General features: G+C 33.6%; 4 protein-coding genes across 4 annotated transcripts in view; 1 reads left to right on the forward strand and 3 right to left on the reverse strand.

The window, feature by feature from the left end:
- Positions 1-1,961: 1,961 nt before the first annotated feature.
- LOC147071453 (uncharacterized) lies at positions 1,962-7,976 on the reverse strand. The gene is made up of 3 exons (XM_085948607.1): positions 7,704-7,976; positions 4,127-4,687; positions 1,962-2,403 (listed from the first exon to the last, which is right to left on the reverse strand). Exons 1-3 carry the CDS (start codon positions 7,953-7,955, stop codon positions 2,038-2,040), a joined length of 1,179 nt encoding a protein of 392 aa, XP_085804733.1. The 5' UTR covers positions 7,956-7,976; the 3' UTR covers positions 1,962-2,037.
- Positions 7,977-21,481: 13,505 nt separating this feature from the next.
- Positions 21,482-35,074, reverse strand: mRpL11 (mitochondrial ribosomal protein L11). The gene is made up of 4 exons (XM_085948030.1): positions 34,842-35,074; positions 33,250-33,439; positions 31,387-31,553; positions 21,482-21,697 (listed from the first exon to the last, which is right to left on the reverse strand). Exons 1-4 carry the CDS (start codon positions 34,974-34,976, stop codon positions 21,584-21,586), a joined length of 606 nt encoding a protein of 201 aa, XP_085804156.1. The 5' UTR covers positions 34,977-35,074; the 3' UTR covers positions 21,482-21,583.
- A 99-nt stretch (positions 35,075-35,173) lies between these two features.
- yata (N-terminal kinase-like protein yata) lies at positions 35,174-48,203 on the forward strand. Its single transcript, XM_085948029.1, has 11 exons — positions 35,174-35,780; positions 36,447-36,676; positions 38,645-38,821; positions 39,630-39,858; positions 40,586-40,729; positions 41,351-41,532; positions 42,397-42,713; positions 43,612-43,773; positions 44,695-44,957; positions 45,566-45,773; positions 47,935-48,203. The coding sequence occupies exons 1-11, from the start codon at positions 35,403-35,405 to the stop codon at positions 48,078-48,080; spliced, it is 2,436 nt and encodes an 811-aa protein (XP_085804155.1). The 5' UTR covers positions 35,174-35,402; the 3' UTR covers positions 48,081-48,203.
- Positions 48,204-62,601: 14,398 nt separating this feature from the next.
- The window catches only part of Gnpnat (glucosamine 6-phosphate N-acetyltransferase), a 16,657-nt gene continuing 7,169 nt past the window's right edge, over positions 62,602-72,089 (reverse strand). Inside the window, exons 3-6 of the mRNA XM_085948366.1 lie at positions 71,783-71,910; positions 68,346-68,407; positions 66,638-66,778; positions 62,602-65,177 (exon numbers count right to left, since the gene is read on the reverse strand). Of these exons, the coding sequence (XP_085804492.1) occupies positions 65,162-65,177; positions 66,638-66,778; positions 68,346-68,407; positions 71,783-71,910 (347 nt within the window). The 3' untranslated portion in view covers positions 62,602-65,161. The remainder of the gene's footprint in view (positions 65,178-66,637; positions 66,779-68,345; positions 68,408-71,782; positions 71,911-72,089) is intronic.

The following is a 72,089-nucleotide window of genomic DNA, read 5'->3' on the forward strand; positions in this document are numbered from 1 at the left end:
AGAGGAGATCGGATAATTATGTAACAACTAAAATATATCTCAAAAACAAATGCAATGTAAAGCTTAAATAACATTGGCAGATTATCAGGCCAACTGTCTGCCCTTTGAGTCGTGACCAAATTGGAACAATTCCTATTTTAGAAAAAGAAATTTAAAAAAGTCGCTTGCGGTACTATTTTACAACGTTTTTCTTAGGTTGTATTCTTATTTGTCCGGTACAAATCTTGCAATCGATTTTTAACTAACTTCCCGACTAGCTAGACATTTGAAACTTTTAGAATATATCAGAACACGATGCCAGTGCATTTTTTTAATACTTTTAGCCATCTTTAAGTAGAATTGAATCCATTTTTAGTTAATTCTGTTTTGTATGAAAAGTTATTTCGATACCATTATTGGTTACTAGGGGGTCCTAGCAACTAAATTATTAAATAATATATACGTACGTTACTATGGAAATCAATATGAAATGACATTTCATTATTCAGTATTTCTATCAAATACAATTTTTTTTGATCGTTTAAGCTAGTCAAGTCAAGTTTATATGATTCAACAGAAAATTTAAAAACGTTGTATATAAAAAGTTCTTTTATCTTGTAATTATTACTTTAAGATTGTTAACGTTAAAAAAATATGTGGTTGTGCGATGTAGTTTTTGATTATTGTGTGTCGATACCCGATAACTCCATAATTCAAGTGAATGTATTAAAAATCGCGAAAGTTTACATCGAACACCATTTGGAAAACGCAGTTAATGTAGGGCATCACACTGGATTTAACCTTGACAATAAGTAAGGGGACTTGCCAAAAACCTTAGCCTGGAGGCCCGCTTCAGGATGTGGGGACCATGATGTGTCATCACATCACTGTCATCTTCAATAACAATAATTTTTAATTACAGAATGTGATTCTAGAAAAGAGATTGATATTTTCACCAGATAGAAGTTGGAGTTTCATTAATTTTTTTATCGTTTGGGGTATCAAAACTATCAGTTTGTAAGCCTGCCAATGAGAGTATCCATGAGATAATAAATTATATTATTTTGTGAGAATATATTAAGTATATTTTTTTACATATTAGTTTTAATTATTTAGTTTTGTTCATAAACTGTGTAAGATACATGTAGCAACAGCAACCTACTATCAAAGACCAAATTGTTATCGTAAAAAAAGAGAATTAATAATAGTTTATGTAGTCATTAAGAAAATTAGCATAATAAACGGTTTAATATTATTATTATAAAATCTAAAATATGTAGGAAATATGGTTATTTTGCATTTTTATTATAATGTTAGAACCTAGTTAAAGTAATTTTCTGTGCTAAACTTACTTAACAATTTAAATTTTATTATTTTTACTTGCAGCACAACATTATATTGATTCAAGTCAAATAAACCCCTTTAGTGTCATTTTTTTTTTTGATGAGAAGTGCTGTGTAAACTTTTACAGTTATTTTATTATTTTTAAGGGATACCTACGCTGTATTTTTTGTATTTACTATTTAGAAACCCAGTAAATGAACACTTCGTAGGATGGCAAAACACGATATGTCCATTTTTCTAAATTATTCAGGAGAGCAATTTTAAACTTCGAAGGTTATTCAACATTTCTATACCATATCGACACAGGTGATTTCTCCCAACCTATAAGACTTAAATATATCATATTTTGATATCTTGTAGATCTCACTAAGACGAGTCTAAAGGTATACATAGATCAATTTGCCAAAAAAAAAACATATTATCATGTTTTGTCATCTTGCTACAGAATGGACTTATAATAAATTACTATAACTACTACTTATAATATAGACTTATAATAAAATAAAAAAAAAAAAAAAAAATATATTTTAGCTGTAGCTTTATCCAGTTCGGTATATCTATAGTATGCTTTATAATCGAAAATATTCACAGCAATGGATATAAGTAATAGGAATAAAAAGATATATTAGATATTTTTTCGTGTATGCTTTATTACAAAAACAAATAACTATAAATAACGGTTGCTTGGCATGAATGTTGAACAAAATGAAAACTTTAATAGTTAAGACCGAAGAAATCCTTAAACCATGCGATGAAGCTGTCAACGTCAACTCCAACACCCTTCAAGCGATTATAAAGGCCTAGGGCCCTCTTGTTAGCAGCCACAGCATCAGTAAACCTCTTGAACTCAGGTGTGTGTAGCTTATCAATCATCTCCTTGAATGCTTTGCTGTTTTTCATTTTATCATGATACAAAGCTTCCATCTTGCCCAAGGGGAGGGCAGCTTTGATCTCTTGGATGAGGGAGTTGACGCCCCTGGTTGAGACTTGGCGATTGGCTGATTTAATTTTGAGGAAATGATGAAGGGCTTGGATCCAGTCGTGAATTGGTAGTCCGGCAGAATCCAAATAGTTATAGATCTATAAATAAATTCAGTTTGAAATAGTTCATATTCTTTTAATCACGATTTTATCTAGGTAGATAATATACCAGGAAATCTTGGTGCATCCCTGGCCAATAAACAATTTCAAAAATGATGTATTTCTTTCTGTTACTCGAATGAAACAGATATGATATGAGGTCTTTGGCAAATTAATGAAACGTATGATACTGCTATTTTGTATCACAGACCCAAAAAAAACTGCAATGGTAATTTATATAAAACTACACATCAAATAGTACTGCTATCTCAATACTTTGGGTTGACCATGGAAAGAGCTTACAATGAATAAATCGTTTACATGAGCTCTTGAGAATTTAAATATGCACACGTAAATAATGATTTAATTGTGCATGTGTTTAAGTTATAATGAGAAGAGAGCTCTTTTATTTTTATATGAAGTGTCGGGCATATTAATTCTCAATCCGCAATAAAAAAAACATTATTTTAAGAGAATAATCAATTAAAACTACTAAAAGTAGTAGATAGAAACTTATTAAACTTCCTCGTCTACTTTCTGTATCAAATCGTAACGAACGTCTATTTATTTCATTAATTAAAAATTAAAAAAAACAATATGTGTACTTGGCAGACCCTGGATTTGAACCTGGCACCCAGGACGTTATAGGCCGACGCTTAAGCCACGCGGCCATCGTGGATTGAGCCTAGTTTATGAAATCACCGAGATTATCGCTCCGTCTAGCAGACAAATAAAATATTATCTTCCGGTTCATGCATTATTCAAAAACCCCTAATTAAGTTCACTTACTTTGTATATTCTTTAAAAAAAATATTATTCACCGGATTTCGCCTGCGGCGCTGACATTTGCATTTCATAATATTGCATGCCACAAATTTAAAGACTGTTATTCTAGTTGAATGACTGAGCTAAGTAAGTATATAACACAAAAATATAGCATTTATTTTTTATGTAATATTTATAAAATTATTTAAATCAGTCGAAATTGGTTATTACGAGGAAGATGGGACCGACTGAATTTGCTCGTTATAAGCATTCGTCGTTATATCTTTATATAACATTTTTCGCACCACGTTATATTTAAGCATAGAACATAAAACATTTGAAATCCATCGTAAAAATCCCCAAAACAAGCATGGCATTCATAAACTACAAAAGAAGTTGTTTATTGTAATGAAATGCTGAGCCACCGGTGCTGGTAGGTACCTACTGACTTCACAAAGCTTGGATTTTTTACATGCAATTTCAACCATATGCGTGGATACTTTTTCAGTGTTGTCAGCGAAAACACCAATTAGGTACTTAGACACTTAACTAGTGTCATAAACGTAATCCGATCCCGGCGGCATCGGTCTAGTTAACTGCACGGTCGGATTTTATTGCTTAGGGTCGAAAATGTTGTTTTTAAACGATCGACACATTGACAGTGTTGCTTGGTATACCCGAGAAGTAGCTCGTTATAAAAGTGAATAAATTTAAAGAGAAAATCACAAACTAAAATGTCAACGAATTTTTCCTCATTACATCCGAGATCTCGCTATTTCCGTGATCGTAATAACCAAGTTAGACTGTAGGTACGTTAATATGTTCGAAAAATTATCGTGTATCCCCAGACTAAAATTTAATATTTTGAACTTTATAGTAATGCTTTTTGCCTGTTAATAGCATCAATAATAATATATTAGTTGTATTGAAATACACTAAACAAATAGAAATATCTCACCAATGTATATTCCGGAATAGCTTCAATCTCAAGCACTAAGTTTTTAAAATCATCACCGCAGATGTACGCAAGCGCCGCTTGAACCTCTTTGTCTCCGAGAGTGAGAAAAAATATTTCCAGAATCTCTTGCTGTGGTATCAGATCAATGAAATCCTGCAGATCTTCATTGAGTCCACGCACTTGCACGTCACGGCTAAATTTCAATCCGAAGACTTCCTTCAACCAAGCAATGTACTTGTCAACGTCAACTCCGACGGCTCTCAAGCGAGCAGAAAGTGCCAGGACTCTTTTATTGGCAGCAATGGTTTTGGTGAGGGTGCTGAATACTGGAGACTGCATTTTTTCAAGGAGTTCATTAAATGACGGGCTATTCTGGGCTTTGTCGTTGAACATGGCTTCTAGTTTATCGAAAGGAATGACAGCAATAATATCTAGGATCATGGCGTTGATGCCTTTGTATGGTGCTACTGAAGAAGACGTCCTGGAAATTCCGATGAGGTCGTGAATCCATTGTCGCCAGTATTCTATCGGAAGACCAGTGGACTTCAAGTAATCGAATACCTGTAGGTAAAATAAATTTTAAATCATCATAATATTTATATGCGGTACTTGTTGTGCCTATAGGTATGGTATTAAATTGCACGACTGAATGTTGCATGTGTAAAAAAAACATTATTACAGAATCCATGGTAAGCGTTAGGCCAAATATTAAATCAATAATTACAATAATTAACCTGTTCATCTCAAACAACTTACTCTGTCTATTCACTGTATTATATTATTAGTCATAGAGACACTAACCAGTCAATACATCACACAATTGCATGCAGACAATGTGGATCCAAAAAATCTTAATGTATATCGAATATTATTTATCTCACGTTTAAAAATCCAAATCGTATGAGTGGTTAACTATTTTTTTATTCAACGAATAATTTTAACAAGATTTAAGAATGTAACATTTTTTTATTGAACATAGATGAGAGATACAGGTTCAAATCTTTCTGGGTGTCGTATTTTTTCACAAAAAAGATTTTTCTAATATTTCTAATTTCTATTTCATATAAGTGTTTTAAAATTATCCATGTTCGATATGAGTAGGTTTAGTAAAGAGATTTACTGATTTAAAAAAAAATCAATCTAATCATAAATAATTACAAGATAAAAAGAACTTTTTATATACTTAAGTTTTTAAATTTTCTGTTGAATCATATAAACTTGACTTGACTAGCTTAAACGATCAAAAAAAATTGTACTTCATAGAAATACTGAATAATGAAATATGATTTCATATTGATTTCCATTGTAACGCACGTATATATTAATAATTTAGTTGCTAAGACCCCCTAACAACCAATAATGGTATCGAAATAACTTTTCATACAAAACAGAATTAACTGAAAATGAATTAAATTCTACTTAAAGAAGGCTAAAAGTATTAAAAAAATGCATTGGCACCGTGTTCTGATATATTCTAAAATTTTCAAATGTCTAGTTAGTTGAGAAATTAGTTAAAAATCGTTTGCAAGATTTGTACTGGACAAACAACCACTGGACAAATAAGAAGACGAGCTAAGAAAAACGTTGTAAAAAAAATAGGATTTTGTGCACAATCTTGGCGTATTTACAAAATTACAAGTTTAACTTTGAATTAATATTCACTACTAAATCAGACTGTAATTGAAGACAATTGATATTACGGCCACCGTCTTGGTATTGTATTGACTTCCTATTGCTGAATGTCAAGTTTAATTTTATATTAGTATTTAACACTACAATTTACATATTATTCTTATTGAAAATCAATCAATTCTAACGGTAACTACCGTCAAAACCATAGAAAATTACTTTTTTCTAGCCATTTAGAATTTTGGGGCTCCTGGATATATTTCAAAGCGGCTCAATATCTCGAAAATTACTTTTAAAATATTCCAATCCATCATGCCAAATTTCATGTTTTTTTATATTTTTAAAAAAATAGGTAGGGACACAATTATTTAGCTATGCCACCTGATTGTAATAGATAAGTACGTTTCTGAAGATTTTGCAAGGCGTTATGTATTTTCAATAAAATTATTGAAACTCTCCTGCCAGTATCAAAAGTTGTTTTTCCCACACGTAGGTTCTAATCAATGATTATCAATCGATGCATACCATAAAAAATTACCCCTATCGTTTTTATTAATGTGTTGATTCAACCAAATTCGTGTATGTCGGTAGGAACGTACTTATCTTCGTAGATTCCAAAATATTGGTTTTAATCAGAACATATGTAATATAATCTTATTAATAACAACTAAAATAAAAAATACACAGAAAACTACATACAATTAATAAGATTTTTTCAAATAACCGTGCTTGTAAAATACACTCTTTCGTCGAGACTAGGGATCCCGAGCCATTTTCGATACCTATGAATCCCGGGATTTACTTTTTTATCATTTTTTATGGAAAATAAAATAAAAACGAAAATATAACAGAAAATATACTTTTAATAACAAATAACTACATTAGAAATAAACTGAATTTAAATGAAGTTTGATTTACACCGATGTGTAAGTTGCCGATTCATTTTATTTTTTCACATAAATTAATAAAAATGAGAAAGATTAGAAAAAAAAAATTCTTCGCACTATTAACAAAATAATTCCACCCCATGACCTCATACGTTTTACGGCAGTTTCATATTTGGCTGACTAATTAGATTTATAAAGCGGAAAGGCCATAGGCACATTATGATTTGCTTTACTATTTTAAATCTCGCTAACCCATTCATTAAGTCTTTACTATCAGAAACAGCAATCTCATATTGAATTCACATTATTATTTATATTACAATAATATTTACTCCATTAAACTTACGTATTTCCGAGATTAAACGTATACAATATTAACAATAAATGTCTTAAATAGTATAAATTATCCTAGATTTATTTTTGACCGATTTTATCAATGTTATTTGTAAATATAAAAATTTTGTATTAATAATGGAAAAAATGCCAATCCCGGGATTGTCAAATTGTAATCCCGAAATCCCGGGATCAGAATTTTGGATCGGGATTGGATTCCCTAGTCGAGACAGCAAAAAATGTGATAAATTACCTATAGAGACTGAAAATTTTACCCTCTATAATTGCTTACTCCCAATTAAATATAATATGTATTACCTTCAATATTATTTATGTTCATTATTTATTGTTAGGTTTCGTTTAAGGAATATGCAAAAAAAAAACTTTAAACGTCTGACGAAAGATATAAGATAGTTGAAGTAAATTAAATACTTTGTAAAAACAGGTCCAGTCTACTTAATGTAGATGTGAATCTGTTTAATAGTCATCTCTTAAAAGTGCTTTAAAACTAAAAGATACTATAATAGTTCTGAATAATGTAACAGTTATAGCCCAAAACAACTGTCAACATAAAATGTTTAAATAACGTTTAATTAAGATAAAAAGACTTCTGTCGCCACTTATGATATGCCACAAACAGCGCATTACATATCTAATTTTAATTATACTAGCACTATATTTATAAATGAGCTAATATTATTTTTTAAATTCCATTTGTCTTCACTTACGACTTTGTACTCAGGAATGGCTTCAATTTCAACAACAAGGCTCTTGAAGTCGTCACTGAATATATAGTCGATGGCCGCCTGTATTTCAGAATCATCCAAATTCTTGATAAGAATGTCTAGGATCTTATTGAGTGGCAGCAAACCGATGAAATCATCCAAATCCTGTTGCAGGGTTTTGGTCTCCGGAACCGGCTGAGCCAAGGCTCCGCAGGAAAGCCCCAAGACTACCAACACGACGAAAAAGAGCTTCATGTTTGAACTCTGTCCAATGTATGAACTGCAGATATATATCAAGCTATCGTATATATACAAAATAGTGCTGACAATAGATTACATTATTTTAAACATGTGTCTACCAATATATTATTAATGTCATGACAATAACAATTCTAGATTTTCGTAAACTAGATAACTTGGTCATTGACAGATGATAATTAATTTTGTACGAAACGGATTATATATTTTAAAAATAAACTGATTTGTTTATCTGTCAAATTAACTCCTCTCTGAATTTACGTAATAGTATACCTACCTAATTATTATTATCGAAATGTTTTTATTCTTCAAAATACTAGGTTCCTATTACGAATTACAGTATGTTTATATATACATACCTAGTAAAGACAAAAACTGCTCTATAGCACAAAACTGAAGGTAAACTTTAATGTTTGTTTTTGTAAATTACAGGTAATCGGTCTCGTCATCATCTAATGTTTGTAATAACTCTTTGACTATGTAGCAGTGGAGAGGGGTGGAGGTAGAATATTAAGATGGCGGGTTGTACCTATAGAGGCACCTAGCGGAAAAATACGAAGCTTGCAATTTGAGACATTTTTTTGATAATTTACAATTTCAAATGTTTTAATTAATAAATACGAGTATGTACTCGGACGTTGGTCATGCTTCTTTGTTTTCATTGAACTAAGTATGCAAATTACAGATGGTGCTGGTGAGTTTTTAAAAATCAAGTAAACCCTGCCTAAACTAAACCATAATAGTTTACGTATGCCATGGGCGATCCGACAAAAATAATGCACACTTTTTCAGTCATAACTATTAGTTTTCATTTAATTAAGAATATGTACATATTACAGGGTGTTGGTTAGTTTTGTTTTTAAATTCATTTAGTCTTGCCTAAATTAAACGATAATGTATAAAAAATGTTCGTCTATCTATAAAATATCTAAAATTATGCCTGTGCATAGATTTTTTTAAGATATTTTATAGATAGATGAATATTTTTGGACTATTATCTTTTATGACTTGGCTTACGCAGGGTGTAATAGGATTTTAAAAACTTAGTTTAGTGTGCACTATTCGTGTCTCAAATTTTGCGTAAATTCGTAATGTCAATGGTCAAAATACACTAATTCAGATTCTATTCGACACAGCATCCACTTTTCTTTTCCATGATTGAACCCCCCTCCCCTCTTTCCATGAAACTTATATTAGATATTTCCACATATTATATTATAATTTCAAGCAATAATGTCTCAAAGGAAGGAAATTGTCGCTTGTTTGTGAAGTGGTCAATGCTAAAATTGTTATATTAGCATTTTTTCAGATGTCGTTCATTAAAAATTGTATTGATCGCCAATTGTCATAATAATGTATCAAATTATCTTGAAAAATACAAAATTCCACTGTAAAAACTTGTTTTCTACTATTATCTCTTTTTTCTTGAGAAACAGGAATCAAATTTCGAAACGTTCAATTCTCGAAATGAGAAATCTCAATCACGGCCTCCCAAACCATGGGTTGTGACTCTCGGGGAAGTCGCAAAATATCTTCGTACCTCCTTGGACGAGTTTTTGTCTAGTAGATAATAGCGCTTGTACACGTGCACGGGTGTACTGGCACCAATAGTGTATAAATTAAAAAATCGCGACAATAACTGTTTACGCGTGTCGGGACTAGCATGGAAACTCACCATTACATATAAATTATCATAATATATTTAAGTATCTAATAATATTTGTTACTATGTAAACTAGTTGATAAGAAAAGCGTGTTGGCATGATTCATAATCTGACTGACTGCACACACTGGCAGGTCAGTCAACTTTCGCAGCAATTTGCAAGACATCAAATTTCATCGTAAACACATTTGCTTTCTTGATAAATTATAATTATTCACAATAATTATTGAGCAACATTGTAACAAATACGCGTTAGCAGCATTTCCGCGGCCTTATAAGGTAATCAGGAAATGTGCCAACTTATCAGATTTGCTCGTACTTAGTAAACTCACAGTAAACAAGTGACATGTGGTCACCGGTCAACGCCCTGACCTCAGATAACCTTTCTTTGTTATAATTTCTATAAAAGCTCAAAGCGGGGCGAATCTGATAACATACGTCGTCAAATCTTTGAAACACATAGTTGAATCTCTGCTCGTCGCTCGCGGTTCAACTTTTCTCATAGCAACACGCCTTTATAATTTAACCTTATCAATTTAACTGTAATTCTAAATATATTGTCTGTAAGAATTGTTCAAGTATTGTTGAGGAGAATAAACTGAGATTTACTCAAACACGCATCTACCTTCGATCCATTGAAGTCCAGCTACCTACCTCATCATCCAGTATCATTGAAAGCAATAAATCTCAATTTACGAACTGCAATAGACTACAACACATTCGAGTCTCTTCTGATCAGTTTTACTACTGGATCATCATCCTTCACACCTCTTCGCAATAGTGGTGACCCCTCAAAAGTAAATCAATCAATTCAGCTGATCAATTTTTACAGTCTTTACTTGCATATTTAATTTTTTTATAAATTTACACTGCGTTTGCTTTGAGAAAGTTGAACCGAATCGTCGATCTCGTTTTTCCCGCGAAGTTTTTCAACATCCGTTTTCCCGCGTATTTCTATTCGATTAAAATCACTTGCTTTTCACGATGCCCGCCGGACAATATTTCGCTGGGTATAACAGTATTGCTGGAGACAACACCACAACACCAGTCCAGCAGACCACACCACAGACCAGACCAGTAACCGACAGGATTCCATCACCTTGGCCTGAGAACAACTGTTCACAGACTTCAGAAGACAGTTCAGATTACGGCTCAGAATCATCACAGGACACCTCCGACAGCGGCCCCATCAGATTTGGAGCCCCAGAGAGTCCTGACTCTAGCCCCATCAGATCCAGCTCGTCAGACGACTCCAACATCACAACCTGGTCGTCATCAGGAGCCAGCAGCCACAACAGAATGATACTCGCCAGGATGGAACGACTGGTCGCCGGACTGCGACGTGTAGCCGAACAGGATGAATCACACCAACCCACCAAGGATTCGCATCCTTGCACTCATCAGCCACATTCATCCAACCACCAGCGCAGCCAAATCGCCGGAGCACCAAATCAGGCGGAGGCAGTCCGGTGCAGCCAGCAGCTGACCAGTGCATCACAGGCGTCACGACGGAGGACACCAAGCAACCCGCCTTGGCCATCGTCATCCACCAGATGCATCCAGACGACACGCTAACTCCACTCCGCTCAGGCAAGCTCAAGGTTTTCCTACACACATTCATATATAGGTACACACCACGAAATTAGCATTTCTATTTACACTTAGAAGCAGCAACCCTTGACTTCTGTCACTACGACATTCTTACTTGAAGGATCTATTCTTAACACTAGATAGATTCCTGACTATTGGTAATTGTCTAAGGCAACCTTTGATACTCCAACTTTAGACTTCTCAAAACTTAGCCAACCATTTTTCAACCCTTCGTAGTTTCGATAACGCACTTTCAAACTACTCCACTGCACCCTGTTAACGCACATACAAATGATATGTACTAACAGAGCAGCCTCTAAGCTCATCCGAGCAGGCGCGAACGCCCTCGACAGCTTATATCTCTCTTAGCCCTGTGGATCCACTCACAAGCTAAGTTACCCCTTTCCACACTTCTGCACAAACTGCAAGCAGGAAATTCCAGAAGACTTCATCTTACGAGCAGCTGAATGACAAATTCCCTCGTACTCAATGTTTTCAAATGGCCCGAAAATACCTTGGTTGAACCCACAAGCCTAAACTAAATTGGACACTCTATCAAATAATTCAAGTCACAACCCCAGCTTCTGCATAATAACTTAATGCTATTTTCATACTACCTATGTTATGTCAATCACCTCACAACTTGTAACAAAAGTGCACACACCACACATGTAACAAGGAAAAATCTAAGCGAGCCAGACGAATGACGACATCAAAAAAGAAGACTCCACTTCAATCCCCGTTCAATGGACCATATGAAGTCATAACACGCAACACGCGTACTTATGTCATTTGCAAACATGGAAAAAATATCACGGTTTCAATCGATCGTTTAAAACCGGCATATTTATTTAACGAGAATAACTTGCATACGCAAACAACGCCGACAAAGGGAACTGACCTCGGACAAACACAATATGTAACCCGAACAGGCCGTCGTGTCCGTTTCCCGGAGAGACTAGGTCAACAAAATGCAAAGGAACAATAAACCATAAATATCGCACACGGCACGCGCCGCCAGAATGTTCAAGCGTCAAATTGCAAAACAACGACACGAGTTTCATTGTTATTACAAAACCAGTGCAAGCAAAAAAAACCATACGAGTGACCGAAATACAGGTCAGTATGTTTTTGCACAACGACAAAACGCTTCGCAAGCAAGAAAATAACAATATATATTGGACCACACAGCTGGAATAACCAGTGTGAAATACGAGAGCAGTAACAAATCAAGTTACTAACGCCAACATCCGATAACATGGGTTCCCAGCAGACAAAAGAGGAAATCGTGCTGTCACAAGCCGCCGCGGGTGGCACCATCATAAATGACACATCAGCAGCCAACCAGCTTTCTTGGACAACTTTTGCAATCGTCATCATCATCATTGCAGCAGCAACCAGTTTCCTGTTGTGGAAGCTTTGCAAGAAACACCTCACAAAAAGAATCCTCAAGGACATCAGGACAGACGTCCCAGGATCCCGAGCACCACCAAGACAACTTTAACGCAAGAGTCACCATGCTACACACCGTCTATCTTCCTGCATCACGACCTGCCACACCAGATCGCTAGGGAGGGGGTCTGTCGGGACTAGCATGGAAACTCACCATTACATATAAATTATCATAATATATTTAAGTATCTAATAATATTTGTTACTATGTAAACTAGTTGATAAGAAAAGCGTGTTGGCATGATTCATAATCTGACTGACTGCACACACTGGCAGGTCAGTCAACTTTCGCAGCAATTTGCAAGACATCAAATTTCATCGTAAACACATTTGCTTTCTTGATAAATTATAATTATTCACAATAATTATTGAGCAACATTGTAACAAATACGCGTTAGCAGCATTTCCGCGGCCTTATAAGGTAATCAGGAAATGTGCCAACTTATCAGATTTGCTCGTACTTAGTAAACTCACAGTAAACAAGTGACATGTGGTCACCGGTCAACGCCCTGACCTCAGATAACCTTTCTTTGTTATAATTTCTATAAAAGCTCAAAGCGGGGCGAATCTGATAACATACGTCGTCAAATCTTTGAAACACATAGTTGAATCTCTGCTCGTCGCTCGCGGTTCAACTTTTCTCATAGCAACACGCCTTTATAATTTAACCTTATCAATTTAACTGTAATTCTAAATATATTGTCTGTAAGAATTGTTCAAGTATTGTTGAGGAGAATAAACTGAGATTTACTCAAACACGCATCTACCTTCGATCCATTGAAGTCCAGCTACCTACCTCATCATCCAGTATCATTGAAAGCAATAAATCTCAATTTACGAACTGCAATAGACTACAACACATTCGAGTCTCTTCTGATCAGTTTTACTACTGGATCATCATCCTTCACAACACCTCCTCGCAATACGCGTAATAGTGCTGCCTCGCCAATCTCATTCTTCAAGCGTAAGCGAGACGCGTTGTTGTCATTGTGTCGTGCTATTTGACTAGTTGAGAAAATTGGTAAACGTCTCTGCGTGGTGTAGTTGGTTTCTTTCCGGCAGGTTCACCATTATCGTTCTGCTGGGCATCCGCATACATCATGCAAGTTCCAACTATCGCGTGAAAATTCAGAAGTTTCTGATTTTTTTTTTTTGATTCATGCATAATACGTGTTTACACGTGAATTTTCTTGTTATGGCCGCGATATCACGTACTGTCAGCAGTAAATCCATGCCCCTCCTGTAAACGGAGTGTGATGGCGCCTGTACACAATATGCATTGATTTACTTGCAGCAAAAGTGTGTATTTTAAATAATCGCTAATCTCATTCTTCAAGCGTAAGCGAGACGCGTTGTTGCTATTGTGTGGTGGCTATTTGACTGGTTGTGAAAATTGGTAAATGTCAAAAACGCTCTGCGTGGTGTAGTTGGTTTTTTCGAGCAGGTTCACCATTACAGCTATCGCGTGAAAATTCAGATGTTTTTGATTTTTTTGATCCATGCAGAATACGTGTTTATACGTGAATAGTCTTGTTATGGCAGTAAGCACAGCAGTAAATCCATGCACGTGTAAACGGAGTATTAGTGTATAATTTTAAATTTCGATCCCACTAGATTTATAGATTATTCCATTGTTTATGATTTTAAAATTGGGTGACATTATTTATGGCGGTTTCAATAAATATGTACCTACTGATTATTATATTATTGTAGTTATAAATAAATAATAAACTGTTTTAACTTCAAAGGTCAACAGGATTATTATTTTAATAGTATAAATAATATTGGATTTACGTAATCTACATCAAAAGGATTATAGTAGCAAACTATTATCAAAAATTATTAAAAACATTCATTTTGATAAGATAATAATATTGTTTATTATATTGGACATAATTTCAAGGTGGAATTATTACTTAATATATAATAATACATAATATACCTATCATTTCATCATCTTTCACGAATTTTATCAATCCACTTCTGGATGACGGCCAGCCATCCCAGTATTTTTCGGCCTTGCACGAACCACGTATAATGATAATATCTAACTTGATGGTAAGGTCTGTGTCAAGGCCCTTTTTAATCAGGCCAGGGTAAGATTTTTTCACGATTGCTGAGTTGTTAGAGCAGCCGTCTATGAAGATGTGGGACACGGGATCTATGCGACGGAAGGGAAAATAAAAATATCGTCTTTTCCAATGTATATTATATCATTCCATTCCTCGTAATAAAGTCTACTGGTAAATTATAGCGCCTGTACACGTGCATGAATTTACTGGCACCAAACGTGTGTATTTTATTTATTTAAAAAAACAAAACATTGTGGACATAACACCACACCGTTCACAACACGAGATTTACATTATAACAAAATATTACCCACACAAGAGAGAAAAAGAAAAAAAGAAAAAACATACAATTCTATACACTGAAATTAAATTAAAAAATCAAAATACACAGCACATCACTGAAAATGTCTATATTGTCTTTGGGGTCTTGCAACCCTCGCTTTATCGCGACAATAGCTGTTTACACCCTAAAAGTACTGATTGTATGACAATCTCATTCTCATTCTTCAAGTGTAAGCGAGACGCGATGTTGTCATTGCATGGTATTATGTATGGTACCCATAACCTGAAGCGGGCCCCCAGGCGAGAATGTATGGCGGGCTCCCCTACCTATCGCTGAGGTTAAGGGCAGTGTGATTTTCGACAGTAATGTTCTTCAAATATTTTCCGCGCAACCCCAGAGTTGATATGATTTTGTGTATTTTCAGCGATTTATAAATAAATCCAGTTGATTGATTCAGATGGAAAAAAAAAGTGCCCACCACCACCCGTCATATATGCACGGCCGCTTTCTATGACGCTTTAAACGTGTCTGAAAGAAGTGATTTTAAGTGCTCATGAAACAGGAAACATACTTAAAATAATTATAAAATTAAATTCTACACTTGAATTATTATTTATTTAATCACTATATCACATAAAATTGCATCGCAAAGCCATGTATTTTAAAATGTGAATACTCAGGAAAATGCGACTTTTTATTATTCGAGTAAATTTGTGGTGTGTTTTTCATTTAACTGGCCCCTACCTAAGCTCGGGCCCCCAGGCTAGAGCCCTGTCAGCCCCACCTTATGGGGACCATGGTCCTATGTGACCAGTGCTGCCAACTGTTATTCACAATAATATGCCAGATTGAGTAAAATAATAAGCCAGATGGCAAAATAGAATGCTTGATTGTCTAAAAATTGAAAAAGTTTTTGCAAACTACCATTTCAAAAAAAATTGTCAACAATTTTAATTAGAAACATCGTTTTTACAATAAAAAAGTTTTTAGAAAAAGAATTTAGTATTTTACAACTTATAGAATACCTAGGTCATGAAATTTAAAATGAATGTAGGCAAGAAATTTAGTCGTTATTTTGTATCTAATATTTAATGTATTAATTACAAGATGTATATAAATATATGTTTGTCTTGTTGTATCTGTCTGCAGCACAGCACAAGACACACACAGACACACACCTACTCTACATCTGCTGCGCACTGAACGCATTGAGCGCATCAACAAGAATGTTGACAGGTGGCACTGCCACCTGGTATTTTTCCTAGTATGATATAAAGTACGTAAGACCAGCATGTTGATTTTCAAGCAAATCTGGTCTAATATTCTAACTTTATTATGAGAAGTTTGTAGTGTCGAAAAACGCTACATATGTAACACCATACTCCAGATGGAAATTTTGCGAGCTAGATACCTATTCAAAAATGCTAGATCTGGGGAAAAAAACGCTAAGTTGGCAACGCTGTATTTGACAGGTTGTGAAAATTGGTAAACGTCAAAAAAGTTTTGCACTGTCTTGTTCGTTTTTTTTCGGCAGGTCCGCCACTATGGTTCTACTGCGCAGACGCAAATATCTCTCAAGTTCCGATTGTCACATGAAAATTCAGAAGCTTCTGAACTTTTTCGATCCAAACTTAATGCAATCCTACAACACAATACATGTTTACACGTGCATTTTCTTGTTATGGCCGCGATAATATGTACTGCCAGCAGTAAATTCACGCACGTGTAAAAGGGGTATTATTCTCAATCTATATTGTGTTTTAACATAATTAATTTCATAAATAAACGTATGTATATGTATAATTTCTAGCATCTACTCTGACATCGTTTAACCTTTTCTACAATCCATCTGGATTCAAACATTTTGGATGGCTGCTAAATACCATCTCCATCGTGTATACGTCAGAGCTATGGTATGTTGGCATGACCTGGAAAAATGTAAGAGGGATTCTTGGGTGACCCGTGTGGTGTCCATAAACGCTCTGAAGCAGACAATATAGACTAAGAAGACGAAAGAAATACTTCGATTCAATATGACAAACAATCAGTTTAAAATAATTATTTATGTAATCACCATCTATCACAGTGTTATTTTTAATTCACTGATTAGTTTTATTGATAAATGTTACATTAAATAAATAATACCTAAGTACTGACAAAAAGATAAAGTTAGATTATGCTAATCAATATGACACTCTGTTTCATAAGAATTAATAATCAAATTTAATCATGATTTAAAATATACTACGTCTTATATTAAAAAAATATAAAACATAAATTAATAATGACACATCATAATGTTGCCAAAACTTTCCTTAGACGGCCTTTCACCTATTTATAAATATAAGTAACATCAGCCTGCTGTTCTTTTCTATTTTGTGTAAGTATCCTGCAATTTTGACATCCTTCAAATTGTGTGTTTGGTTTGTCAAACTTTTAAATTGTATAGCTTCTCCCTGCACAGCGTTTTTATACACCATTTACACGTGCATGGATTCACTGCTGACAGTACGTATAATCGCGGCCATAACTAGACATATTTATATCGCCCATCCAATGCATAAGGATCACAAGTGCTAAAATCTTGATTTTCTGTTTTAAATGCAAAAATAACTGTAGGATTCATATTCAATTCTACTGTAAAAATAGATTCTTCAATCTGTTGATTTTTGATGTGTTAATTCGTGTTGTGCAATTCTGATCAACACAATGCTCATAATCAATAATTAAGAGTTTCCGTAATATTTTTACTGTCAATCATAGGCTCAAACTTGTCTTAGCCTATAACATTTCGATTAAATGGCTGAATCCTCCCTTTTTAAATCTGTTTTTGATTATTTGGTAGTCAAGTTTTTTCTAGGTTACTGCGATTATTCTTGAAAATTCATTTTTGGGCAGTTTTGAGCCTACATGTAGTCAGTGACGTCCCTAGACAAAATGCCGCCCCTAGGCAACGTCAAAATGCCGCCCCATTTTTTATCATCCTTTCATTACTCCAATATCTAAGAAGTGTGTTGTACGAAGCATGGCCCCCTTATCCTGAAGCGGGCCTCATGTTAGGATCTTTGGCGCCCCCCCCCTACCTATCGCTAAGGATAAAAGCAGTGTGACGCTCTACAGTAATGTTTTCCAAATGGTGTACGCGTTAAAATTGATGTGTATATTTAGTGTTTTTTTGTATATTTTAATACATACACTTGAATTATGGAGTTTTTGAGTATCGCTACACAATTATAAATTGTATTGTGTGACCACATAATTTAAAATAATATCATTATTGAAGGAAAATAGCGCCGCAGGCGAATTTTTTGCTATTAGAGCAAATTTGTGATGTGTTTATCTCACTTATCGAGCCCGGGCTCCAGGCTAGAGCCCTGTCAGACCCCCCTTGTGGGGGCCATGGTATGGATACATTACTAATAAAATATACACCTACCACTAAGCTGAAACATACAAAATTAAATTTAGATATCATTAAATAAATAAGCGAATAAATATAATATTAGTTAAGACACTTACCCAAATCACCAGAGTCTGAGATGCCATTTGGTTGATATGTCTGACACATTTGGTTTGTATCATTTAGTAATACCTACGCAGATGTATTATTTTCACACCATTTTTTCTATGCTATTATTGTACCCTACGACATGTAAACAAAATAATTTTCCTCAATATTTTTTTAATATAAACCTAAATTTAATCATAAATACACTATTAATTAATAGTCTCAACATTCAACCGTTGATGATTGAAATAAACTACAAATCCACACTATTATCAGCAAAAAATACGTTTACAAAAAAAAACCACTTAAAAGAAGGTATTGCACAGCATTGTATTCACAGCACGGTAAATATGATATAATCTAGGTAGGTACCTACTAGTGTACATTTTTATTACAATTAGCTGGTACTTAACGTAAATACCTATTATATGCACGAATACTAATTGATTATGTCAAATGTCAATAAGGATTAATAATCATTATGAATATGTATCTATTAGCAATAGGTACCTACATCCAGCAACTTTTAAATCTCGCGAGTGAATATTTGGATAAATTAAAAAATACGGTATGTACCTACCTATAAATCTCTACCATAAATTCTCCTTGTTTCGTTACCAATGTTGATATTTATATATTATTATTTTCTTTTAATAACTATGGCGCGACATAATTATTGGCTTTTGCGCAGTATACCTACCACTGTTATGAAAGGAACTCTTTAATCTGAGTAAATGACATTATATTATTATGACTGATTTATTATTCGTTTGTGGTGTTTTACATTTATAAAAATATTCATAATGGGTCTAGGCGCCAAGTTTATTAGCATTTGTATACGAAACCGAGCAGTCAAAAATAAAATAAAAAAATCACTAGTGAGCGTGGTGACATCATACTAAAATCGCTGTGAGTACCTACTGGGTAATAATAAAAAAAAGCATCCGAAACAAAACATCTCCAACGCTCTGGTTATAATATAACTAAGTTTAGGTAGCTATTTCTATATAATACCAAATGATTCTCCTCGATTTGCCGCCCTTCGAGTATCTGCTGCCCCCAAGCGACGCTCAATCTGCCCACCGCCACGGGACGTCACTGCATGTAGTCTTTGCCATTTCACCAATGATTCATCCCAAGCATCTTTCAGGAGGCAATTTTAAAATTGTAACATTATTTTTTCTTGCTTCTACTATTAAGTTGTCAGTCAAGTGTGACGTATGACCTCATAAATTAATAAGACAGGCCGAGATGCTCCTATTTCTGTATGTAAGAAAAGAAAAGTTTTTTCGCTCTACTGAAAAGTTAACATTTTAGATTTGGTATGTTATTCGATGAAGTATTCGGTCATGTCGATATGTAATATTATGCACTGCACGGTAGGTATTTAATCTGTGGTCTTATATTTTAAGTAATGTACTGTATGAATCTAGAGGTTATATTAAAAAATGTTTAGGTACCATAAATTACAAATTCACTACATTTTTTATTGCAAGGAACGTCACTAGCCAAAAACTTGTAATACACTTATACTTGTAAAACATAATCATTTGCATTAATCTTAATCTTACAGTCGGAACACAAATCACAATTTAAAACAAAGGTACTCACCAAATATCACCTTCTTAGCACGAAAGATTGTTGAGATACAGATCGATTGAAAAAACATGTCCAACTTGATTTTTGACTTCAAACGAACGTCAAACTCTTAGTTGTCATACTGGACACATCAAACATTATTATGATGCCATCTTTGGGTGTTGGCATACATTTATGTATTTGTAATAGATTCCTATCGACGGCAGTACTTGCATTCATTGCCGTAAAAAGTTATTTAACCTAGATGCTCTTCCCCCATAGACCCACCTACCCTAACTCACCTTACCACAAGATTATCAGGAGCAATCACCTTTGACGCCATCGATTCGTCAGAAGATTTTAAAAGGGGCCTCGAAACAGTTTATACCAGTCATTCAATTATTAAATAATATCATTTTTTTTCAATATCCATATTTCTAACACATTTTAGTATAAAATATTACCCATAGCATAGCAAAATCGTTGCAACGACATGAAAGAGGCCTATAACATAACAAATCAAACACACTTACTGTACACAAAAAAACACTAATATTATTATGTATCATCACTGTCATCTTCAATAATAGATACACAAAATCCAGAGTGAAAAAATTATTAAATATGTGTCGCTAGATTTCAAAATCAGCCAAGTCCACCTTTAGGTATATTTTACTTTTTTGTGAATTGCTGAAGAATTACTGCTTTCTAACATTTCTGCATTATCGAAATGTGGAGCTTATTAATTTTAAATATTCTATACTCGAAATAATATAAACTTTCACCCTTGTGACTATGTACTTGAGAAAACAAAAAGCTGTTTTTCTTCTATTCATCCATTATGGATTTGGCTGATTTTGAAATCTAGCGACACATACATACAAAAATATATCACTGTAAACATGTCAGGCCGTTATACCTATAGCCTCAGATTTTCACATTGTGTACATGTGTTTTTTACAATACATGTTTACACGTTTGTATGTGTTGTATGTGTGAAATGTATCAAATCTGTTGAAGCCTATATGTAAGACTGTGTTTGTGTTATAGCTCGTTACGTATTAGTGAAATCATTGCTATGTGCCATCTGTTGACCAAATTGATAATCAATTTATAATACATACCTACAGACAGATGTCATTGGCAAATTATATTTTTTTGTAGAATATAAAATAATGAAGTTATTATTTAAATACATAAATAATCGATTAGAAATTATTTTTATTAAGGTCAGATTTAAATCATCGCCTAGTATGGAATCTTCGCCACTAGTATATGGATCCAAGGCACGGTATATGATGATTTCTCTTTCTTTTTCCCCTTTCTCGTCTACAACATGAGGATGTAAAAAAGTTTTGTGGAAATAATTACAACACCTATTAATAACGCTATGTCATCATTTATTTATCAAATAACTAAGTAATTACACGGATAATATGATATTTAAAACTATTACTACAATAACTCAACAATTCCATCTTATACTTCAGTGGCGGTAGCAGTACGTAACATCTTAGCTTCCCGGATTTCTTGCAAGGCTGCCTTTTGTTCGTCCACAATTATTTGTCTCTCCTCCAGAAACTTTTTATACTCCTGCAAAATAAATATGGACAATATTTAGTAATAAACACAAAATACATTAAATTTATATGCTGGTCATTACGTAACAAAGTAAGTACATAAACAACATAACGTCGTTGAAACTAGAAAATTGTGTAACTCCAAAAACACTACTTTACAGGAGAGACAAAAAACATTATGGTTTTCTATACAAATATATGGTTTTGGAGTGAAATCATCCATGATTTAGCAATGATACAATTTTTCTGGAATTACAAAATTTGCAAGCTGGATAGATATTATCAACGGCCACTAGATGGCATTCAAAGTCAATTTTCGATTAAAACGGAGTTACACAATTTTCTAGTTTCAACGACGATAAGATGAATAAAGAATTTTCTTGAAAAATGGATGCATACTAATATCATCCATCGCTGAATGTCTCACCTCATTAATAATTTATTTCACAATCTCATAAAAATACACGTATAGCTATTCTCTACTTTTGTTAACCTACGGATAGTAAATTTACGCATAAATATGACATAATGAGGTAGCAAAAATGCTGTACAAATTATATTATCTCTATGAAATGAAATGTTTGCACAGATAAAAAAAATTGGCATAATACAGTCGAACTCGGTTATTACGATCTCGGACATAGCGAGATCTCGGATATTGTGACGTTGCAGACGTCACCAATGGCCTAATTAATAATTTTAATTAGTGGAGAGGTTTTTCTTTTGCGAGCAACACAAAAATGCTGCGGTTGGTACTTCCAGAAAGCATCCGGGTTTGATAAGTGGTGGGGGGAATCGATTGTTGGCCGGTCGATATCCGCTCGCGTCCTTTTTTTATGGTTGAACTCCGACCTGAGAGGTCATGGAACAGCAACTCGCGGTTGCCACGCGGTGTGTAAATACATTTTATTTTTATTATTAATTAGTTTAAGTTGTTTGTTTTAATTATAGCCTCACTCACATGTGGATATTCTGTTTAAACTAGGTTAAATTGCTGAGAATATATTGTATAAATATCATAGTTTGCAGACGGTAGCGCGTCTTTTGTCTAACGTGATTATTCGTTTATGTATTATGTTATGTGCCATTCAAATTCTGTAACTGTTAGTGAATCAGCCAGTCGAATTCGACCGGCTGAAATAATGAGTTCATTGTTTCTTTTACATGTTAAATCTTGTTCATTTCTTAAGTTTGTTGCATCATCTTTATTGTCCCTTTCTAGTAGTATTCCAATATATAAAACACTCTTCAGTCGGACTTCCAACAGAAAACACATATTGTACCTAGTAATATTCAACCTTATATTAGTATACCAGCAGTGACGTCCCTAGACAAAATGCCGCCCCTAGGCAGCGTCAAAATGCCGCTTCATTTTTTTTATATCTAAGAAATGTGTTGTATCGATGCATTAATAACAAAATATATACCACTAAAACATACAAAATTAAATTTAGATATTAAAAGCGAATAAACATAATATTAGTTAGACACTTACCTAAATCACCAGAGTCTGAGATTCTATTTGTTGATATGTCTGAAAAAATTGGTTTGCAGATACCATTTAGTAATAATACGCAGATGTATTATTTTCACACTATTTTTCTATGTACAACATGTAAACAAAATCATTTTCCTTATCATTCATTTAATATGAACATACTTTTAATCACAAATACACTATTAATTAATTGTCTCAACACTCAACCGTTACAATAAACAAACTTTCCTGGCCTTTTTTGTAGCAAAGTTCTTAACTATGTCATCCAAATCTAATTTATATGCCATCTCTGCTTCAATAGACAATATTGCAAGTCCATTTAGCCTTTCTTCGGGCATCCTTGATCGGAGATAATTTTTAATAATTTTCAGTTTTGAAAAACTCCTCTCTGCGCTAGCCACTGTTATTGGCATTGTCAATATTATCCTAATTGAAGTGACCGTATTTGGATAGATTTCTTTCAAATTATTATCATAAATAAATTTTAATACGTCATGTGGCGAAGACTTTTCAGTCACAAGTCTACACAGTAATTTTAACTCCTCACAAAGCTCCACTGCATCGACATCAGATGTGCCGTTTGCAGTGAGTTTAATTTCTAAATTTTGACAATCTTCCAATAATTTTTCAGGAGTCATGTTTCTTAAGAGGCTAATATTATACATAAATTTGAAAAATCTTACGCCTTTTGCTAATCCTGCTCCAGTTTTATCGTCAATTTCTATAAAACCTACAAAATGCTCACGTACTTCCTCTGAGTGTTTTCGAACAAATCGTACTATATGTCCTATATCAGGTGTACATTCTAATATAAGAGAAAAATATTTTGCCTCATTTAACATATTAATAATTTGATTTGATTTTTTGTGACATTATGGCAATTAATTCATTTTGAATTCTTGGTCCAAGATAATGAGTAGTGCGGGGCTTACAGCTTATGGTTTTCAAATGTTCCTTAATAACATTATCAAACAGTCCAAAACATTCAATTAATTTTAAGAAATTTCCATTGTGCAGTGTGTTGATTGTGGACTTAGGTCCGCGTAAAGCCATATTCTGCACCGCTATGACTCGCAAAACCGCACATAATCGAGTTAAAATTGACCGCCACCGTATAATTTCTTCATTGAAAAGTTTTTGTTGACAACAATCGTTTTATTTAGCTTTAATCTGATTAGAATATCTTTCCAGATTGAAAAGTTTTCGTGGTGATTTTTTGACTTTTCGTGGGTTTGTATAGTTTGCGACAAGTTTTTCCAATTATCATAGCCAACTGATGATCCCATTCCAGTCTCACATTTTTTTTTATTAAATATTATACAGCAAAAGCAATGCGCAGAATCATTTTTTACAGAATACACTAACCAAGTTCTTTCACATGTTTCGCCATTTTTCAACGTACTTACGTTCATACTATGCATTGGAAAACTTTCTATTGCACGTATTGATAGGATAATCAGCAAGTTTTTTTCTGTATAGGTCCTTTTTTTAATATCATTATCCTTGTACTTTCATCAAGAAAACTTGGCCAAAAATGTGGATCATCAAAATTATTGTCTTCTTCTTTGTCTAAATAATCTAAATAATCGTCGTCTGAATTATTATCGTTGGCATCGTAATTTACATTCTCGCCTAGCGTTGTAGCATCTGATTCTTAAATTACTGGTTCTTTAGTTTTAGACGATGGGTACTCAGCGCTGACTTTCTGATTTTGCTTTTCACTCTTGATAAAATAATTGTTAAGTGTAAGTACCTGTATTATTTGTAGCATTTGCCTCCTTTCGTTCTCTTATCTTTTTATACGCTGCTCCTGAAAGTCATTGTCTTGCACTCATGTTGATGATTGAAATAAACCACAAATCCACACTATTATCAGCAAAAGATATGTTTACAAAAAAACGACTTAAAAGAAGGTATTGTTATTCACAGCACAATTACTAACAAATAGTAGTAAACAGTCAAATTCAATATGATATTATAATCTAGGTAGGTATCTACTAGTGTACATTTTTATTACAATTAGCTGGTACTTAGCGTAAATACCTATTATATGCACGAATACTAGATTATGTCAAATATCAATTTTATTTTGCAATAGGTACATCCAGCAACATTTAAATCTCGCGGGTGACTGGCAAAAATGTTTGGATAAATTAAAAAATACGGATGTATATACCCATAAATCTCCACCATAATTTTTATTGTTTCGTTACTTACGTTGATATATAGATTATAATATTATTTTGTTTCAATAACTTCTTGGCTCATTGGCGCCACATAATTGGCTTTTGCGCAGGCACTGTTATGAAAGGAACTCTTTAATCTGAGTAAATGACATTATATTATTCATAATGTCATGTGTCTAGGTGGCAAAAGACTCGTAATTTTTTTTATTGGCATTTGTATTACGAACCCGAGCAGTTAAAAATAATAAAAAAAATCTCTGGCTGAGAGTGGTGACATCATACTAAAATCGCCGCGAATACCTACTCACTACTGGGTAATAAATAATATAATTAAAAAACATCCGGAGCCGTGAAGTACTACAAATATTCGGTGCTCCGGCGCCGTCCTGCTCCGGGTAAAACCCATTTGCTCTGCTTCTGCTCCGAGCTCCGCTCCAACGCTCTGGTTATAATATAACTAAGTTTAGGTACCTAGCTATTTCTATATAATACCAAATGATCCTCCTCGATTTGCCGCCCTTCGAGTATCTGCCGCCCCCAAGCGACGCTCAATCTGCCTACCCCCACGGGACGTCACTGTATACCAGTAATAATATGTTATGTGATTTTGTGTTATAAAGCGGAAATAAAAGGATTACATCAAATACAATAATAATATCTTTTAATAATTCCAACCCATAACAATTATAATATCATCGTGTATGCACGGTGGTGAATTCCCTTCGGCGTTGCATCGCCATTTTGTACTTTCGTAATTATTTGTTATTACGATATAGTACCATTGACTTTTAATTACAATTTTATATTAAATACAGTAAGGTTAAATTATCACGTCATTTCATTTAATTTAATTGTACCCTATATTATGTTCGTTTCTTTCAGAGAAAATTCGTTGGCGTCCAGTTCGAGTTTAGTTATCAATACTCGCAATTAACCGCTGCAACGGTATGACAAACATGTCCATCGGATACCAATTGATTCCGTTGGTCCTTTCCGTAAAGGATTGGAATTCACCAGAGAGATAGTGCGAAAACCCAGTACCCTGAGCTAGCTGTGCCTGTTATCCACATTGGTTGGATAACAGTTTTAATGGATCGTAGGTTGTAAGTAGCCTAGTATAAATTCTTTTAACAATGAAATGAGGAAACATTCGTTGATATTTTGCTTTATGATTTTCTCCAGACATTTATTCACTGTTATAATGAGCAAATACTGTTAATGTGTCAATCGTTCAAAAACATTTCGACCCTAAGCAATAAAATCCGATCAGACAGGATGCCGCCGGGGTCGGATTACGTTTATGACACTAATTAAGTGTATAACTACCTACCTAATTGGTGTTTTCGCTGACAATAATGAAAAAGTATCAACGCATATGGTTGAAAAATCCAAGGTTTGTGAAGTCCGCAGGTACCTACCAGCATTCATTACAATAAACAACTTCTTTTGTAGTTTATGAATACCATGCTTGCTTCGCGGATTTTTACGATGGTTTTCAGATATTTTATTTTTGACTTTTTGTGTTATGTGACAACTCATTTAAAAATACCTATTCTCTGACATAATGAGTAACGCTTATAATGAGCAAATTCAGTCGGTCCCATCTTCCTCGTAATAACCAAGTTCGACTGTATTACCAATATATTATGAAGATAACGTAGGTATAATTAATAGTCTAATGACGCGAACACATTACAATCATGTCACAAGAGAGCATGCCCGTTCACAGTAAGCTCGCACCAATATGTATGCAATGTTATTTTCCTTAGTATTTAAAATGCCATTATTACTGTGCCAATGGTCACCTCCGAAGGGAGAAGATGAAGCGTTAGATATTCCCTCTCGCTTGGTGGGCTGGCTGATGACATTGTCTGCTGTTAGATAACTTCGGAAAGATTAAGAGAACATCTGATGGTTGTAGAGAACGACGAGATTTATTCAAGAGAGATTACAGTTGTTACATTGTGATTATAGTGATGTACAAATAATTGCAGTATGTGCAACTGCCGTGAAGTATTTTCTGAGGGGCTCTCCCCAGTCTCACAAATATTTTCTATCGCCCATCATAAATGACAAATAATTGAAACAATATTTTTGTAAGTTGATAGTTTTTATTATTGAATTTTCTGATTGTTATACCACATGAGCTGAGAAGCACAAAAATCATGTTTTCTTGTAACAGTTGCCCGCAGTTACCATTATAATTTTACTATTGTCATAATAGATCCATCAATCATAGAGAAATAATATAATTCTAAGATAATATTATATACGTATGATTCACTGTGTACAATAATTTAAACTTTGCCCTAATTTTCCGGATGTCTGATATTTCAATCAGCTGTAGCTAATTTTATTTTAATTATACAATTTCTTTGATGACCTCATAATTACAACATATTAATAATTAATAATTATTAGCTGTCATATAACTATTTTTATAATATAAAATACTAATATGGAGATAAAGCCATCTATGTACCTGTTTGAGCAAACTTTATATTAGTTGTAATTATCAGAGATACTCAGTTTTACTTTATCTAGAGACATCTAATGATAAAATACAAAATATGGATGACAATTCTGTGTGCGAAAGGAAGAGGGCAATAAGTCTGAAATTTGGTAAAATGAGTTGAGTATGCAAAAATAAACTTAATGCATATATGCGTAAAGCAGAAAAGGGACCAGTCGAATTAATGCCGCTATGTAAGTAAATTTTGTATATTAAAAATATGCGACAATTTATTTTTCGTAATATTTCGAAAGCATAAATGCATTGAATGTAATCATCTCGCAGGGAAATTTTAGTTTTTGTCAAACGCCGAAAGGAACACAGCGTTGAGTCGCGCCATCGCCGTATGGCTTTCGACCATTGGCTCTGTTCACACCAGTTCGAGTAAACGTCATCGAGTCATCGCTATTTGCTGTTCCCGCTTTTAGGCTGTCAAACGTTAAAGTTGGTTATTGTGTTATCTACAGTTCATTTTTGATAGTAATGATATAATTATTACTATGTCTCGTGAAAGAATCGAATTAATCATGAGGCGTGCGAAGGAAATGTCTCAAAATAATACAAGTAAGTAAATGTCATAACAAAACCACAAAATTATTGCAATAATTAAAGTGATGACAATTCTTTAAACCAACAATTTCAACGAATATTTCAATTTACTAAACAGTGATGCACATATTATCATTAGCATTATTTTATAGTTTCAAATTACATTATCATCTTCCATTAGTACAGTCATAATGAATTGATTTTTGAAGTGATGGTATTACAAGGAAGATTATTTTAGGTATATTTATCTTTGTTTACTATTGATTATGTTTGTGTTATTGCAGTTACTGAATTGGCTACTAATTATCATATACTGAATGCTTCTCGGACCAGTAGTCTTACTGAAGAACAGTCGAAAGTAGCCCAAGAAATAGAAGCTACGATGCCATTTTCTGATCAGGAGATAATAATTTAGCATTATTATATTGTTTTAAATTACATTCTTATATTCCATTAGTAGGAAACGACATGCAATGGGTGAAAGTAATTGATTTTTTAAGTACTTATGTAACAGTATTTCGGGGAAGATTGCTTTATATATCTTTATTTACTATTGATTGTGTATGTGTTATTGCAGGTACTGAATTGGCTACTAATTATGATATTATAATGAATGCTTTTCGGAGAGAAGAACAGTGGAAAGTAGCCCAAGAAATAGAAGCCATGATGCCATTTTCTGATTCAGAAGATAATATTGAAGGTAAAGTTAATGGTATTTAACAATTATGCTATTTTAGAGAAATATCAAGACTACTCGAGGATTATTCAATTGTTTAAGTTGTGAAGATTTGTATTCACTATCAATAGATAAACTGCAAACATATTGACCTCGACACGAGCCCTTGTACATGATTACAGTTCAGAAGATGATAATGAAGGTAAATTTATTTTTATAAAAAATTGTAGGTAGTGTACAACGTTTATTCAGTTCTTTAAGATGCGAGGCGTTGTATTAGCAATTGATAGACAAAAGATTTCGTAGTATATTTTTAATAACTAAACCATTTTTTGATTGCAGACATGCTGCGAGTACATCGACCAATACACAAGCACTTCTACTTAATGAAAGTTCGAGAGACTGCTCCAATCTAGTTAGAAATTGTACGAAAAAAGATAATAATATTGTAGTCAAAGTAATGTACAACGACATGTTTTTAGATTTTGCCAGTCTCTTGAAGGGTCCATTCAGCAGGTGAAGTGGTTTCAATTTAAAAAAGAAAAAAATTTAAAAATAGCCTGGATGATTTGCAACAATTCCAGTCAATATCTTTTAGTCGCCAAGGTAAGGCAAATAATGTTATCCTTGAACCTCCTAAATTTTACAGTGGTCCAGTACAAATTAACAAGGAGAAGAGAAAAGATCTCGGTATTCTACATATTTAATCGATAAAGACTGTCATGAGTTTTGCTTGTCAATCCCAGATAAATGTACCGTATATGAATCCAAGAGTTGGCGATGGATCGAGGGAAGTGGCGCGAACTTGTACTTGCCCTATGCCCCAACGCTGGGTCGTGACAGGGTGAAAGAAGAAGAAGAAGATTTACTGTGTAAATGTATTAAAATAAAATAATATATCCTTTGGTTTTATTTTTAACTATCTATCAAATTTGTACATATTGTTTCAAATATAAATGTATTAAAATAAAACTATATTTTTATTAAATAATAACCTTCATCCAGCTACCTATATTCTATGAAAATACTAAACTATTACATCTTACACCTGCCAGATTACATGATTGACATTATAATAATCCATATGCTCTGTCTGGAGGGGAAAAATAATTTAAATTGTCACTAAATGATAAATCAATAATAAAATCACACATTTTGTACCTACATGCCAAAAGAGATAAGTTTTCAATTTATATTCTTTGTTAAAAAATACGAAAGGAAGAAAGGGATATGTCAAAAAAATATAGTCAAATCCATAACTATTGAAAATTTCATATATATATATATACCATAGTATATCAATTTTAATAGACAAGTGCAAAAAAAAATTCGAAAAAAATGATTATTTTCGGTTTAATTACAATTTTAAGAATATTCTCAAAAACGCAAATCTTGTTTTGCCTCTCCTGAAAAGTACCGATTTTCGACTTATCGCCCTCTTCCTTTAGGACACAGAATTTAACATGCATAATCTTAAAAAGAAAAATTAATATCTATTTTTAAAATTGATTAAAATACATTCTTTGTATTGCCACCAGATACTGCTAGAGTATCGGTATGATCCCTCTTAGGACGGAAATTTCTCTTAGATGGAGATTTGTAGTATAAAATCATAATACAATAAAATTATAATAAAAATTTTAATATAAAAAATAAAGCAATAAAAATAGTATTTCATCACAGATGTTGCCCATATGTGGTTTCCCTATCAAAATCGCTGAAGCAAGTTTCAGTTTGTCATAAGTGCCATTACTCCCATATAAAGCATACAGCTCATAATTATATCTCCGTCTCCACCCAAACTGATGTGTCTGAAGATGGGCCCAACATTTTTTCCTGGTTTTTAGTCAGATTTCTGAGCTTTACGTGACAACTGGTCTTATTAATTTGTAAAAAATGCATTTTAAGTGTCGGTTCGATGCCTTTAAATGTAGCACCCTCAGTAGACCGAAGCGACATTTGTGCCTAGTAAAATAATTCTTTTTTTTAATTTAAATTTTTAAACAACTCTTACTGTTAATAGAGGACCCCAGGTACACAAAATTGTTGACCCTCTCAAAAACGCTGTTGTGCACCCTGAGAGTATCACAAGGTCCGTCCGGCCCTACGATAAAACCATATTATATTTGGTCCAACAGTGTCATTAGTGGCCACGGGGTATCATTTACGCAGACCTGTTATATTATCTTTAATATTTTCAACATTAATATAATCGTGAATCAATGTACAACAATGATTTTATTAGAATGATAATGACTAAAATTGGAAATCAATACTTTACCTCTGGATCTATTTCATCAACAATCTCAATTCCACAGGTTCTGATGGTGCCGACCAGGCGTTTGCAAATTTCTTCAAGATCTTTATGCTGCAGGGGAGCATCTTGCTGTTTTATCTTCGCTATTTCATATAAATGCTTACGGGTGATTCTCCCAACTATTTCTTTTCCTGGAAATAGAAATCATTTCTTTATAAGTTATAATAAAAACGAAAAACAAAATAATTCGATAGAACCTCCATAACATGAATTTTCGAATTTATATTGGTCAAATATTTTTTTTAATTATTATCCTCTTTTATATGATTTATTTATTCTCTTAATTTAAGTATCTAAAAGGGGATATTATCACCATTGTGGAGTAACTGTAGATCACCGTCTTTCAAAATAATCGGTTTATTCTAATTATTTTTAATCCTCCGAATTGCCTCGCACCTGACGTAACTATTTACTGTAGGTATATTACAACACATTGATGACTAAATGTTATACTGTTATTCTTTACAATTATTGTTATAATCATTCTCTTTTGTCTAAAGCCTGTGCTCCATTGGCACGCAAGTCAGACGATTTACAGTCTTTGGTCTTTTTTTTCGCGTGGAGCACTCCAGATCTGCAGACTTTTAAATATGCAAGCCAGGCTCGTTAGATTTCAAAAATGTTTGATATTTTACTCTCCGAGTTGCCAGACTTAGTCCGTCGATCACTTCGTGAATCCGATTTGACATTAATACGCAATCATTCGGATCGAAAAAAAAACTGTAATTGTTTTAAACATTTTTATTGATTAATTTGTTATTTTACACATTAGAAAATGAGAGATTTATCAATTATTTTTTTATTTTTATTTATGAAATTCGTAAAATAAAATGCAAAACTTGTGTTGTTTTCACTGCTTTATTATTTTATGCAAGTCTACATATAAATAACACAAAATTGTAGGATTATCGGAAGACTTTACGATAATCGCAACTTTTGACTTTTGACAGCTCGACTTTTTTATTTGTTCGTTGATCAGTAGCAGAGCATAGACAAATCGGATGATTTATTGTCCTCGGACTTTTGGCTAGCCAATGGAGCGCCGGCATAACAGCCAATCTTCACCAATGATTGACAACAATTATATAACATTTCTGGAACCTATGGTTGAATTAGTTGCGTTGGCAGCATTCAATGCATTGTTGAAAATAAAAAAGAAATTAGTAATCAGATGATGCATTCTCTCGCTATAATGCTCTCAAGCATTGTAAATCGATCAAAATTAGAGGTTCGTGGTGCAGCATCCTCCACCGCCTGATGAGGGTCAGTGCGATAATATCATATGTGACGCATAAAGCTTAAAGACCGACCTATGCAATTATATTTACATTAAACATAATGCTTATTCTTGAAGAGTATTTGCCTGCTATTTTTTATACAATGCGATCTGTCATTTATTATTATTATAGGTATTTTTTCTCTTCAAACGCGTGCCATGCAAAATCATCTCACGTACCACTGGTGGCACGCGTGCCGTAGGTTCGCCACCACTGGTTTGGAGTAACATTGTCAGCAGTGCGTCACCAAGAGTTATTCCATGACGAATTTACAACTATTTTTTGCTAGGGTAGTTATAAAAGCTAAAATATGGGCTTCAATTGAAGATCAAAATAGAGTAATTAATTATTTAAAATGATTGAATTTTTTTCATTGTAAACGATTTATTGCTGTGGTCGTCTATGGTCAAAAAGTGGAGATTGCTAGTTTTCATCCGGGTAGGCTCTCGTAACATGGAGCCGAAGAAACAATTATTATGTTTTTGACCCAGCGGCAGGGTCCCAATTCAATTGAGCATAGGGGCAATATTGAGATGATGAACTTACTAACCGGAATCCATTGCACCTCGTTGGATGCCAGCCGCTTGCTTGATGAAATATGTTGAGGGAGGTTGGTGGATTGTGATTTCGCATGAACGATCCGGGTTCAACTTCACACGAGTCGGTAGAGGAATGCCAGGTTTTATGTTACTCGTCCGCTCATTAAATTCCTTACAGAAAGCTGCGATGTTGATTGACCTCTGAACAAAACATAATGAAATACAAAGGATTAACAAAGTCTTTTCATGTTATCATTGTCATCACACAGAATCTACAAATTTTGATTAAAACCTCCCCATAGCTCAATTCCTTTCAGTCAGTATAACAGGCTACGAGGCCCAGTAAACAGTTATTTAGTAGTATAAGTGAAACAATCAAATACCCAGGCCTTGAGAAAATCATACTAATATATTGTGACATCATCGGGAATCAAACCCGGAACCCTTTGCTGAAAGGCCAGTGTCTCATGCACAGAAGGGCAATTCACGAACGAAGCAGTAAAAAACACCGCTTAACTGAAGCATGTAAAATTTTTAGTTTTATAGGAGATATTGAGTGTGTAGAGCTTCGAAGGACATCAATACGTGCGAGTGAGAAAGCATTCAGCATGCTTATACCTCATGTCCATGCGTTAGAGTAAGATAGAAAGTAAACATGCCAAAACGGATCGTTTGTGAATGTCATAGAAATTAAATAACATTTTTATCCATTTTGGTAATGACTTCATATTTAATCAGTACTTACTGTTAACGTTGCATGATTAAATCATTCATTGTTGAAGTACGTAGCCAATTAATCTTTAAACAGGCTAGTTACGTCTACAATATAACAATATTACAACACGGAATTTCCGTTGTATTTTGCAAACAAACATGTGTGTTTCTGTATTACAAAATCACAATAAATATTTAAGTGAGAATTTAAACTCAAAATAATACTTTCAGCGGTAATAGAAAAAATAGAATAACAGCCTGCTCACTACGTACAAATTTTTGACGTTTAATAATATGTCAAAGTCAAACGGATAGTTACTAGCGCCTCTACCGGCAAAGCGTGTATACTAAATTGCATACTGTACCCGACACCACCGGTTGACATTTAATATACTTGTAGTAGGTTTGCGCTTAGGTTGTGCAACCGGCAATACTGCTTCATTCAAGAATTGGCCTTCTGGACTAAAGGAATTTCATTTGAGACTTGATGATCTACCATATTAAGTATGTAGCAAATGAATATTCCTGATTGCTTTTTAATTCGATAAATATTTTGGTACATGTCGGTTATGGGGAAGCCAGCGGCAAACACATTTTGAAAATAGCCGATATACTGGATTATTTGTTAGGTAGGGTTAGTTTAGATTAGGTTAGGTTAGGTTTTCATTCTTGAATTCATGAATTTTGCCAAAATCGGCTATGGCAATTAGCGCGGTTCCGGCCTGGCTTCCCCATAACCGAATGTAGGTACTGATATTTGTATATCATTGGGTTTTGCTACATCAATTTTCTGAGTTAGCCATTCGCACTGTCTAACAGAACACTTGACAACATTATCTATTGAGAATGGAGTCTGTCATCATAATAACTAAGATAAATAAGTGAGCACCTGTCCTAACATTGGCCCCAGCGGTGGTCCAGCAGAGGCCATCCCAGCCGGCACATTTGTTTTTAGTCTCGATGTGTGATTAACTTTATCGGTAATCTTTTTCATAGACTTCAACCTTGCCACAGATTTCGACATTTTTATAACAATTCAACTTATTGCATAAAAATTATAAAACAGTATTTTTTAGGTTATGCAAAAGCTCCGATCTCGAATTTGACGTTTAGTTTATATCTAGTTGCCATAGAGAAATATATATTACCTATTATTTTAAAAAATATATCGCAGTTTTCTCGTGTTTTATGGCAACAAATTTCTGATCTGTCAAAAGTGCCAACGATTGCATTATGTTCATTATAAACCTAACGTGATAATTTATATTGCGAAGAGTTGAATCATAATAATTAAGCGTGCTTTTAATGCAAATGTGGATAGCGTCATTTGTTTTTCAATTATCTTAACGGTAGTACATGTTAAATAAACACTTCGCGAACACAAGTCTTCGAAATATGTTATGAGTGTTGATTTGATTGTCATCGCACCAATTGACTGAATATTTCCAAAATGTGGTCGTTCTTCTCCCGCGACCCCGCCAAGGATTTTCCGTACGAAGTCGGCGAACAAGTCGCGGGATTGGGCGACAAGAGTGTGTGGAGTCTGCACAAAGGCAAAAAACGGGGCACGCAAGACGAAGTGTCGGTGTTCCTTTTCGACGTGCAGAAGAGTTCCGAAACGCAATTAGATGTAGCTAAATGTGCACTTAAGAAGCTCAAAACGCTTCGGCACCCAAGTCTTATGCATTACCTAGATAGCTGTGAAACAGATAAAGTTTTATATATTGCAACAGAAGCTGTTGAACCACTGTCGATTTACTTAAAACAAATTACGTTGGAAGGACAACAGAAGGAGCTTTATATAGCATGGGGACTTTTCCAAATAACGGTATGCTGCAAATAACAATTTTCTTTCTTGTTTTTTTACCAGCGACATTGTAAAAATCCTTCCCTATATAAACAGCCTAAATATGTGACAGTAAAGCAAAAAGAAGTGTTATTATTATATCAGAGAGTACCACATCATTAATATAATATATTAATATGTCTTATTGCGAAAATATTCCCATACGGAATGTATATGTAAATAATCTTGCAACGGGCGAAAAGACAATCATTTAAAACGCTGCACGAGTTAAAAATATGTGTTTTGAAAAACATTACTGAAATACAAATTATTTTAAATAGCTGTGTAATAAAACATGGTGTCAAAGAATAGGAAAGGTTAGATGATCATTTGGTAAATGTGCCGCAGATGCCCGCATGAGTTTTTATAACTATCTTTTTAGACCAAAACTAACCTAACCTAACCTAACCTACCCCAACCTAATATAACCTTAGTGTGTGATAATGATGCATCGAAATGTATAAAAATTTCAAATTTTAAATTAACTATGTTTGGATCGAAAAGCATCTGCGCCGACAGAAAAAGGTATTTAATATAATTAATTGTCTACATGGTATAAACTGTTTTCGTAAAAAAAAAATATAAAAGCTCATGCGGGCATCTGCGGCATAATTTCGATCATATTTTTAATATGTAATGCTGTTTCAGAGGGCTCTTTCCTTTTTAACCAACGATGGCAATATCCGTCACAACAATGTCTGCATTTACTCTGTGTTTGTTACGACCTCCGGTGAATGGAAGCTCGGAGGGTTTGAATTCTTAACGCCTTGCAATCAGGAGGGGCTTCCCCCTCTCACTGTCAAAATCCTGCCGTCTTTAGACATCTACGACCCTCCAGAAAAAAATGATCCTTCTAAACTTAAAGCTGTCACCAAATGGTAAGTTTCAGATAATTGTATTAAAATTATCAGATTTGTAATATTTTAATCGCATTTAAAAGTAATTTAGCAGAATTCTTTATGGAAGAACGCTTTGTATAGTAATGAATTACATTTTATCAAGAAACTATATATATGTTACGCCGATTGTGCGAAATTGAATATTACATGAAATGGGCAAAATTTTGCCTAAATCATGAAAAATGCAAGCCCGTTACCTTATTCATGAATTAGACAAAATATCTGGAGAGTGCGTGAATTCGGCAGTAATTTTTCTGTCTAGTTCATGTCTTGGACAAATTAGATAGTAGCGCTACGGTGGTATTTTTTGCAACTAAACTAAATGTATCAAAATGCTCGTGCATTGGTCAAAATGTACATATACTATCTATGGTCAAAATAGATGATCGCGCTCCGGTGGTATTTTTTGCAACTAATCAAACTAAACAAATGTCATTGATTATAATATAAAAATATACCAATCAATATGTAACTGCAATGACTTTCATATCTATTTACTATGCGCAAAGAAATCTAGAACTATAATATGATAACGGAAGAATTTTATTGAAAAGTATTTTCGTGATTTGATTCGTGCTTGGTCGATTGAATGTTTGTGATAGTTTGTTGACACTTGATAGCTAACCTCAAAATGGACATTCAGTTGAATACTTTAATTCAGAATTACAAAACCAAACCTAACCTAACCTAACCTAATAATAATAATATTATATTAAGTATGTCCAATTATAACTAATAAAACCATCCGCATTAAATTTACTTTTTCTTCTGTCATGTTGACAGTTCAAGAATTCCATACCCTGGCGAATTCATGTACCCAGCAGAAAATTTACCTAATTCATGAATAAGGCAACAGGCTTGACTGTTACATGAATTAGCCAAAATTTTGGCCATTTCATGTAATAGTCAATTTCGCACATTCGGTGTAACATATACAGCAAATATCTGAATCAGGGAACTCAGAAGTAATTGGTACTAAAATACCTAACGGGTAAGGAGTAACATGTAACCGATCTCGGAGTAAGGAAAAATCCGAGATAAACTTACACACGTGTCAAGAATACGTCATACGTCGAATACTGGCAACTGCTCTTGGTTTATACATTGACGCTCATTTAATATTGGTGTATTACACACACTATTGCACATGCATAATGCGTGTTTCATTTTTTCGTAGGACACTCACACATTCGAAACACTGCATCAAAGCGTATTGAATATAGCTTATTGGAATTCTATTTATTATCTGTTCTGAATCTGAATGGATGATAAACCGTAACAATGTGATAAAAATACCTAAATATTTACCATAAAGTAATGTTATTCTACTGTCAAATGGATTTTCTGTCCTTCTGTACTTCTTCTGTGGACCGATTTGAATCCTGTGGCTGTGTCTTATTGACATATAATTCTGTGTATGAAAGGAAGAAGGCATCTCAAAAGTCTAACATTGTAAATATGTTCGTATTGTTTTAGCTTTGTTTTTACATAAGTATATTATGTAAATTAACTAGAATCAATTATTTTTATTAATTCTCCGTACCCCTCTCTCCCATGGGCACTTTTATTAGAAAGTCTCTGTAAACTCAGTCAAAGCACACTTGAGTGCGAGGCTACCTCAGTCTTGGGCATCTATTCCTGAGACATCCCCGGGCGTATACCACTGTTAATGCTTCTCATCCAAACATAGGGCCTTGTGATACGCTCGATTAAGACCGATTAAGGCGGGTTGGTAAGAAATATAAAGAAAAAATTGTTGACAACTGGTATCATTAACTCGAAATCTTAAATTTATTAATTATTACTCTATAGAATTGTAATTTCAAGAAATGTCTATTAACCATTCACAATGTTTACGCAATCACTTTCGATGATTTTATATTTATATACCTAAATACATCAGTGTTTCAGTATGTATATATTACTTAATGTAATTATTATTTGTAGTTCTACGGATATGTGGGGACTCGGCTGCCTTATGTGGGAGACATTTAACGGACCACTCTGTCAACAATCCAGTTTAAAAATATTAGAATCAATACCAAAACAATTAAGCTCGTTGTATTGTGAACTTGTCAGTGCCAATCCTTCTTCTAGACCTAATCCAGCAGACATTATTACCAGGTGAATTAATTATTACTATTTCCCTCTCTGTGTAGATAAATTAATTACAGGTTCTATTCCTTCAGCCAGTATTCTCGCTCTATGAGGCCATGATTATCATGAGTTATCTCGTCCGACTTTGAACTTAAATTACTAGCCACTGTCTATTGGTTTGGATAATCGAAGAAATTAAATGCACAGTGACATCTGTTTGAATAATTATGAAATACTAAGCCACAAATTATCGGTATTACAGTGATTTTAGTAAGAACTTCGCTCTACGTTCAACGTGTGTCATTAAAAATCAGTCACCTGTCTGATACTACCATTGTAATATTGTGAGGCATAGAAATGGTTAATACACAAAACTGTTTATTGATTGACTTCTGTGGCACAACTAAGAGACCATCCATGCACTGAAACCGTATGCAGTTTAGATCCGTATGCCATACTAAACTTGTGATTTTTGTTCATGAAAATATATTTTCACTAAATTTGTAAGTGTAAATGTATGGTATAAACGGATACGATCAGATGCTTATAATATAGTTTGTGAAAATATATTTACATGAACAGAAAAGATAAACTTAGTTTGGCACACGGTTCTAAACCGCATACGCTTTCAGTCCATGGATGGCCTATAAAATTACAATGTGATCTAAATAAGTCAATTCTTAGGAGTGCTGCATTATCGACTGCGAACTTTAATTACAGTTTTTGTCGATAGATGTTACTATAGTCCACTGAAGAATTTGTATGTTATATTTATTAAGTGCAATATTTGATTTTTAAAAAGAATATAATAATTATGTCTCGATTTATTTTATAGATGTCGAAAACCTGGCGGTTACTTCAAAAATGACTTGGTTGACACGTTACTATTCCTGGAAGAAATTCAAATCAAAGACAAGGCTGAGAAAGGTAGATTTTTTTCCAATCTCAGCAGCCAATTAGACAATTTTCCGGAGGGAGTATGTGTACATAAAATACTACCGCAGCTATTGACTGCGTTTCAATATGGTGACGCTGGAAGTGCTGTTTTATCACCCATGTTTAAGGTAAATTACCATTTATTGATACTATTCACTAGTTTGGTAATTTTCAGTTTTATCTTATATAACCCAAAACCTGCAGATAGATACTCTTCTTGGAAGTTGTCACCTTGGACGATTGTCGTCAGCTACAACTTGATAGGTATAGATAATATGATTGTGGAAGACATAACAAACTGGACTTCAATGTCGATAAATGTAATCTTATGTCGTTTACTAAAGCCTCACGGGTATTGTTTTTTCAATATTCGATGCACGGAAGAGTTCTCGCGAATAAAGGATCTTGGCATTACGTTTGACAGTAAACTGACATTTAGTGGCTATATAATTACCATTTGTAAAAAAGCCTACAAATGTTGGGCTTCGTCTTGTGTACTTCCCAAGTCTTTTCCGATGTTACAGTATTCAAAGTTCTTTATAACACCTTAATTCGAAAATAACAATATACCCACTCACAATATAATATTGTGAGTGGGTATATTGTTTGGACGCCACATCAGTTAAAGTATGGCCTTATGGTGGAGATGGGAAAACATATCATAGAAATGGACTGTGCTGGATGTTTTCTCGAATTCAGCAAAAATGAAAGAACGATTTACGAAAGACATAAATTTCTAAAAGCCGCCTTGCTCAAATAAAGGAGGGATGGTCACCACATAGATCTAATTTATCCTTATTATAAACTGCAGAATAATATTATATAACGTAATCAAAATCTTTTATTTCAATGTAGCTCGGTCGACTTTTAAGTGATGCTGAATACCAGAAGTTGATTGTTCCGTGTGTTGTGAAATTATTTGCGTCTAACGACAGGACGACACGATCTCGGCTACTGCAACAGTTGGATCTTTTCATTACACACATTCAGAATGCAACGGTATGTTCAATAACACGCTTTATGTATACAAAAAAATCTAAACCAAAGTCTTGTTCATTATTGGGATACTTTATGATGTCATCTATAATTTAGGAACGTGCTTCTAGTAAAATAACAGAAAAAATTTCCTGAAGTCCTATAAAGTTGGTACTTAATTCCAACATCGTTTCTTTTTACCGCTGTGAAGGGAAAATTTCTTGCATATGTTTCTACAATATTAATAATTAATGAAGCCAAATGAACAGAATATGTATCTTCTAAAATAGTCCGTACTGTGAATGACAACACCACTATTTTAATTTGTTTCGTTTCTGTTATCGACTTCAAAATAATGTTATTAAAATTGGAAGTACGCAGTAGATCCTTGCTCATTTCAGGCTTCATTTTTTTTGGAAAATGTAGAATTATATATCTATGAGATACTGTCATAGTAAGTTGTCAGTCCTCGTAGTCCAGTGCATAAGGCACTGGCCTTTCACATGGGGGCTCCGGTTTCGATCCCGGTGAGGTCACAATATATTTATGTGATTTTCTCCTGATAATATTTATTTATAAGACCACACCAATGGAAGCTGGCATTGCTGTATTTAATATACCTAAGACTATTATTTTTTTTATCAGGTCAATGAGCAAATTTTCCCACAAGTTGTTCATGGATTTATGGACACAAACCCCATTATTAGAGAGCAAACTGTCAAATCAATAGTTCACCTCGCGCCCAAATTAAATTATAATAATTTGAACGTGGAAGTATTGAGACACTTTGCCAGACTACAATCAAAAGATGATCAGGGCGGGATCAGGTAATTTATTTAAATCATATTATTAATTTAATTACCTGTGTAAATAATAATTTTTCTGATCTAATATTATATTTGCTTTTTTCTATTAATTCAGGGTTTCATACGTGGTAATCTGTAATCATTCTGCAGTAACACCGTGGGTACGGCAAAAACGATTCGGATTTGTATTGGTATTATGACCCTTGTAGTCCAGTGCATAAAGCACTGGCTTCACATTCGGGGGCTCCCGGTTTGATTTCATAGTGATGTCACGATACATTTATGTGATTTTCTCTCCATGATGTTTATTTGATTGTTTCACTTTTATTACTGCAATACTACACTAATTTCATTGGGCTGCTTCGCCTATTACAGTGTTAAGAAAAATAATAATAACAATAATAAGTATACAATTGTTTACGAATAATGCCTGTTTCAATGCTAGCAAAAAATACCAATACAACTGCCAATTCCTTTTGCTGTACCCATCCCATGGTGCCCATGTCCAGTCTACCTAATCCATTACCCAAATAATCTTGAAATGAGTAATAATAAATTTTGATTGAATTGGTGTCCTCAGGGGAGTATGTAGCACTCCTAAATCTGTGGATTGCTTTGCACATCCAGAGCATGGACCCAATAGTGTGTGAGAATTACAAATACCCATTCCTCATATAGTAAACATCTGTGTCTAACACAGTGACCAATGAAAATCCACGCCAAATGCAAAGCCTATAAATAGCCATATAGCTATATATAAGCCAAAAAATAAATAGAAACATGTAGTGTGTAATAAAATATTGCATTCCGGATGTAATAAAATATAGATGACTTGTTATAGTTTGTGACTTGACCTTCTGATTTTTTATTATTTTTTGTTTCAAGAACCAACACAACCGTATGCCTCGGTAAAGTAGCACAACACCTACATCCGCAGATAAGACAAAAGGTTTTAATATCGGCGTTCGTGAGGGCCACAAGGGATCCGTTTCCTCCGGCTAGGCAAGCGGGAGTGTTAGCCCTTGCTGCTACTCAGCAGTACTTCTTGCTGTCGGAAGTCGCTCTTCGAATTCTGCCTGCGCTCTGTCCACTGGCCGTTGACCCAGAGAAGCAAGTGAGGGATTCCGTGTTTAGGACTATCAGAGGATTTCTCGGGAAGCTTGAAAAGGTCTCTGAAGATCCGAGCCTCAAAGAAGACATGGGTATGGATGTTTCTAATAGACCCTTTATTATATATTATTTACTGATATATTTGTGGCTGAATGCCTTGTTTATGTTAGATCTTATAATTAGTTTATTCAGTACAATCGACAATCAGGTCAGATGATTTGCGTTAGAATCTGTCAGTATATTTCTGCCTTTAGGATCGGGTTAAATTAATTGATTAGTTAGTATGGAAATGCTGCGTTTTTTGCACTGAAGAGTGTACTCAAGTCCAAACTATTGTCCAAAAAGACAAAATTCCGGCTATACAACGTGACTGTAAAACCAATCGCTCTGTATGAGTATTAAACCTGGAGCCTAACAGAGAAACAAGAGAAGGCTATCCAAATGTTCGAAATCAAAATTCCCCAAAGAAAACTTGAACCGGTTAAAGAAATCCATATGTGGGGCATCCATACGAATGCTGAGCTCTGCGAGCCTGAGGGCGCGAAGACTCAGATGGACCGGTCACATTGTTATATAAATATGTTATACCAAAAAGTTCATTTATTAAGAAACCCCCTGTAGGCACTCGGCCTCTGGAGGAGATGGGCAGATAACGTCAAAAGGGACACAGAGTGTGACTGACTAAAGAAATAGCTCGGGATATTTAATGCGAAGTGTATGTGTATACTATCGTACACCTTTTAGACAAAAGCTAAGTTATTTAATTTGAATCTAAACACATTCAAAACAAGGCTAGATGGAGTGAGTCAATATATGACTGTGACAGTAAAGGCAGCTGTCAAAAAGTAGTTAAGGATGATGCTATAAATATTCTCATCTCTATATAACTATAGTATCTATATTTTATTTTATGAATAGAGAGCAAAATGCCATACATTTTATGATGAATGATTATATTTACTCTAATTTTATTTCTTGTGAATGTTGCAGAGGCTGATGTTCATACGGCAACGCCTTCGTTGAGCAATGCGGCCGCCACTTGGGCGGGATGGGCCGTCACTGCCGTTGCAGCTAAGTTTTACCGAAGTCACTCGGATACGGCAGGAAGACCTCATGCCACTCCTAAACTTATGTCGAAACCTGCCTCATTAGGTAAATATTATAATAATTTCAAATATTTTCTGCTCAAGTATAACTCATTTTAATACACTATTGTTGTCCACAATTCAATATTTTCGGTAAACAATGTTTTCGTGTGTCCTGTTTGGATTTAAACTTAATTTCAATTTTTCTCATATTGTAATTTCAAATTGGGATAATAAGGGACATATAAGCAAAATAAAATTGCACACATCGACATTTCTTTTGGATTATTTTAAATAAATCCTGTAAGTCGTCAAGTTTTTAAAGATTATTTTCCAGTGATTTTAGAGGTTATAGACTATTAAATATTGTACGAAATTACCCATAGAATGTGTATGTACTATTTTTTTTATTAATCTGACATTTATTACTTGAAATAAAAAATAAATAAACAAATGAGGACTACGTCACTGTTGTGATCGAGTCGGAAAACAGATATTAACATAATGTGGTTAGAATTTTTTCAATCCCAGAATTACGGAGTTGGTACTTTTTTCAATTCCAGATTCTGGGATTAGACAAAACCCAGTGAAATTTTACTAATATCAATTTTACAATACTTTAATAAATTTTATTCTGGAAATCGAACAGGATTCAGAATTCCAGGATTGCAAACAATCTGAAGAATAGTCACCAATGCATATGAATCCATCACTGTGACTATGCGCCAATGCAACTTAAAATCGTCTAGAATTATTCAATTTTTTTAACATCATATGGTGCTGTCTACGAAGGTGCAACACCACACACTTCCGAAACCTTTTCATCACAGCTATTAAGCTTCCCAGTGTAATTTTGATGACGGTGTAAAAACAAGACACTTTTAAACAAACTCGTCGTAATTCGGTGAAAGCATAATATCAATTATTTTGTTATGGGATTCTACCAAATAATTGCTGACTCAAATATATCATGCCCATTCCATTGCAGAACAACCGTCTTCGAGTAGTATATCGACGACAACATCATCAGTGACGTCTATGACATCACTGGAGCACAGCGAGTCGGCCTCGGACTACGACCCTGAGCACTGGGACATTGGCGGAGGACAGTGGGGAGAGATGGGCACGGGGGGCATCTCCCCTCCTTTGCAATTGCAAAATACTCACCCGTCGTCTGGAGGGCCCCTAGAAGCTCTCTGCGAGACTGACGGCTGGGACAATGAAGAGTGGGGCACTCTGGAAGAAGAGCCTGTGAGTACCACTGAATTATATTATTAACACCAAAAGCGTAGAAATAAATCTGGTTTTATAAACACCGAACCTAGATTTGATTTGATGAAAGTATACCTGAAGAAAGGGTTACTAAGACTAATGGTTAAATCAGCTGCAAGTCATATCTCATTGCGATATATAGCTTAGTCAGTTAAGAATGTTGATGTAAGTAGGAGTAGAGTCCCCACTTTCCAAATGTGGTCAGATTCAGACTAGGGACCACATTGTGGAATCCTGCAATTCATATGCTTTCCCTTTTCCGAGTTTTAGTCATACACCAAGCTGAACCGAATATTGTAGCGTGGATAAATCTTCTGGTTTCATTGAAACTTTTTATGTGACCAGTTTTATGATTTTGTTATTTTATTTTTCTAGAATATTTACATGAAGAATCACATAAAATCGCAAACAACAGTACTTATGTCATATGCACATTAAATGCAGAATATTAATTTTTCTATGCCTACCAAATCAACCATACTAAATACGTGAAATCACCATCAAGTGTGATAAATCCTTCCAGTTATGATGAAAACTATTTGAATTGAAATGATAACAATAATACCACTTCTTTTTCACACCACCAGAGTGCGGCGGCTTCTCTGACGAGTCCAAGCGAGACGTGGGCGCCGAATTCAAACTGGACTGAACACTCGAACATTCCCAACATCATCAACAACGGCGCAGTAAACAGCGGAGTGCCACAAAATAAAATCAACACACATGTAAATAACACAGATGCCTTGGCCGGTTGGGAGGATGGAGAGTTCGAACCTTTGGATGATACAAATTCAAGTAAGATACTAATCGATCAACTGACATGTGCCTTCTTCTGCCGTTAACAGCCCACATTCCTACTCCCAACAATCTGTAAACTTTGTAGGAAATACATGTCATTATAATGCCCTGTATTTTCTGTAGAATCAACAATTCGTGATCACTTAAAATAAACTATGCCATTCTAAAATTGAGAATGAAGCCATATTTAGTTGCGTAGAGCTCAAATTACTCCGGCAGATTCGCAGATCCAATCAGATTCTACAACTCATGCCAAATGTCTGCCCAGATATGTATACAGTAAAACCTCGTTAGTAAGAACACTGATAATTCGAAATTCGCCGTAATTCGAAATTTTCCCGAAAAAAAAGTCCCTTGAAAATTATTTTCATATAAAACCATACCTTTAATTCGAATTTCGTAATTCGAAATGATTTCAGAGTCCCCGGCATATAAAAATATTCAATAAATCGTAATAAAGTACACTATTTCATCAGCCAGTCATTGAAAATTGTGACAGACTTTTCTTAAAACATCAAAAATTACTTATTTTATGATGGCAATAAAAATAATCCTGACATTTATGACCCAATTCAGTAGACACATCTATAATCAGAAACGAAATTGATGAAAATCAAAAAAAAATCAAAATTTTTATATTTTTCCCCCATACATTTCGTAATTCGTAATTCAAATTTTTTATCGATTTTCACTCATGGAATTCGTATTAACGAGGTTTTACTGTATTCGTATGAAAAATATGTTACATTCTTTCTCAACCTATTAGTGTAAAATGTTGTAAATTAACCCATTGTGACCAAACACGAGAAATTCTTGTGTTAGAAGAGGTATTTGGTAATGTTTTTTTTTACACTGTATTAGGGCATCTATTGAAAAATTCTGGTATTAAATGTTTTTAGAAAGAAATGTTCTACAGATTTAATAAAAATAATAGCAGGGATTCTTGTCGACCAGTATAAGATATCGGATTTCAAAAATATCATAAATAATAAAAATAGTATGCACTGTATTTTATATATTTTTTTAATTTTCAATCTGTGACATCTGTTAATTAAATCTTTAGTCCAATATGTATTATAACAGTTCACTGCACACAAAAAAAATAAACTATCCATGTTTCCATAATAGTATGCATTTAAAAATATGTATCACAAAAGTTATTGACCTTTTTTTATTGGCGTTACGAACGAAACATCTGTAGAAACATTTACAAACTTTTGAAGCGATTTTACATACAGGAAACAGTTTTATTAAAAATTAACATTTATATTTTGAAGTATTCCGATAATAAATCGTAACTTTTGAAACTTCGGAATAAGTTTGCAAAATTACACTACTTGCTAGAAATGCAAAAAGTATGGCATTTGTCAATTATTTTCAGATATTTTATGAGTAAATTACACTTTATAATACACTAATTTTTTAAATCTTTAGGACGTAATTAGTTTTTTATTTAGCACTAAACATAAAATTCTGAAGAAAAATTGACGAAAGTTTTTATTCATTGAACTTTGAATCTCTCTATCTCGCTTTAAATATTTCTGTTTTCTTTTCTGTCTTTTAAATCGTATTAAAGCATCAATTTTTTATTTATATTAAAAAAATCAAATTATTTAGATGCATACTTTTTGAGTTATTAATATTTGATTGTTGGAAGTCAATTTAGTATTATATCGTCTCTGTTCTGGTAGAACACACTAACTGGAGAATACTAGTTTTGAGTAATTTGACTTTGAAGTTGTTAAAATGTTTGAAATGGTCTATCATGTGAGTTTATTAAGTAATCGTAAAAAGGATGACTTTAAAATGAAGACTGTTTATTTATTAAGGTTTCCAGACGGTAAAGTTTGAAATAAGGAACATGTTGGTATAACTAATCAATATGTCATTATTTCGAATTAGTGTCTTCTGCCAGAACAGTGACGATATATACAAAAATAAAGTCGGTCACAATAGGTTAAATCTGTAAAATTATTAAAAAAGTTTCATTTTTACCAGAATAATTAAAAAAAAAAAAAAAAAAAACCTACTTGATCATGTACCTACATAATTTGAATTTTACATCATGAAGCAGAATAATAAAACCCGCATGAAAAATTATGATTTATTTTTATTGTAAATCTTTGCAAATATAATATATATTGTATTTTATTTACAGACAATGTAAACAAATTAGAAGAGATGCGGCGGAAGCGAGAGGAACGAAAACTCCAAAGGCAAAGAGAATTGGAAGCTCGGCGCACCGCAAGAAATCAACAGGGCCCAATGAAATTAGCAAGCAAAAAACCGCAGCCACAGTTCTAGCTTAATTCAATTTTTAAATACTCCATTATAATAATATGTATCATGATATTGCGGCTGCCGATAACTTTAGGACTAATCAAAAAATTAATATAGGGAATATCCTCTCTCATATGTGAACCTATTAGAAGCAAACTCAACAAAGTCTCACTTTATAGCGCCTGTACATATGAATGGATTTACTTGCATCAATAATGTGTATTTTAAAATATCGCGATAATAACTGTTTACACGTAAAAGTGTTGACTGTCTCTCCAATCTCATTCTTCAAGCGTAAGCGAGACGCGTTGTCGTCATTGTATGGTGCTATTTGACAAGTTCGTAGATAATCGGTAAATGTCAAAATACTCTGTGCGCCGTATTTCTTATGGCAGGTTCGCCACCATCACACTACGTATCCACCAATTATTGCTTGAAAATTCAGAAGCTTTTGAAAATTTGCAACTTGCAGGATAATACGTGTTTACATGATAATTCATGTTATGGCCGCGATAATACGTATTGTCAGCAGTAAATTCATGCACGTGTGAACGGGGTATTACTGTTTTTCATAAAACTTAAGATGTTTGCTAACTACAGTAAAATGTTAATTTTTTAAACTTCTACATTTAATTTTTTACCCATTTTATAATATTATTAATTATAAAAAAAATAATATATCAGATTGTTGGCTTTGCGTCAAACTTGTGAACTTTGAAACCAATATGCCAGAATTTTGTAACGTTTTTATCAATCTTATTCATCTGGTTATTTTTCCTTCATAAACATGAATATGAATGAACTATTTACAACAGCCGAAAATCTACTTTCAATCATTTGTACTTTGTTGGATTTGCTTCTAATAGTGTCATATGACTTACTTATGAAATAGAGGATTGACAGAAGATACAACTAGTATGTTGTTTATATCAACGTCATTGAATATTTTTGATGGCTATATGTCATACCAAAATTATCTTAAGCCAGACTATCAATTATTGTGAGTTCCAATCTCATTTTTGGGCATTTATATTTTTAATATATACATTTTTTTTTTTTTAATATTGGCAAGACCGGTGAATATAACATTATGACATTACATTTTTCATATTTTTACTAGTGAATTGTCATTAATTTTATTATTAATATTGATATTCCTACATAACAATAAAAACAAAATGACTCTTGATTTTCTACGATTTGGTTTTAATTGGATATACAGTATAACCCCTATTTTACGATTTTTAAGGGACTGAAAAAAAAAAACCAAATAAGAGGGAAAATGTAAAAGGGGGGTATTGAAAAAAAGAACATTTAAATTTTATGTTTCTAAAATAATAACGTTTTATTAAAAAACAACATTCAATTTAAATTTTTATTGAAAAATGTTTTATTTTTTATTAAAAAAATCATGTAGGTATATTAGTTTGTTGCATTTTTGTTTTTTTGTTATGTAATTCTCTTTCAAGACTATATAAACATTTAAAAGTGTCATCTTGAATATCAGCAAAGCTTGTAAAGTAGGCTTTTAAACCCTCGATGAACCTCCAAAACCGGCCAATCACAGCGTCGCTCGCCCAATCAAAGACACGGAGTTTTCCCTCCAAACACCTTAGACCGTTCGAATGTCACGACCCAATCATTGTCAAGCGCGCGTAACTCGCATATTTTGAATATTTCCGACGTAAACCGCGGGAAAGAAAAACGTAAATGCGGGTATTAAATGTACTGAAATACATCGGGACTGAAAAAATTACACGCAATTGCCGAGAAAACATGAATTCCGGGCACGTAAAAACGAGGTTATACTGTATTAACATGGACAAATTATAATTCAAAATAATTTTTAAATAACACAAGGATACTTTAAAGAAAATATTGTATACTATCCAATGACATTAATATGGACGAAGCATCTAGAAAATAAAATGACACTCACTTTGTGTCGGGTCTGCCGGATGGCGAAATTCATATTTTAATATCGGTATCCTACGCTCAAATGAACATTCTGCTTGCAAGCGGTCTGGCGACACCGCTGGGTCTGCCCATACAAAATTTCTGACTGTCAGGTTTCGACTCCACCGTTATTATCGTGTTACAAAATGCCAATGTGCCTAGTTAAAAATTGTAAAAAAATCTACTAAACACTCAAAGAAAGATGGGATATCACTTTGCATGTATTAGTATTATTTATTATTTATAAAATGCCATTTTAAGATATTGATGAATGTTTATTCAATGCAATTGAATGACAGGAACCATTGGACAGTCAGTCGCCTGTGATTCGCTGAGCTCACTTGCGTCTAATCTCCGAGAAGTCGTAAGTAACCGAGAATCTGTTTCTAACGCAATGAGTCATGACACTTATACGCCATTACAATAAAGGTTATATTACTATAAATTCTCGAAGCTTGTATCGCATAATGGAAACGGATACATCAATGGTCACGTGACATCTACCTATACATCTGTGAATGACTTTCATGCACAATTTCTCGTGCTCGCCGGTTATGAAGTGAGTCGTCCATTTAATATGTCATTGATACTATCGTAAAAACAATGGATAGTAAATAATACGTTCTTGACCAATCACCGAAAAATAGTTGAGTATGATAATAATATTTTTATTAATACGTAAATATCAGCTTTGTGAAGAAATAATTCTATTGTCCTTTGATTGTCAATCAAAATCTTCACTTCTCTCTGGTTAATCAGAAAATTCCTTTTGTCTTTTAAAATATCTGACCCGTTCTCCGCTAACAAAATATCTAGACAGTGACTAAATAATAAATATTGGATATTAATTGTAATGTTAGATTTATTTTAGTTACGTACACTATTTTTACATCATGGGTTATCTTTAATTTGTCATGAGATGTTAACACCAGCCCATTAGAAACACTTCACTAATTAATACTATAGGTATCGTTAAAATTCCTCAATCTTTATATGTAACTCATATCCAAACTAACACTATTAATAGATTTCTATCAAGTGAATGACAATTTAGTGAGTTACAATTAAAACCCGTTAATACGAACACGGTTAATTTGAAATTCGCTGTAAATCTAAATATTTGCTAAAATTCATAAAATCTATTTATGTGACTTCCACTAATTACGATGAATGAACTATAATAATCACCACTGATATTAATCTGAAACAGACACAGTGTTTGCCAGCTCGCACATCTAAACTCATCTCGAATACGTTGATGTGATGTAATCGTTATTCACAAAACACATGTTATCTTATGAACCTTCGCACACTGCCGGAATGAAACATTTTAGTTTGAAAAACACCTGGTGTTGCTTGCAATAAATCTCATGCAACTCCGTCTGCAAATTGTTCGCCGTCCGAGTTGCGGTTACGCATGCGGGCACACTACTAGTCGGCCATTCGGATCATTCGTATTCAGACAGACGTATCTCATATATATCCACATCCAAAATGACAGATCAGTGCAACAACATTTACTAACTCAAGAAAATAAGAATTATCCGTGTATATACTAGGAGATATGCCAAATTGACAGATGAATCAAATATTTTTGTCTACCACTTCAATTTCTGCGGTATTGTAGTAACACCATGAATCTCGATAATCTTGTTAAACTATTTAAGTAAAACATACATTGTAAAACCTTAGCTTATTTAAGTATCTCAATCATATGTAAAGCCATACGTAATAATCGCTGTTTTGGCGTCTGATACTCTGATGGCATTTTTGGCATTTGACTACTTTGACGTTCCTATCTGTGCGGTCAAATATGCAACATGCTTGCGACAGTCCTACAAGGTTTGATTTATGACTGTGCCTCAGACAAGACAATGTTAGATGTGCAAACCAGCTTACAAAATTACAACAAAAAACCTTTTTTTTATATAGTTTTACTGTTTTTTACTTTACATTTTGTATTTCGGTCCCATCGATTTCGAATTAACGGGTTTCACTGTAATTAACACAGATTTTAAAACATAATTTTAACGTAATAGTGAGTTAGAGTACCTACCTATTGAAAATATTTTAAGTGTTTTTTTTATCAGCTAGTTTATGTACAATATTTTTATTACATACCTGCGTTTCTATGGGTATTTTTAATGAAGTAGATTAAATACTTTTATATGAATGTACAGTACTAATACTATGAAAGAACAGTGGATGGCAAAATAGGGACTGGATGTACTGATTTTTATTAATAAAAAAGGTATAGAAATTGTATGAACTGTAATTAAAATTAATTTGTACTTTATTCATCCAATCAATTACTAATGTCCGTGAAGAATTGTGAGTCAGTAAAATTAATAAATTGTACATTTTCACTGTTTATTATATTAGTATTAATCAAACCAATACCAAAGGCTTAGCTAAATTTATATCTCATCTAGAAATTTCAGTTTTTATTTTTATTACGTGTGATGTAATTTTTTTTAAATGTCAATTAAATATTGTAGAACATAAGTTTTGATGCCATTATTTAGTGTTTCAATATAATATAATTGTCCTCAGTTAAAATTTTGTGTATTCCGTAGTATAAGGTATATAAAATTAAACACTAAAAATCCCTAAATTAAATTACATAATATTATTTTTGTAAGTAATTGATTTTTTTATAAAATTCTGAGTGCCAATAAAAACTATTCAGTGTATTTTTTTTTTTACTTTTTCAATGTATCACTATCACTGTCTATTGTAGGTGGTTAAAATTTCACTTCACATTCAACAAATCAATATGACTTTTCTGAGGCAAAAGTTCTTACATTGTGAAACTTTTTGGGGCAATTTACCCTTTAAATAGTATACAATATCAAGAATTTAACCATACATGGGTATTTAAGGGCGGACGTGCTCAGCGTGGGTCAAAATGGAGCTTTTTTCTATTTTCAAAGCATGATCCTGGACATTCCTTAAACGTTGTAGATAATCTATTTATATAATTTTGAAGCCTTATTATCCTTTATATTTATTTTAAACATTTGATGACTGCATAAAGTATTTTTATTACATAAAATAGTATTCTTTTAAACCTCTCGCTCTAATGTTTTAGAATATTGTCATTTTTCGGTACATAAATGTGCAGTGGTGTTAAGATTTTTTACATTTATTAATTTTTAAACGCATTTATAAAACCATCAGTATAATTTATGTCGACATTATTATAGTGAAATATTTACGATAAAAAATTATATTGATAATCTCTGTGATCCCAAATTTTACAAGAATTAGGCATTTTATTATTCAAAAAATGGGCAAGATTAACACATTTGAAGATAATTCTAAAGATACTAATTATAAGCTATGTCTTTGACCATTCAAGTGTGATAAACATCCTACGAATAATGATTGCTTTATAATAATTATTGACCTAAGAATAAGGTAGTGTTTTTTTTGAAATACGCCATTTCTTTTGGCATTCCCCAGTAGTTATGCTACAACATACGGCCGTAGCCATAAATTGACAAACTATAATTGAAGTAGGGAGTAAAATGATGTTAACGTGCGTGTTTGAACGAGAGGTTTAAAAGAATACTATTTTATGTAATAAAAATACTTTATGCAGTCATCAAATGTTTAAAATAAATATAAAGGATAATAAGGCTTCAAAATTATATAAATAGATTATCTACAACGTTTAAGGAATGTCCAGGATCGTGCTTTGAAAATAGAACAAAAGCTCCATTTTAACCTACGCTGAGCATGTCCCCCCTTAACTAATATAGATATATTATTAAATATATGTGAACATCTGAACATCTGAACTGCGGCATTTCCAAAAGTGCAACAAAACTGTTATGAGAACTTTTGCCTCACAACCACAGAATTGTAGACTCAAGGTTTGCGAGACTTCATTAAGATTGTAAAATGTTGTATTTAACATTCCCATTACTGTAATGTCACTTTGGTTTACCTAGCCTATTAAACTGCAAATATTTTTTCATCATCATTATGCATTTTGTCATTTTCATATTTCGGTTATTCCTAGAATGTTATTATTTTCAAAATTCAGTAAATACATATAATTGATAGATATCCGTCAGATTTCATTTACCTGTCATAAATTTTAAATGCACATTGCAAACAGAGCATCGCGTTCCATTGCGAATAAAAGAGGTAGATCTAATAATATGTGCAACAAAGAGAGACATACTCAATTGTGAAAAATAGATATGAAAGTAAGGAAGAGATCAATATAGTGTTATGACTTGTAGGTTGTAAGAATGTATAGAAATACTCGTATGATTATAATTAAGTTTTGATGCCTTTTTGACCATTTTATAGGTGAACAAATTGCAAATAATGACGATGAAACTTTTTTAGACTCATTTATGTTGATAAAATAGGCATTTCCCTTTTAATTTTAATTAATATTGTCAATCTTGTACGGTAACCCAAGGTGACATCACCGGAACGGATAGAATTTATTAGCATCGTAAAGGGAAGGTTAAAGACAAATTTAGGAATGAGCTGAATGGCATAACATTGTGAAAGATTTGGCAAATGTAGAATTCCTTGTTTGATTCTCATTAAGACATTTTGCTGTAGACTCCATTAATATACAAGAAATTATAGTTATTCTACTCAAAGCCCAAACATAAAACATCCAGCAATCGCTAAAATAAACAGACTGCATGTCGTCACTGTTCTGGCAGAAGACACTAATTCGAAAAAATGACATATTGAGTTAGTTATACCAAAATGTTCCTTATTTCAAACTTTACTGTCTGGAAACCTTCTTAATAAATAAACAGTCTTTATTTTAAAGTCATCCTTTTTACGATTACTTAATAAACTCACATGGTAGACCATTTCAAACATTTTAACAACTCCAAAGTCAAATTACTCAAAACTGGTATTCTCCAGTTAGTGTGTTCTGCTAGAACAGAGACGATATATTACTCATGATTTCATGTTTGTGATGTCACTACCAAGTGTTATTTCAATACACGATGGTAATTTATAATTTGTTTCGGCTTAGCGTGTACAAGCTCGATGCAACCACAACTGATAAAACACAAGTAATTTAATACACACAGAATTGACATAACGTTATTGAATTATAAAAAAAACGTTTGCCTCTGCAATTAAATTGGAAGCACTCTGGCGTGCTTGTTGTAAATCACATGTCGCAGTCGCATGCTGTAAATGGCACAACATGATAAGTGCGGACAGTCGTGTAATGATGTCTTATTCATCTTATTCATCTGTGTATCATAATCGCTAATATTTCTGCTTTCTTATATCCCAAATCACTGCTTCTTTGTATAATGAAACTTTAATTCTATGGAATAAAATCATGTCTGTGTGTAAAATCAGGATAGCAATTTGATTGGCTTTTTTGACTTCAGATTAAGTTTGGGTCAAGTTTATTATCTATGCAGGATAACGTTATTTCTTATGGACAATACAGTACGCGAAAGCTTGACTTTATGACAGATTCAAGACCTTTCACATAATTGTTTGATTGTAGCGAATTAAAATTGGTATTTTATCATCTTTTTGTTAAATTTACACATTGGGTTATGTTAAAAACACTTTGACAGACGACATTACATTAATTTATGACACAAATGAAGGCGTTATCGCAAAACAATGATATGCCACATAATTATGATAAAACCAATTCCCAGGGCACACACTCACGTTTTACTAAAGACTCTTTTTAAAGAATAAACAGATGTCTCAATATAATCTATGTCTAAAATCTTGCAAATTTTGATCTAAAAATGGTTATAACATGATATGCCACACCAGTCAAAAAGGACACCGGTCAGTCATCCACACCTTCTTGCTCCAAACAAAATAATTATTTGTGTGATATATTTTAAATTAGGATAATGATTTTTCCTGTTACAATAGTGATGTTGATCACGAATATGTAAACAACGAACAATAGCATTAAATTGCTCGTATCTCCAAACTATGTTTCTGTGGCATATCCATTGTCGTGCAATATCCCCTTTCAAATGTTAATTTTCTAAACAATAATGAATTATTAAAAGAGGAAATTGAATATTAAAAGTTTTCGAAATACACAATGTTGTTTATTATAATAAATACTTTTTTAGACAGTGTGTTTTAATAAATTTAATATTAAAAATCAATTTTACTTTGATGTTTGTGTGCAATTGCTATTTAACTGAAGTCTTCTGGAGTTGCAAGCATAATAATATATAGTTTCGGTTGTTTGAATCTTCTTTACCGATTTAATTTAAAAGTCTTACAGCAACAGTGGCCAAGACTCAATCCTAAACGATTATTTAACATTTACTGTGACTTGTAAAAAATAATTTCTATACGAGAATTTGCTAAACTACAACACAACTGCCGCAAATAGTGTGAATTGTTTATGTGATTATTACGTCACAAGTAATGAGATCACGTGCCGCACTTTGTAGAAGATTCAAAAAAATTTATATAAAAATAATAATATAAGCATAATATTATATTTCAGGCGAGTCACTTTTAGCGGAAATAGCAATTACGAGATGAGATACCAATGAATTTAAAAAAGTCATGGTCAAAAACAAATCATTACACATTACAACTTGTTATAGATATATTATAACATTTGTTGATTACTGTCCGTGTGTTATGCAATTCTTTTCGTTTGTCTAATCGTTTACTTCCGTCCAACAAACAGTCTTCGCCACTGTCTGGCAGTTTCATTAGGTACCTATTTTGAGTAATATTTCACTTGATCGTTAACAATATAGCAGTTCAACTATTAAAGCACGCACCTTTGCATATTTTTTTGTATTCATGTATATATTATGTATTATCTACTGAAGACAATGTTAACGAAAAGGTGTAATAATTATAAGGTTTAGGACAATTCGGCGGCGCCAACTGGACGACAGACATCTGGGCGCCGGACAAATGAATGAAATCTGTAAAGAAATACACGTACTTTAGATTTTGAACCATTGGTGGACAAGCAAATCTAATATGAAGTAAATACATTGTACAATTTGCAGAATATTGATCCTTTTCCAACTATTGAAGGAAGACCCCAAGGCAAGAAGATGTTAACTAGCAAAAATTATTTTCAGAGATATTTAGACATTTGCGACTTGACTTGGCTTGTATTTTAATTAACACAATATACCAAATTCGGGAATTGTGCTTAAGAAACGTAAAAGTTATTTTATATTTTTTTGCTTCAATTATACATTTTTTTTCAATGTTCATAGAAAAAACATGTTAAGATTCAAACAATATTTCAACCTGATCTGTGCCCGGAGGTTTTGTATGGCGGCAAGTGAGAGGCCGAGAATTTTTTAGCAAAAATAAACCTTATTATTTTTTTTTTTTTAAGTATATTGAAAGTTTATCATAAACACTTACCTAACATATGCTAAATGTCTCATTATTGGACCAGTATTCTTCTGAATTTCAAATTATTCAAAACAAACGCCTGAGACTGGGCATTCTGTCTTCAAAGACAGGTGAATAAGTTTGCGTTTTTTGTATGGCTGGCGGTGTACGCCCGGCCATATCCGCGAACACATTTGGCACAGAACCGGAGGATCTCATGAAATATTTTTTAATAAATTTGGAAAAAAACTCTTTTCAAATCCACAGTTCCACACGTGTCGAAACGTCAAATTAACAATAATTATACGGTAACCATAGATTTCTGATCTAACTAACGTGAAGACCTTGTTAACTGAAATATGCCATAACTGATTGATTTTGCCTTCACAAATGATTGCAGTTAATAATTATGTTGTTACACTTAATAGTTTCATAGTCCACTTTTGTGCAAGAAGAGTTAGTTCTCTGGAAAGAACATTCGAAATTAAGGCTAGGAAGTAATTATTATAGCTCATTTTTGACGTAAATAATAGTTAACATGTTCTTGCTTTAAGGTTTTCAATTATTGCACAATATGGGTGTGATTCACTGCAATATTTTTGCAACAACCATAAGCCTTGCTTTATTGTAGAAAAATACTTTATATTAGTCTTCCTGGTTCAAGTTGTAACTTATGTGAATTTTTTCATCCATCTCATTGATTTGTAGCAGTGTCCAGAAATCTGTCGTCCAGTTATCCGGAGTGCAGTCAGCGGCGTGTAATTGTCCCATTCCACTTATTAAACTACTGTACGAAGTTTTATTCCTGACAATCTCAATTCATTTTTAAACAATGATTTATAGATATGGTTAATAAAATAAAATTTAAAAAAATAACATTAATACAAATAGGTACTGCATATTTAACGCTAAGTCAATTACATATCAAAAAAAAAATGTTAAAAGTTAATAGGTAAATATTCTAATCGACTGAATATGTGTGCCCTTCAACACAAACCTAATTATGTAACAATATAGGATTTTATAAGATAACATTTCTGTCATTTATCGTAGAATAAACGTGTGGTTTAGGTTTTTCTCTTAAAACTTTGATGCACGCAATAATATTTGCGTGATATGCTTAAACCAAATATGTAGCTGTGTTGATCACAATATGACAATTATTAGTAATCTGCGTAAAAATAAATGAATTAATGTTTCAAACTACAAGACTTGTTTGCAGTAATAACATTAATCCGTTTTATGCATAACTGTGGAGTCGTTTTGATTTTAAATATTTTTGTGCATTTTTTTTTAAATGTATTTTTAATTTATCGTCTTATAATTTTCCCCGTCAGACATTTATATGTATCATGTTCACGGACAGTTCAGAATCTGAGGTGCCAGCGGTTTTGATACTTATCGTAACTAAGTTATTTAACCAATGTAGACTCATCGGTTTTTGAAAATTGACACCTCATATATTGTCATCACCAACATATCTGTGACAGTGTAAATGAAAATGTCTGACATTTTTTATGAGCAAGTTTTACGATTCTACAGCTATGGTTTAAAATAATTTTCAAAACACAGATTCTTGCTTATGGTATTAAAAAAAACTAGTAATGAAGACTGGAAACAGTGTTGCCATCTTATTCTTTGTTGATTATAGTACAAAGGTGTAAAAATTACAGTAAAAAAAAACTGTACACATAACTTTTTCATATTAAGTACTATTCTACATATTTTGTGGAATCAAAATAATTATAGTATTGTACTATAATTCATTATAGTATGGTTGGCAACACTGACTGGAAAACACCATTGAAATGTTGACTGAGACGTTTTTCGACCAAAATATAATAATTATGCGTACTGAGGAGGAAATTATCTTGCATGGATCCGTTTAAATTTTCAGCACAGTTGCAGGACCTACTTTATAGCTTATGACATTTTGCATTGTCAACTATTGAAAATAATGCATATGATGTAATAAATATTTATAATTTTTTATGTTTGTTATGACATGTATGAATATATCTCCTTTAATACCCCCCTTTACATAAATATGTTTACATAACCCAGTCGTAAGTGTAAGGACATCTATCTTAAATGATTTTAAATAAGATATTGAATTAAAAAGACCTGTAAAATTAGTTATTTTTATAATAGACATATTCTACTTACCACTTTAAATTTTTTATCCCCTTCGTAGTTCTGTGACTTGGGACTAGAAAGGCATTTGAGATAATCTTTCGAATGCTCTAATGACAAATTCAAAAATATCAATGTAAATGTTGGTAACGATAGCCGCCTTGTATATAGAATACACCCAATGAGGTTTTTTTTGCATTAATACATCGATATGAGAATAATATGTGTTAATTTATCATTACACTACATCGCATTTGAAAACTATAAAAATTAAACCACAGAAGAACCTCGATGTTATTAACATATAACTGCCGTATACAGAATTATATTAAATCAAACCACAAAAGCTGCGTAACTAAAAATTCGTCATTTTTCCTATAAGATCTTCCCGTCGAAGTCACGGAATTATTATGCATAATAAAATAGAATATTATAATTTATAACTAACATCAAGAAATGAAAACTTTAAAAAACACAAGATACTTGATATTGTAAAAAATATGTTAATTATTACAATGTTATAATAAATGTATTGCTTTCTACAATAACAGGTTGGAATTTAAAAAATTGGTACCATTTTATTACTGGCAATAATAATTCCTAATGATACTATTAACTTCTGTAATTGAGCCTTTCCGAAAAAATATTTTTTTTTAATATAAATAAACTTTAAAATAGATTTAATTTTTATCCCATATCCACTAATATACAATGCATTTGTAATATAATAAAAACAGAAATTAATTATTAACTTTCTATACAGTTCTTCGTACATACTACATTTTATTAAGTTGAACAATGTACTTATAAAAATATTATAAAAGTATTCAATTTTCTAAGATGTATTTCTATAATTGCTTATCATATTATATAACTTGCATATAAATACTTTGTAAATAAATAACTCATAAAATTTTACTCGTAGTTTTACTGTACCAACCTTAGAAAAACTGTAGTATGATATTCAAACACTTGACAATACACCGCAAGAAATGATATCAACGTATGATAGCGTAAACAGACCAGCAGGTATATTCGTGAAGGTTATAACTTTAGCATGTTTCCATTATTTTCATTCTTACAAATTAGCACGGAAGGTAATCTTTACACTAAGCGGTTAGTGGCAGCTATCTCTTATTCATAATACGGCGAAAATTTAGATTGGTAGACATGTCGGTCAAATCCGGATATCTTCGTAATGCCGAACCCAAGTGGATAAAACCGAACGAGCGCCATCTAGTTGGTAATGAGCCGAACACAAGAATTTTGTATTGACACGTCAGACACATCATACAATTTTCTTAGTCATGTCATTACGATTGCAGCAAAACAGTCAGATCTTGCATCTCAATATCTAAAATTGACATACTCTGTCTCGTTCTCAAAATTAGCACGGCTAAACGAGGTGCTGAAGATATTAACTTTTTTACATAATTAACCGCCAGAATAAGTAAAGTGATAAAAGTGATATATTTATCACAATTAGCTCTTTTTTGATGTTAAGTGATATGTTAGAATAGGCCTGCTGCACTGTGGAATGCTATAGAACAATAATTTGGATTCCCTTCAAAACTCATGAGATTAACTAGACTCACCCTACCCAAAATGCATTGTCAGTTTAGAATTCAAAATGTGACAAGGAGATCCACTGGCAACATTGCTTTTCAATATCATCATCATCATTAATGGCACTACAAACCTTGGTGAGTCTTGGCCTCCTTCAAAAACTAACTCAATCCTGGACGATTCAACGAGGACACTCTTCAGTTGCTTTGACTGAGCATTCTTATACCTCCTGTTGCGCAGTCCAGCCATCTCGATTTCTGCCGTCTAGGTCTTCTTGGGTTGTGTACGTAACCCAGTGGCGAAGGGTGGAGGTAGGCTGTTAAGATCCGCCATACATAGTGCACATTAAACTTTTTCAGACATACATATTTGTTTTCATTGAAATAAGACTACAATTTACAGATAGTGTAGGTTAGATTTTAAAATTCAATTAAACCCTGAGAAACCAAGCCATAATAGATATTAGTCAAAAAATACATGTCTATCTATAAAATATCTAAAATTATGCAATTAAATCATACATAACTTTGAGTATTTTATAGATAGAATAATATTTTTTATTTATTATAGTTTGGTTTACGCAGGGCTTAATGAATCAAAAAAATGAACCAAAAATATGTGTAATATGTAGTTTTAATCCAACGAAAACAAATAACTATGAATGGAAAATTGTACACAATTTTGTCGTATTGCCCAAATTAGACCAAATCTGTTATGGTTTCGTTTAGGCAGGGTTTAATTGATTTTTAAAAACTAACTAATACCATCTGTAAATTGTAGTCTTAGTTCAATAAAAACAAATACATATGACTAACAAAGTTTAGTGTGCACTATTTATAGCGAATCTTAACAGCCTACCTCCACCCTTCGCCACTGACGTAACCCGCCTTGCTGGTATATCCTCCGGCATTCTATGCACGTCGCTGATCCAGCACAGTCTCTGCATTTTCATATGTCACGTGATCCTTTCTCCCCTATAAATTGTGTACAGCTCCTCATTATACCTTGACCTCCAAATGTCACTTTCTTGAACAACCCTAAATATTCTTCTCAAAGATATCCATATTTCTCTCATCCTGTTTGCTGAGTGCCCAGCATTCTGATCCATACATTAATACTGGGCGCAGGAGAGTTTTATATAAGGTTGTTTTGGTTTTCCTTGAGAGTACCTTATTCTTTAGACCCCTTTGTATACCAAAATAGTACCTGTTGGCGAGGGGAGGGTAATCCGGTGATTTATTTCATCGCTTGTGTTATTAGTGTTTGTGGACAAGGGACCGTGGATAAACATTGTCGAATTCAAAATTCGATATCAACGATATTTGAAATACTAACAGGCATCAGACAAGGAGATCCACTGGCCACATTGCTTTTCAATACATCATTGGAAAAGGCAATAAGAATGACTGACATCAATGTCAATACTAAATCACTAAAGAAATATGTACTAATTTCCCATTAGATGATTCATTTAATACATTGATTATACTTTAAGGAAAGGACAATTTTGGTATCAATTAAAAAAAACCTGTTTAAATGTTAAGAGTTTATTTCAAAAATAATACAGATGAAAATAAAATATTACACAAAAAGTCATAACTCTGTAGACTCAATAATATAAACTAAGATTTTATCAATCATTAAGTACATCATATAATAATATGCATTAATATTAATCTTAGTTTTATAATACCCCTAACACCAAATTAATAAAACGATATATAATACTTTATGTACCAGGACGACCATGATCGTAACGCAGCTCTATAAAATATGAATATCATTTTTTCTTTACACATTCAATACAAACACAAAGCATCAATATGCACATAACTTTTTTTTAATTCGCTTCACATTGTCCCTCAAAATAAAAAACATATTTTATAGATAAACGTTACGATCCTTCAAGCTAAAAACCATTCAACAAGTTGGTATTCAACCCCATAAACAATAACCTGAAATAAATATTAATAGGCATAGCGCACAAAGTGTACTACATAATATTATTCTTCTCAAATTCTCATATTGTTGCAAGTGCGTTATTTTCGAGAAGTTTCTTTTAAGGCTATACTTCAGTTGAGGCATGGTCTAAAAAATCATGGCTAGGCGATGGCGCGGATTGTGCAAATGACGCGTGACGAACGACATATAATTTGTCATAAAAATCCAACATGCATCCATTTACTGTTATGTTTATTGTTGTATTACTAATAATAATAGACATGTTTTCTTTTTTAAGTACATGCGTAAAGTTTTTTAGTCATCTTTACACGATTTAAGAATATTTTCATCCGACGCCATGACAAAACAAATCGACATGCGCACACCTCGCTGTCGGTCTCCGATTGCCGACGAGTGCGAAATTTCGTCGCACCTACTGTTGAAAATTATTTGCCATTTCACTGAAGTACGCTCTTAATGAATCGTAATGAAAGTCAACTATATATATAAGCTGTGTAAGTTTCATCAATATTGATCTAATTATGTTTTAGTTATAACCAAATAAGACTGACAGACAAACTTTCCAAATTTATTAATGTTTAATTGAAGATTAACATTGTAATCATTTGATTTAATACCCAAAATCATCGATATAATATTATTGAATAGCAATATCATTTTTTATCACAGACAAGTTTATTTTAAAGTACTTTATTCTGGCAAAAGAAGCTGACCAATCAGGGATGCTGTATCAGTGGATACAAGGATGTTTGGACTGGAATGAGTCCAAAAAGTAAAAGTGTGTCAAAGCATGAGGATAGTTCCATCACAGGGCATCTAAGACATGATGAAATGGAGTGATTCCATTCTACCTTTTCGATGCTCTATGCCCTGTTTCATTGCGTCACCTCTCAGCAGAAAATGAGCTCAAGCTGATTAGAAACTAAGCTCAGGACACACAGTGGGTAAAAGATATTCTATAACATTGTGGGAAGAAGCAATTCTGAGCTCTGCGATGAATGTGACGTTAAGGAGAACATTGTGCTTGCAGATATCTTTGAGAATGTCAAATAACTGAAATATACTGAGGCATGGGAGAAGAGAGAAGACTTGAATAACGGATCCTCACTCAGAGGAGAAGACGTGATATGACAACGGGTTGCAGTCAAAATCTCGGTGAAATTATATAAAAAAAGTTCTCAATATACAGGCGACCCTCGACTTTCGAAAGTTCTACTTTCGCTCAATGCGCTATTTCATTCATTTATTAAAATTTAGATTTTTGTTGATAATGCAAAAACCGTGCGCTTCCATGCAGTCGCTCCTCTATCCTCTGCTCCACGTCACCTTTTCAAATACGTAAAAGGGTGGTATCTGTCTATATCTCTTGGAAAGTTTATAAAGAGAACACCTGATTACTAAAACGCCTCGTTAACTTCATTATACCCATTGATAAATAAATATTTATCTACTTTCGAACATTCAACATTCAAACACATTTTCAGGAACCAATTATATGTGAAAGTCGAGGGCCACCTGTAATCAGTTAATTCAACCTCCTATGTAATTGGAAGTTATCAAATGTACACTTTAAACCGTCCATATACCAAAATACTTTTAATACACACAGAGTTATCAATTTTCACATTAGATAACAAGTATTTAAATCTTTAACAGTCTGCTTTGAGATAATTGTTATTTTGCTAATATTATATCATTTTAATATGCATATTACAAATTAATTGAATATGGTTATATTTAACACCTTTGTGCGCAAGGCTATCAATATATGAATCACCCATACTTACAAAAACGCATTGATAAACGAGCAACAATTTATATAAACGGGATTCACTCCGTTTTAAGCCATTGAGAGATATAACAAAACAAAACCACACAGAACATTAAGAGATACAAAAAATTACAAACACAAATTGTTGAAAACAAAAAATAATGAATTGCTTCTAGTGATTTCACAAATGTAAAATTTTTAATTGCATGAAGTATATTAAGTATATTATTAAAATAGGATAGGCATGAGTATGATAATAATTGAAAATTGGTGTATTGGGGATGGTGTCGATAACCTTCTGGAAAATGAGTATTTTTTATAGCTTGGCTTGCGCGGTGTCGTTCCTGGTGGCTAATTGTCAAGATGACTCGAATCTGAAACAATTAAAATACGGGACATGTATTCCGGATGCCGCCAAAGAGTGCGGCACTTCGTACCCTTGTGGCACAGCCTCAAGGGTTCCGTCGCCGTGGCCGGCCCTCCCTCACCCTGCAGCGATGCTACAAAAGCGACCTACGTGCTGCAGGTCTGACATGGCGGGAGGCACAGGAGTTGGCGATGGACCGAGGGAAGTGGCGCCAACTTGTGCTTGCCCTATGCCCCAATGTTGGGACGTGACAGGGTGAAAGAAGAAAGAAGAAGAATCTACAATTATACAGTGATATTTTTGTTAACAGTAATGATCTATAACTTCCAAAACCAGCTAAAGACATGTGAAAAACTCAATGACGTACAGAAAAATATTAATCAAAACGAAACAAATAAATGCCAATACGTCCAATTTTATTTTACATGACGTATTCATTTCAATAATAAAGAGATTATTATCACATTTTAAAATACAATATAATGGGAAAATAAAAGTGACTTCAAAACCAATCACGCTTGAAATACAAAAACAATGTTTTTTTTTTACCATATTCGATCCTATGAAAATCCACAGAATAGAGGTTGTATTAATAGATTTTTGTTTTTACAAGAAATGGGTGTTAGCCACATGCTTTAACCTATTAGGTCCATATTAATGTCGTAAGCTATTATTTTAAGAAAAATGCATTCAAACATTTAATACCCCGTTTAAATGTGCATGGATTTACTGCTGACAGTACGTATTATCACGGTCATAACAAAAAAATGCACATGTAAACACGTATTATCGTGAAAATTTCAAGATTACATGCATAGATCAAAAAAGATCAGAAGCTTTTGAATTTTCACGTGACAATTGGACTGTGCGATATCTGCGCCTGCGCAGTATAACGATAGTGGCGAACCTGCCAGTAAAAAAACAAACTACACCGTGCCGAGACTCATTTTGAAGTTAACGGATTTTCACGTCCTGTCAAATAGTACTCTACAATGACAACACACGTCTTGCTTACTCTTGAAGAATGAGATTGGCAAGACAGTCAACACTTTACCGTGTAAACAGTTATTATCGCGATAGTTTAAAATACACACTAATGGTGCAATTAAATCCATGCACGTGTACTCAGGCGCTATAATGCTGTTTTTTATCATGTATATCATTTATATAATAATTATGGTGTACCAGCATGGTTATGATAATATTTTGACCTTTAGTGGCACACAGTCAGATTGAAATGATTTTTGGTGGCATTTTAAAAAAGGAATCAAAAATCCTAAAACACTGTCACAACAGAACGTCTCTCTTCTATCCAGTTCCTCAATTAAGCATAATTTTTCAGTTAGCATTCATTCTTTTCATACCACCCCCCTTAACAAAACTTTTCCTCTTTTCTCCGCGATTTACCCACGGGGGATTATTGATTCACACACAGCTGTTTTTTTAGGTTTCAAAGAAGTCACTCACCTCATATTCATTGAGTTTGCATTTCCCGCTTCCAAAGTGTATCCCAATGAAGTATAATATCCAACGAGCTTATCTTTGCAATCCAGTGACATCTTGTAGCAGCCGATAGTCTCTGCCAATAGCGACACGGTCACTACGATTCTGAAAAAAGACAAAAATTATCATTATCCAGAAGGATTAAACTACAAGTAGTGGCGAAGGGTGGAGGTAGGCTGTTAAGATCCAATATAAATATAATTGTCAGTCAAACATATTTGTTTTCATCGCACTAAGACTACATTGTGTAGATAGTGTTTGTTAGTTTTTAAAATTCAATTAACCAACAAGCCAAAAAATATTTTATAGCTAAAAAAATATTTCTTATCGATTATGGATTGGCTTAGGCAGTGCTTAATAAATTTTAAAAAAACTAACCAACACCACCTGTAATATTATGTATTCTTAGTTCAACGAAAACAAATAAGTATGAATGAAAAAGTGTGCACTATTTTTGTCGGATCGCACATAGCATACCTAAACAATTATTGTTTGGTTTAGGCCGGGTTGAACCTAACCTAACCTAACCTAACCAGCACCATCTGCAAATTGTATTCTTAATTCAATGAAAGCAAATAAGTATGACTGACAAAGTTTAGTGTGCATAATTTACGTTGAATCTTAACAGCCTACCTCCACCCCTTGTCACTGCTAAATAGGGTGAGTAAAGCACAACCCACATCGAGGTGCATTTCACGGTGCTTGTCGCCAACTGTCACGCTATTGCGGCGAAAATTTAGGATATGGTTTCGTCATTTTGCAGAATATTTTGAACGTGCACCATCTCGTTAATTCAGTGAAGAATGACACTGATGAAGAGTGCCTACTATAATGTATTAGTAATTTGAATTATTATTAATTATTCATGCTAATCTCAATTAATTTTACAGTTTATACGTGTGCGTACGTTAAAATACATGCGGCATGACATTCATAATAGAGCTCAACCCGCAGACCATAGATAATAGACAACATTCTCATAGAAAATACATAGTGTCAACTGCTAAAAACAAAAAAACCTGATTTTGACATGACATTCGAAAAGTGCAGCCATGTGAAATATGATAAAAACGTTCAAAACGTCATACAGGTGCCGATGCAGTGCAGTTTAACGTGAAGTGCCCTCATTGTTGTTTTAGTGATTACGGCAGATTTTGCCAACTGACAATGTTCGTTTAATGGTTCAAAATGTGCTACGGGATGGAAGCATCAGTCTGATAACATTTTAAACACCAAAAACAACAACATTACACACTTTTTTTCCCGTTGCGGCAGCCCATGACAATAGGCGACAAGCACCGTGACATGCACCTCAATGTGGGTTGCGCTTATTATAACATTTTTCGTATGATTAAATAAATATTCTAGTAATGGGCTGCATTGTTTGTAAATTAATGCACGCATATAAAATAAATGGACAACAAAAATATACAATAATAATATGAGGGCGGCTCTCGTGGTGCAGTACGTAAGGCGCTGGCCTTCTACCCGAAAGTTCTGGGTTCGATCCTGGTGAGGACACAATGTGTTTTTCTGAAGGCCTGGGTGTTTGTGATTGTTCAAGATTACTAACAACCACCTTGTACGGAAAAGCAAGGACATGGTTATTAATAATTCTAAAAAAAAAAGTTTTTTAAATAATAATAATATGAGATATTAATTGTTGACTTACAACTTTCCTAGTTGCTTTCCTCTATATGTATCATTGACAACGACATCTTCCAGTCTGCCACGCTACAACATAAGAAAATAATTCATCAATAAACATCTGCAAAAAATAGACATTATTATATAAGGAATATACAAAGGGTTAACCAGAGACCTGATGATTTCCATACTCTTTCAGCATCCATTTTGATTAAAATGATTAGTGGGGGAAGTAATACCTCAACCGAGATCATTTTAGTGGTCATGAAGTAGAGTGCTCCATCAAATGTTCTCTTTACAGTGCAAAATTGACTATCTGGTGCAGTTTTTTAAATGATGCACAGCAGTTACTGTTACACCAAACCTCGGAAATGCTATGTTACGTGAACCACTGTTATATAAGTTTCAAATTGGCATAGACACTACAGGACGAAATCGCTGCAACATTTGCTATAGCCTGTTTACACATGCATGGATTTACTGCCGACAGAACATATTGCCGTGACCATAACATTTTATTAAAATTCAAAATGTAAACATGTACTATCATGCATGTTGCAAGATTGCATACGTGGGATCAAAAAAGTTTAACGGCTTACCGCCCAGAGCATTGTGACGTTTGACAATTTTCACATAGCATGTCAAATACCACTATACAATGACAACAACGCGTCTCGCTTACGCTTGAAGAATGAGATTAGGGAAACAGTCGGCACTTTTGCGTGTAAACAGTTATCAGTTATATAGTTTAATTTACACGCTATTTTGGTGCCAATAAATCCATGCATATGTACAAGCGCCATTTATCAAAATACTCACATTATCATAATTTTATATACTGGTTGATTATGGGGGATGCGTTTCGTACACGGCCGCGATGAGCGAAATTTCATGATCAATGGTGGATTTGAAAAAGGATTTTTAACAATTTTTATTTTACTTGTGCCCAGTGATAACCGTACTATAATTATAGTATAATACTATAATTTTAATTCCGCGAAAAATGTTAAATACTATAATTTTACGCCAAATATACCTACCAAAATGCTATAATTTTAAAGGATTCAAGACGAAAAATGTTCCTGTACTTGCTTTTCCCTCCAACACCCGCCACGTCTCCACACCCGTTATGCAGGCGTATACCGTGGCGATAGTGAACGATAGGCATGGTGAACGATAGGCACTTTTCAAATTTGTGCCGAAAGTGTCCCAGGAGCAACTTCCCAAGACCTTGGTTGGCGTGCACTAGAGTGTGCGTGATCCCTACTTCCATATAATGTATTACGGTCAATTCTCGATGAGAAAAGACCTTTTCGCTCGCCGTATAATGCCGCAAACTTTTTAAAAGCTGAGAAATTTTCCCTCGTAGATACCAAGTCGCAATGGCCGACCGGTCCAACTGAGGGTCGGACCGACTTGAGAAGCTCTTCCCTTTCAACCGACATATGGGGACACTCTCAGAGGATGTGATCGGCATCCTGCAATTCGCCACATAAGCAAGTCGGAGATTCTATTAGGCCAAGCTGACAGAGCTTGGAGGCAAAACCACCGTGTCCGGTTAAGAACTGAGAAGTCCAATGGTCTGGAGTCAATCTGGTTATCTCCATGCGCCATTTTATATTAGGAAAAAACAAATGCGTTTGTCTGCCCTTGGAAGAAGTGGTCCATCGCTCCTGCCACGCACGCAGCGCCGTGTCATACACCAGGTCGCGTACAATAAGTTTTCGAGCGCACCGGCTCATGGATCCAGGTCCTAAAGGCGGCGATATAAAGATACCGCCAACCTCCACCCCCAGACCCCCGAGCAAGGCGGTCGTGGCACCACGGATTTGAATGTGCAGGTCTAACGGAAGCACTCCAGCAAGGACAGGCAACGCGTCGGTAGAAGTCGTCTTATAAGCCTTAGTGAGGGCAAGTAATGCTGAGCGTTGACCGCTGAGAAGAGTTTTTCGGATGGACAATAACTTACATCTATGATACCACGTGCTGGCGGCATATTCGGCGATACTCATAAAGATTGCATCGTAAGCTATTTTAAGAGGTCTGAACTTAAGACCCCAATTATTTCCAGTAAGCCAAGAGACCCGATGGTAAGCTGCTTTGGCTTTAGCCACCGATGTTTTTGCGTGGTGCAGAAATGATAATTTGTCATCCAGTAAAATGCCTAGATATGTAACCTTATCTTTGACTTTAACTAAAGTACTACCCATACGGATGGTGGGCGACTTTGAAGTGAGGTTGGTTGCTCCCTTGAGAAGGATGGATTCTGTTTTATGCGGAGTAAAAGTGAGTTTGTAAGTAAAACCCCAGGTCATAATGGTTTCCAAAGCCTCGTTAGCAGCTAGCTCAAGACCATTGCGGCTGTTCGCACTCACAAGAAGAAGCGCGTCATCCGCATAGGCAATAATACTGCAGTCGTTTGGAAGCGGGATCGACAGAAGGTCATCAAAAAGGATATTCCATAGAAGGGGTCCAAGAACTGATCCCTGGGGACACCCCATTGTGGATTTCCTAGATGTTCCTGTACTATATATTTTTCAGAAATACTATAACTTTTACGCCTTTGTACTATAATCAGCATAGAAAAAGATGGCAACACTGCTTGGGCCAGGTGCCAAGAATCGTCATAATGAGTGGAATCACGTACGTACAATTAGATTATTTGATAGTTAGCGATAAATTTATCATAATAAGTGCAAACAGACAAAGCAGGGTAGACAATGTAGATCATTTTATGCAACGTGGGAAAAAAAATCTAATTTTTTTAGTTTATTGCAAAGTTATATTACTTTTATTTTGTAATTAATTTTGTTTAGTTTATTAATAAAGTGTTTTCATATTTTAAATTTCTATGTTTTTCAAATTCATCCATCAATAGCGAAATTTCGGTCATCGCGACCGTCTCCGAAACGTATCCTCCGCGAACAAGTAAGTTTTTTCAAAAAAGATTTTTTCTATTGGTTATAACATATTTTCTCAAAAGTGTTTTCAAAATTATGTATGTTTAATAATTAGAATGTTACATTCTTAAATCTTGTGAATTATTTGTAGACTAAAAAAAATAGTTAATTAAAAATTATTAGCAAGTTCAAGTAAGTTACAACAAAAAATCTTGGAGTGATCTGAGACGTTGGTTAGTAATTAAAGTAATACCTTCTTTGATTTAAAATACAAAAGCCGATCGACAATAGTAACTCAATTTGGAAAGCGCTTCAGAGAGTATTAAGAGCTATTAGTTAAAATTTGTCGCAATTAAGTATGACGACTATTTATAGCATAGTGGTCAATGTGCATGGCGCAAAACTCGCACAATTCAATTACTACTGGGTGTCTTACTTTTATCAACACAGATTTTTTTCTATTGGTTATACTTAATATATTTTATATATATACTTAACTAGTAAGTATTTAAAATTTTAATAAGGTGATTTTAATCATATATTATAGTTGAATTTGAATTACCAGTGCGCAGTTATGGATGAATTTCTGTTCGATGGTCAATGTGGCGCTTCCGATTAGTTTTTTTATCCTAGTGTCTTCGATCACAGTTACAAAATATCCACCCGACTGTTTCATGAATGTAAACCTGTCTGCAAAAAAAAACAAGATAATATAAAATCATATAAAAATAATCAAACTAATAATTTTATAAAGAATGCCATAATTAATATTCTGCAATGTGAGTATGCATCTATTCATTTATCTATCAGTACAATTTTTATATCCAAGGTTTATAGATGTTTTATTGACCTCAAGGTTGACCTATCTG

This window comes from Rhyacophila brunnea, unplaced genomic scaffold, assembly GCF_057557595.1.
Source record: "Rhyacophila brunnea isolate RB1 unplaced genomic scaffold, BYU_Rbru_1.0 scaffold_20, whole genome shotgun sequence".
Lineage (NCBI taxonomy): Eukaryota > Metazoa > Arthropoda > Insecta > Trichoptera > Rhyacophilidae > Rhyacophila > Rhyacophila brunnea.

What these genes read in the sequence shown, in the direction of transcription:
- LOC147071453 (XM_085948607.1), bottom strand. Translation starts at nt 7,955, where the DNA reads ATGAAGCTCTTTTTCGTCGTGTTGGTAGTCTTGGGGCTTTCCTGCGGA. An exon ending in CCATTCCTGAGTACAAAGTC is followed by an intron (nt 4,688 to 7,703) that starts GTAAGTGAAGAC and finishes TTTTACCTACAG; the next exon opens with GTATTCGATTACTTGAAGTC. An exon ending in CTATTCCGGAATATACATTG is followed by an intron (nt 2,404 to 4,126) that starts GTGAGATATTTC and finishes ATTTATTTATAG; the next exon opens with ATCTATAACTATTTGGATTC.
- mRpL11 (XM_085948030.1), bottom strand. Translation starts at nt 34,976, where the DNA reads ATGTCGAAATCTGTGGCAAGGTTGAAGTCTATGAAAAAGATTACCGAT. An exon ending in TGGGGCCAATGTTAGGACAG is followed by an intron (nt 33,440 to 34,841) that starts GTGCTCACTTAT and finishes TGTTTTGTTCAG; the next exon opens with AGGTCAATCAACATCGCAGC. An exon ending in ACGAGGTGCAATGGATTCCG is followed by an intron (nt 31,554 to 33,249) that starts GTTAGTAAGTTC and finishes TTCTATTTCCAG; the next exon opens with GAAAAGAAATAGTTGGGAGA.
- yata (XM_085948029.1), top strand. Translation starts at nt 35,403, where the DNA reads ATGTGGTCGTTCTTCTCCCGCGACCCCGCCAAGGATTTTCCGTACGAA. An exon ending in GAGCCTCAAAGAAGACATGG is followed by an intron (nt 42,714 to 43,611) that starts GTATGGATGTTT and finishes TGAATGTTGCAG; the next exon opens with AGGCTGATGTTCATACGGCA. An exon ending in GTCGAAACCTGCCTCATTAG is followed by an intron (nt 43,774 to 44,694) that starts GTAAATATTATA and finishes ATTCCATTGCAG; the next exon opens with AACAACCGTCTTCGAGTAGT.